Here is a 72,089-nt window from a genome sequence, read left to right on the forward strand (position 1 = left end):
GGGAGCTTTCACTCATGTCGGCACTGGCCGCTGGGCACCTGGTCAAGAGCCACATGGCACACAACAGGTGAGAGGGAGTGGTGGGGTTGAAGTAGAGGAGGATTGGGTTCTGAACCTTTCTGCTCGGACTGATTGCTGTCAATCAAGCGGTCCAGCGGTTCAGTTGCAAGCCTGTTGCTGTGTCAAGAGCACATGGCCGCAGCTGAAAGCTGGGGATAAAGGTCCTATGCTCTGTCGGAATCCCCTAAACATTTCACCCTCCATGAGCAAACAGGGCAGAGAGCATACTTCAGAACACAGCACATGAAATGCATACTAAACCGAGCCTACTTCAGAACACCGCAAATCAGAATCTGATTTATTGTCAAGTAGGTTTACACCTACCTAAAATTTGCTCTGGTGTATGGGTGCATACAGTAAAAATAAAAACAAACACACACAAAATGCATACTAAACAGCGCATACTTCAGAACGCAGCACATGAAATGCATACTAAACAGAGCATACTTCAGAACACAGCACATGAAATGCATACTAAACAGAGCATTTGTCTTTCCTTGGCAGATCAAAGGCAAATCTGCAGGATACTGCAGGGACGTGCACAAAGGGAGCATCCTGAATAGGCAGAGTGGGCAGGATACCGTCTGTGGTCTCTGACCAGACTCCATACAGTGGGGGGGTACATCATTTCAACTCTAGTCCTGTGTGGAAAGTATTGTGACGGAGGAGGATCTTTCTGGAAAGTTGAATGGACTGTGGGACCTCACAGACTCTCAGCTCCATAAAAGAGACAGAGGATAACAACTATCATGTTTTAATTCTGTTCCTGTCTTTAATGGCAGTCATTTTTTTTTTTTTATTAATTTTTTTAAATTTGCAAAATTGCAGGTTGAGGTCTAATTTCTCTGCTGTGCAGTTACTAGGACTGGTTAGTACCTTAGAGAGGAGTTAAAAAGCAATGATCCCCTTGGTACAGTGTGCTAGGTCTGTTTTCAAAGATGCAACCATTATGAAACATGGGAGTGCTAATTCAATCCACTTGAACTTGCCAAATCCAGCCTTCTGGGCATAGTCTGTCCGTCAGATTGTGCTTCCATGCTGCATGTTCTAACCGGACATGAAATGATTGAAGGTATTAGGTACGGTTCTGTTTTTCTGTCCATTTTGTTGATGAGAGGAATAAATTTGAGTGCAAGTGCACAAATATTTCACAACGGTGCTATAACAAGGTGTGAATGGAGCCAGGTGCTTTCTCTCCTGTCTCTGTTGTACTACCTGTGGCAAGTTGAATGAAAGCCCTACCTCCTGCCTGGATAAGGTCATCCAGCTGTTCCTCTGCTTGTAATTTAATCTCACTGCACAATAAGCACAGCACCTTAACGTGTCTGTGATGGATGCACCAAGAAGGTACATACTACTGCTGATTGTCATGTGTGTGAATGCTGCACCTCCTGTGTGCGTGTGTGTGTGTGCGGGTGTGTGTGTGCTAACCCAGTGACTGACAGAGGTGATTGTGGAGAAAGCAGAACTTTCTCCACCAAAGCTATATTTCTCTGAAAATGGTAGAACAAAAAAGTGAACAGGATGTTTTCTTTTTGTATATTTTTGTAATAAATAATGGGAATTTTGAATTATTAACTTTGCGTTGTGGTATTTTAACTGAATACAGCAAACATTTTATACTCTGCTCATCTAATATTATTGAAACCATTAAATGTAGGTGTGAATAGGTACTTCCTTTGAAAAGAAATCCTTCAAGTTTTCTTTGACGGACTTAATAGAGCAAGGTGAAGGCGCTTGATCCAATAAAGAGTCTTACTGACAAATCCCAGGCCTCACCTACATGGGCTTTTTGAAACACATATCTGAGCAAAGTAGGAGGTCCTGAGTTTTAAGACATATTTTAGAAATAAGTTCATGAACTTTTACATCATGACAATTTGTTAGTTAGATTCCCATTTCACATCAGAAGACTGGAACAAAAGAATGTCTAAGTACAGCAAAGAATTAGAGTAATGTATATCAATAATAATAATTCATTTTATTTTTAACGCACTTTTCATTCCAAAGAATCTCAGAATGCATCAGTGATATACTTATATATATGTCATATATATATATATATATATTTATATATCAAAGTATAGTAATATATCAGTTAACAAATTGGTATTAGACTGGTGAGAAAACTGTCCTTTCCACCACCCAATAGACGTGTCTGAGGGATGTTTGAAGCATTCCTGAGCCAACGTCACCATAGGCACTATCCTCACCAGAGCAGCGCTCGGCCAATCAGCTCAGAGTGCATCACATCTCACCAGGGCAGGGCCACCTGATAGGCTGACAGTCAGTGAGGCCCAGACAGACCTGCAGGGATGAAGAGTATACAGACAGGATAATCTCAGCTCCTAGTGTGTCACACACACACACCCCCCCCCCCCCCCCCCCCGACACACACACACACACACACCCTTTTATCTACAGTTAACATTAGGTCAAGCAATCATCCTGGAGGCAAATGTACTGCCTAAACCAGGAAACATTTCATTTATCAACATGAAACACAAAAAGCAAGCCCTGTAATCTCTGCTCTGGGACTATTTGTCAAACAGGGTGATATCGACAGATTAGGAAAAAAAAGAAGGTAGGAGCAAAGAAAGACACATTCATAAAGATTAAAAGGGAGTGATAAAACTGTGACTATGGGTTCAAGTGCAAAGGGAACAGGACACGGGGGGCTTAGTTTGGCACGAACAATACATCTGATACCATAGAAGACACATGCCTGATATTTCATGGTGTTAGCCAACTCAGGAATACACAAAAGTATGTGGATGTGTAAATGTTTGTTTAGATAAAGAATCCTAATAGAAATATTTTCAGAGATTATCAGGTTAAGCAAGAATTTTGCAAGTTGGGCTTAGAGCAGTATCGGCCCAAGGCATCAACTGAACTCAAGAGAGAGGAAGACACGGGGGGTGGGGGAAAGGGTTAGTCAGGGCTTTAAAACTGTTCAAAATCCTTAACTGTTTGCTACAAATTGGTTATTATTACAAATTATAAAGAAGTGCAAAATATTTCTTTGAAATTGTTTAGCTGTGTTCTGAAAGCATAATCATGGGCTAATACCATGGTGTTTCTTTAGACTATTTCACTGAGTGGTATTACTGTTCTAGGCCTTGACAAAATAGCCTATGCGCATCATATAAATGCCTCCACTATAAGTGCTCAAAATTATTCTGTTTTAGGATCCCAAATGGTCTGGAATCAGTAGGTGGTGAGTTTTCTGCCTAGCAGAACAAAGAATGCAGGAAAATATATGCATAGCACATTGGCTCCCCCTAGGGTTGAAAATAAATCATTGCCTTCTTTTCAAATACAGCCTACTGTTTTCTTTAAAAAATAAACAATAAAAAAAACTAAATACACAAAAGACCAGAGAATTACCAAAATGTTTAATATAAATATAGAATGCTCACAAAACTAAAGTAAGAGCTTAAAAAAATAAACTTCTACCACAAAGATTTTAAATTTGGAATAAGTTCTGCATGTAATTGCTCACATCCACCCTGTTCTGTGTTTCTCCAACAATACTTTACAAGGCTTTGGTTTTTTCCTGTTGTCCAGTATTCTCGAAGTCAACAACATCCAGTTGTCCAGCATCCTTAAGGTCAGAAACATTTCTGTTGGGATATACTTCCAATTTTGGTTTAGGCCAATTGTGAGCCTGCCTGCCATCACCTGTGCCCTGACATTTAAGCAAAAATACTGCATTGTCTCCTAGGAGCTTTGCCAGCCTTGGGGGAAAGCCAAAAAGACGATGTGTTAGTTTGCGTCGGACATGGGACTCCAGTTTCACTCTGAGCTCCAGTGAAATCAGGTGGATTTGGGGAGCTTGGGAGAACATCATGATGGATACCGACTTGGCCTCTGCTCTCTCTGGCCGTGTCTGTATGCATGAGGGAGGGCACGGCAGTAGAGGAGGCCTGGCTGGGGTATAACCCCTCGACTTGGCAGGACAATTATACCTTTCTCCTCTTGCTTTTGGGAGTGACAGCAGCACCCTCACGATACGGATCACCAGCAAAAGATGTCTCCAGCGCTTGCGGGCTGCCTTCTGGTTGATGACATGTTGCTGTTGACGGCTGCAGAGATGAAACAGACCTGCTCCCTCAGCGTCGGTCCTTAGCAAGTGTCTAATGGTGACAGGCTTGGGTTTATCAAACTGCTCCATGGGACCTGTGTTCCAGGTAGAACTTTCGGCACCTTCAGAGGTGAGCTCTTCACTGGACAAATGACACGCTGTGCTGCATTGTGTGGTGGTGGCTAAACAGCAACTATCAGAGCAATCTCCAGAGAAGGTGACTTCCTCAAATTGTTCAAGAAGGTCCTCAAATTCTTTTAAGGAGTTGATAATGACAGTTGTTCTTCGACTAACCTCCATTAACCATTCTCTGCACAAATAATACAAATAGTGGGTTATGCTGTGGTGTTATTAAGGACTATTAAGTTATTTTAAATGTCACTGGGGGTCGGTAACTTACAGACACGTTTCGTCGAAAACTTCACCCTTTTGGAAAGTGCAGGAAAACATAGATAATTATTCAGTCACTTAGGCCTACTTAGCCTACATAAGTGTAGTCTGCCTCTCAACGTTAGCCTACTCTCTTACCTCCTGCATGTAAAGACCAAGGACATTTTGTAATGGTCTCCAACTGAGAGCCGAAAAGATTGAGATAATTTCGATGCCGCCCTTGTCGACTAGCAAAGACTTAGAAAAGTATTTACAAAACGGGCACACAATCCAACGCACAAGGTGGCAGACATGTTTGTGAATAGCATCAATATTCCCGTTCATTTCCAACTCCGCCATGTAGTCACCACAAGTTACAGCTGACGACAGCTTGTAACCTACACCTCAGGTAAACAACCGGCTAGCCTGTGATTTGATTTGTGACCATAACTTATGAACGGAACGTAGCAAAGATTTGGAAATACACTAGTTTAGCTGACGTTCCATATTTTATGACGAAATGTTTTACGAAGTGAGATCCACTGATCTGATTTCTTTTTGAGATCAGTGGTGAGATCGTGTTGTAGTCAGACGTACGTCCGTGGAGGGGAGGGGGAGAGGAATTCGAATATTTTAAAAATGAAGGCTTATGCATATAGTAGCCTAAATCCAACCTGTAAAAACTCAATTTTCTACAGTTGCACGGAGACGGTTTTTTCATCTTCGGTTGATGATACAGAACCATGATACGGATCTCTCTCCCTGTAATCAGACTGCCGTCATTTGTGACTGGATCTGTGCATCCTAACGGAATTGATAGGCTACTTTGCTTGACCACATCCACTCACCTGAAGGCCCACTGAAAGATACCTGTAATGCATTACTGAGTTGCTAGAGGGCGCTGGCTAAATTGGCCTAAATCAGTAAATCGACACGTGTGATCAGATAACAATGTAAACAATTTCATATATGGAAAGCAAATGTGATACGTAAATGTACTGCTACATTAAATGAGGTCGCCAAGTAGCTATGCTTTAACTGGGACAAGAAAGTTCTGACTCAGAGGATAAGAGCAAAACCAATGACTGTAAATGTTTTTTTTTCTTCAACAGCAGCAAAATATGCTTAAAGCAACACTATGCAACAATTGTACCTTTAAATAAATCGTGCCTCTACAATTACTTTTAACATCGAGAATGGCCTCTCCGCCATTGCCATCGCTGGTCTGTAGGGAAATTACTGCGGTCTGCAGGATTTCTTGAGCAGCCCGGTCCTTTGTGTCTGAGCATGCGGGACTAGGATCAGGTAGTGAATTGGTTCCAGTGCCAGCCATCTTTCTGCTGAATTAGTAATTTATTTGCTGCCCTGCTTTGTCTTGCACTTGCTTGATGTTTGACTGTGGTAGCAAAGTTGTTGACTCGCTTGTTTGTCATAAATGAGGAAAGGTAATTTCAATAGGTTTCGCCACTAGGGGGAGCTCCAAGCCAAAAACTAGTGCTACTTTAATTTGCTTCAAAGACAATGGTATACACACACACACACACACAAATATCGGAAATGGTTTGTGGGTCATTTTAGTCATCAGTGCAGTAGTTCATTAAATATGAGGAGACAGAACTCAGTTTACTAATTTAGAGTTTATTTATTTATACAAATGAAAATCAGTATGTCTATAAAAAAGATCTGAAACCTCGTCTTCTGCATGTGCTTGTCACTGGTCAATGTCATATCTAGTCATCTCCATTGCCCTTTCCACACCAGTTCAATAGCCAACTGTTTGTAGAAGGTATTCTGTGACCATGTCGATCAACCACTGACAGAACACCAGCTGAATATCATTCGTCTGCGCTCTGAATAGCACTACGTGCAGCCATGTACCAAGTCTATCGGTGCCCTTACCTGACATATGGTCAGGGCAGACTCATTTAAATGGGTAACACCCCCAGACTACTCCGACCCAACACTTTTGCTGTTTCTGAAGAGCCCATGAAATATCAAACCTTTGTTAGAATTACATGGTAATATGCCATAGCATAGCATTTAGTGCAAATGGTATACTCACAGGAATCCAAACCCTCAATTTCTTAGAAGAAATAACATAACAAACCTAGTAAAGATGGTCTCATAGCAGTAATAGTTTTAACTCAGTATTGTTTTTCTGTGAACTGTTACAGTAGGGTGTACTACAAACACACACACATTTACAAAAATATAATAAAAAGAAATCATATGAAATGTTGACAATTTCTCCATTTGGTGATCTGATGTAGCCTTCATATACAAAATTTGTGTATATGATTATTTGATGTGCATGTATAAAATATAAATCTGGTACATTTGCAGCGATTTCCCCTCAACACTAAGGCAGATATGTCAACAGTCTCGACTGAAAGCCCATTTATGTGAAATGATTGTTCCACAAACTCATTTGATTGTTGATTGCGCCCATCCATTTCCAGGGCATGCTCAAGCACTGTTTTTAAGATGGCTTTTGTAGAGGACAAATAATTAGAAACAAAAAGATGACTAAGTAAATCCCAAATATTGTTGACTGCAAAGACAAGATTTAACTTAAAAATTAGATTGTTACTTTGATTCACTTCAACATCCTCTGCAGATCATGGACATTAGTACAGAACAAAAAATGAACTGTTGTGTCTCGTCCCATGATCAGTTCTGAGGTTACTGAGCTGTTCCACAGAGTCCAAAACATGTGCCATCTTCAGAAGTCAAAAGTGTTCTCTCTATCTAAGCCCCACATGATGTTCATCAGACAGCAACACACGGATAGCAAGCTTGAAGGGAGACATGGCTGCATGACTGAAGTCACTTCTAGAAAGGCATTCAGTTAGAGTTCATTCTTTCATTAACTGTATTTTTTTCGGGTTTCGAAATCTGACCAATGAATAATAAAAAAAAAAAATCCATAATACAAGAACTGATCAAAGCAAACACCCACAAATGGTTATTCTGAATACTTACAGCATTTACATATAAAACAAAGCGACAAAGCTCCGCATCCAAATGGAGCAACCGTTTTTTAAAGCGTTGTTTTATACAAGCCTTCAGTCACAATGGTAAGCATTAGGGTAGGTGGCTGCATCACCGTCTGTTTGTTATGCTCTACCAGTTGGGATTTGACTCTGAACTTAAGATATACAAGTAAGGCTTTAGTTAGCGATGTTACTGTAAACAGTTCAAGTAGTAAACAAGGCTCAATAAAACTCCTTTCAGTGTTCTCCCATGGATGTGACTGCCTTTGGTACATGGCATGGCACTCTATACAAATACTTGCTATGCATAAACAGTTATTTTTTCGAGACACAAGACCCATCTCAACGCCACATCCGACAGCTGGGGTTTCATGCTGGTAAATGAGATGATGTAAGCAGCTCTTTTGACGCTGGGGAACGTGGGGAGTGTAGTCCTCGGGAGAGCAGACCAGACCAGTGTTGGTTTCCTGCAGACATCCGGAGCGATGTATGCCCAAACTCTGCTTAAAAGAGGAGGGACAGCTCTAAATACAATGACTCCTTCTCTCCTGTACCCCACTGTTGCACACAAAGTCAGTCAGACATCAGTCTGCAACTAATTTTAAATGTGGTCCAAGTCATATTAGTTTTGTTTTGAAACCGGTCTGATTTGCTTGACAAGTTTGGTTTACCGGTTGGTATTAGAAGAGGATGGGCTTCCCACTGGTCTTCTCCTGGACGTAGGAGGTGAAACGCTTCAGGAACTTGGGATACTCTCTCTTAGCCACTGCTCTGAGGACCGAGGCAGGTGCCCAGCCTCCAGGGTTCACTGTGGAGCAGGGTCATACTTCATATGAACACAAAGTTTCATGCTGAAATCTATCATAATGCTACAAGCTACATGCTATGTGTAATCTACTATTGGTTGATACTTTGAGAAATATAATGTAATAGGATGTTTGTGATGTGGACTTTGACTGTAGAGAATTGGAGAGAAGATTTAAGAAGCGTCTCTCACCATTGGCTACGTAGGTGATTTTACAGAGGATGTTGTCCCGACTGATCTCTTTATCGCCATCTGGTGGGCTGACCAGGGTTTGACAGATTATGGCCACATTGATTTTGGCACGAATGCACTTATTAGTGGGCTGGACGGGGGGGAAAGAGGGAGGAAGGGGGGTAAAATCACAAATAAGAACACTCTCACAAATATCTTATGTGTCTGTCATTTTTTGTATTGGCTAAATAGATAACAGTTCTATTAAATAGGAAAAACTGAGCTCAGGGCCTCAGCATTCCATTGCTTCATCACAGAAACGTTAAGTCTTCAGACACTCACCTGGGCATTGTCATGTTCTACAGAGAAGTTGCACACAAGCCAAGTGTCCGGGTCGCTCTCGTTGGTTGCGGGGACTTTGCGCATACCAGATAGATAGAGGACATCCCTCTGGGAGGCAGGCCATACCCTCTGCAACAGACACACAGCGTGAGGACAACACAGGGACTGAACAGGCATGCTCTTAGAAAGTAGGAGGGTTGACAGAAACCCAAACTTTCCGTGACCATATCCAAAAACTTGATATACAAACAGTCAAACAAACCAGCACTTTCACTTTTAGACTTTATGGTAAAAGGTCAGCTCAAGCCTTTAGCATTTAGCCTCTCTTACATATGTGAAAGTGAAAGTGAATATAACTGTAAGGTTAAACCAGTTTCCCAACTAACAGTCTTCATCTTTTGACTTCCAGCTGGTTTGGAAGGTTTGGTTTGAAAATATGTGGGAATAGTACATTAGACGTAACAAATGCAATGCAATTCAAGTGTACACAGGTATTTCAATGGTAAGAGGACAACACTAACAATTACATATTTAGCTGTTGAACTACTGCAAGAAAGACTGTCATAATTGGTTGTATCTGCAAAATTCAAGTGGTGAGCAGTGTTACCTTGTGTGTCTGGTAGATGATGACAGCGTTGTCTGACAATCTCTCTACTACATTAAAGTTTTCAACAGTAGCTGGTGGAGAAGGAGAGAAAGAGGTGGGAGTCAGACAACACTCACCATTGATTCATAAAAGCAAGACCCTCACTCCTTAATCAAGTTAATTATAAAGCACACATTAGCTTCATAAATACACAACACGATACCAGCATGACAATATATTGCAATGTATTCTGATGGATTCAGACATGTGTTTTTAACATTCTCAACCCTAGATTGGATGAATGGATGGATGGATGGTGAGAGGGACTTACTCTCCCAGTCGTAGCGGTAGGTGGTGTCCCAAAAGTACTTGCAGACCTCGTGGCCAGTAACACCTTTGACAGACATGGTAGCCTTGAGGGGGTCTAGAACTATCCCGTTCTCTTCCACCTCTCTCCGGTACACCTAAGAAAAGACATAGGAACTAGTAAACAACCTCAATTTGGACCTAAGACAAAGACACAGGAGCTAGTCAACGTCCTCAATTTGGAGCCAACATCTCTAGCCTGGGCACTTTTGAAAAAAAAGAAGAAAAAAAGAAATTTGAACTTGCACATCTTATTTTCATATCAAATAATGCCTCAATATGCATTAACCAATTACCCCATTTAGTGCTAAACCCAATAACCTTCCTTATAGCTGGCAATCTGCTCAGTATAGCTGGTAAGCACCGTGATGCACACACTGACACACCACAAGCACAAGACTGGTCATACAGCCATGGTGAAAGAGTATGTTGTTACAGCTGTGAACGCTGGGTCTTGTCCTACTCCTCACCCCTCCCTCCTCCTCCTCCTCCTCCTCCTACTCAGCCCACCCATTCTATCTCTCCTCAGTGGTTGTGTTAAGGAGGGAGGGAGGATGTCTGTGCTGTGGAGGGTTCAGGGCACTGATGCTCACCTTCATATCCCCCTCCTCGATCACCAGCTGCCAGTTGGCGTCTCCACCCGCATCCTGCAGGGAGTACGTCATGTGATTCTGCACCATCTCCTCCACCTGATTGATGGAGAGGGAGAGTGAGAGAGACAGATAGAGTGAGATAGAGAGGGGTTGGGTTATTTCATACTTTAGAGCTTCAGACCTGCTGTATAGTCATGCCTCATCATGAAGGAAGAGAGACACAGTTGAGGGGGGTGGGTGAGAGAAACGAGGAGAGGTAATGGAGATGGATATTGGGTGTGTGTGTGTGTGTATATATATATAAGTGGGTGTGAGCAGACAGAGAGGAGCAGAACGAGGGAGGAAAATCCAGTTTTGCTACCGCAGTTTATAGAGTAAAACACAACCCTGAGCCGTTTACACAAACATGTCCCAGCATGAGCAGTTCCCACCATCTCACTATAAGCTTGTGGACTCAAGATTAAATGCTCTCAATTTAGTGTTCAATTAAGAGTAATAATAGAAGCCCCATCCATGCATTTGGAGTGTTAAACGTTGTCTTGGCTCCTAAATGATTAAGAAATGTCTATAGGGTTAAGCCTCTCCTAGTGGAGGGTTAAGACTCCCCTTGTACTTGTTTGACAGTAACAGACAGCTTTAAATGACTTGTTAGATGGTAAGTTGACTAGATCAAAACAGATTAACCTCTATATTAATTATACAGAACTGAGACACAGAGAATGTTCCCGCAGGCTTTTGTACATCAAATTCCATTCAGCACTTGCATATTGGACTTAACCTTCAATTAACATGAGCAATGATCTGTATTCATGTCTACTATCTTACTATCAGAGAGGCTACGTTAGAATACCTCGACAACATACTGCCCCACCTCTACAACTATCTTAATAGTACGCTACAAAAAACAGACATACATTCACAATGAAAAACAAATGTCGCCAAAATTGTGTTAGGCCACAAACATTTTGGGAACCGCTGAAGATTTAGACTTGGGACATCTTTTAAAACACCCAGATGTTTTCCTCCCGGTGTTTATAAACATTAGTTGTGTTGAGAATGAGATGAAAACCTCCTTTACACAAACCCAGTGGGAAACAGATCAACATGGCTTCAGTCAAAGAAGGCCGAGGTTAGTGCAGTGGGGGACTCGTTACCGTACCTGTGCGCTGAACCTGTGCACATCGTCTGAGGCACTGACCAGCTCGACGGAGGACAGGGAGGAAGCATGACTATGAGGCTACACCAGAGAGACAGACCGGAGGAGAGAGAGAGAGAGAAAAACAAAACAAAACACAAATCCAAAGGCCCAGGGGTTAGAAGAAGTCAGGAGAGCCCCAAACACAATCAAACTACAAAGCAAAGAGGTCACCCAGAAGGAAATGTTCCAGCACCAAAGCACTACATGTAGTCTCACCGAACCAGGACATATTTCCACACACACCTGAAGACAACCATAGGATAATTGGGTCTTAATATGGGTGGGAGCAACTGGCAGGTTTTTTGTGCTTGAAACTATCAAGGCAAACACAATCCAATCTTTGAAGAGCTTAATGTAGTGCCATAGATTTCAACAATAAATCGCAAAGTTGAGTGGGGTGTTTGTCAAGTTGGGGGCAGGTTTAAGCAGGGAGGTCTACCGTGACTCCATTTACTTTTGGCAGCACGAGATCACCAAAATCTCCATTGTCTCCAGATGGAATGACATGCTGACAAAGTAAAGCAGTCATATCTGGTCCAGTGAGACTAGCATATCTATGAAAACATTTAACGCCCATAATAACAGCACACAGTACAACAATGGGTAGTGTCCTCTGAGTAAGGTCTTTGTGTTTCACATAGCATAGCGAGAAGGAGCGCACTGACAACCTGATGGCAATACATCCAATACAATACATTCACGGTATGAGGACGGCAACCTGATGGCAATACATCCAATATAATACATTCACGGTATGAGGACGGACATCAGGAAAATAAAGACTGAAATATGACATTCCAAGTGTTTGTATGGGCCAATGTGGGAGTGTGAGAGAAATAAATAGATAGACAGCAATACAGACAGAGTAAAAGAGAACACAAAGGCAGCTGATACCTTCGTTGAGTATCTATGAGTGCTGATAGTGGAATGAGAGTCTCCAGGTGTCATCGGAATTGACAACAGGCCGCGACACTTTGCCTCGGACTGAGACTACAGAGAGGGGAAAACAGAGAAATGGTTCTTCATCTACACAGCCATGAGAGTAAAACAGTCAAAAAAGCTGTTTGAGCCAGCCAAACAAACAAAACGCAACAATAACTGACCATTACCTGCTCCTCTATCTTGTCTTGTTTGTCCAGGGCAGCTTCTACAGCATCAAAGAACTCCTCCTCGTTGATGAGACTGTTTGGCCCTTCCTGTGAAATTGATGAAGATTTTCGATTTTAACTGTGAAACATCTGTAACACTGATTATTTCCCCCATAGCAACTAGAGTTCAGTTTGTGATGACTGGTAAACATCAGCGTAAAGAGCCAACGCCTACCTCATAGTCTGGTCCACCATAGTGCGGCTTCTTCTTCAGCTCAGACAGAGCTGCCTTATAGGCATCCTCTGTTCGTCTCCTCCTCTCCATTTCCTAAAAGCCAAGACACCAAACTGAGTGGGTGCATGTTGCAAGCAGGTCATTTCATTGACAGCAAACAACTCACCAAGAAAAGAAGCATTTGAAAACATTTGATGAAGCACAAAGAAGGAGTGGGAGGAGAAGAGGAGGAGGAGAAGAGGAGGAGGAGGAGGATTTGTTTCACACCCATGTCAGACCAACTTCCCCACCCCAACCTCTGGGCAAACAGGACAATCCCTCACACAGACAGAACAGGACTCACTCCTACCCCACTAAACAGGTCAATGCAGCAGATACTATCCTGGCCCGCAGGTTAAACTGCCGGTGTTCCTGAGCAGAGAATGTGGTTAGAGGAGCCCTCTGTTTCTCCTCTTTCTGCTGGGCTGAACTGTCTCAGGGGAAGGCTTCATTAGCCACGTGTATAGAGACGTTCTAGAAACACTCCTTCCAGGAACGAGCAGATACAAAGACTTTTCCCCGAAAACACCCACTTGCCTAGCCAGTATCTCATCTGACACTGGGTAAGTTGTGTGGGCTTACCTGACAGTAACATGAAACCCTATGTCAACACACTACACTATGAATGCTCACTAATCACAGCCCAAAAACACATGTCTGTCTATCTGTCAGTCAGTCAGTCAGTCAGTCAGACAGACAGACAGGACAGACAGACAGACAGGACAGACAGACAGACAGACAGACAGACAGACAGACAGACAGACAGACCAGACAGACCAGACAGACAGACAGACAGAGAGAGACACAGAGAGACAAGCCCAAGGCAGTGGGAGAGAGAGAAGGAAGCCAACAGCAGACAGGATTGAGAAGCTCCACACCCCCCAGGGGTGAGCAGTAAGGGGCGGTGCGGCCCAGGGTCAAGATGAGAGAGATGTAGAGGCCAGTATCACCTACAGCGCGAAAAGGAATCCATTTCTGGTCTCTGGCCTCTGCCGCCCTGTGATGTTTCAGGCTCCGACGCCTGTAGCGGTACGACATGTCCTTACCCGCTCAGACGGTTACGTGACACACACACGCACACCCGCACACACACACACACACACACACACACACACACACACACACACACACCGGTTGTTGCCGAAGTTTTCAACGGACGGAACACTCTATATCCAAACCCCGATGGTCGCTGATCCTCTGCCGAGCTTCTCCCCGATCTTCTCGCTACAAAAGCTTCAGTGTGACTGCTTGAGGGGGAGTTGAGGCTGGGACTTCCTGCACAGAGCTCTTTTCAGGACCGGCATGACGGGTGAAAAACTGGTTCGGTGACAAAAGTCACATGGAGGAAGGCTTGACAAAGGGCCACTCATGACGTGTAGCAAACGGCTGCGATGTGGCATACCAGAGAACTTTGTGTAGGGCAGACATTCTGTGAGTGCAGGTCTGAACACCGCTAGATAACACTCATCGCAGTTGGTTTTTATTATAGAAATGTGTCAGATAAAAAAAAAAAGCCATTAGACATTATCTGAGGTTACTTATGTATGAGGGGGCACCTCACACGGTTAACAGAGGTCACTGGAGGGTCACATCTGAAACAAGAAACAGCCCAGGAATGCTAAAACATCTCAGCATCAATATTTTCTAGACGGACAACGACTCAAGTCTATTATGAATTAATAAACACAGTTTACAGCCAGCCTATAACCTTAACTGCTTAAGACCTCTGCTAGTGTTTTGAATAAACAGCAGCACTGATGAAGAGCCTGAATGGGTGTAGCATGAAGAGCATGAGCAGCTTAAGTGCTCCTGGGTGGGGTTAGGCGGGGTGGGGTGGGGTGTAATTGTGGGGAAAGTGGCGCTGAGGTGCTGCTCGGCACGCGTGCAACCTCACACCCACAGAATCTCCCAGGAACCCTCAACATGGGCAAAGGGCACGCTGAACACAATTCCACGGGTGAGAGCAATTCACACGAAAGAGGGGTGTGGCTCAGTGCTATTAAAAGGAGCAAGAGATCAAAGTTGAAGTTCCAGCACACCTTAGTGTTTCACCTCAGGCTCAAGGAGGACTAAGGAGTTTACATTCGTTCATGTGCCAGAATGCACAGAATGTGAAACTGGAGCGGGACTATGTCAGTCAAGAATTACAGTAGGTCAAAATCCTCCCAAAATATCTGTCAAAATTATCAATATATCTAAACGTACAAGTCTCCCAATAGTGATAAACATTTGAAACCTTTTCTTTCCATTTTAGATGTTCTACTGCATTTGCAGGAACTGAGCAACTGAAATGGAGACTCAAGATAATTCAAAATAATATCATTGCAGTTCCAGAAGCAGTATACAACTCCAGGCTTCCCCTTTAAGTAAGTGTCCGGCCGAGAACAGATTACAGGCTTCCCTTTAAGTTAGTGTTCAGCCAAAAAACAATTACAGGCTGCTCCTTTAAGTTAGTGTTCAGCCGGGAACAGATTCCAGGCTGCTCCTTTAAGTTAGTGTTCAGCCAGGAACAGATTACAGGCTGCTCCTTTAAGTTAGTGTTCAGCCAGGAACAGATTACAGGTAGTGTTTGTGTCATAAGGGAATAGCTTGGAGGCAGTGTTCGAATTACGGGGGGTACCGGGGGGGTCTGACGGTCCCGATTGAGACTTGATACCCCCCAAATGGCTTAAAATGAAATGAATGAATTTGCGGGGTACCGAAAATAATGTATTTATTCTTCAAATTGCGTGTTTAAAAGTGTCTTCTTATTTCTTAAATGCGTTCGATGTTTACTATGAGTAATATAGGCTACTGACATTAAAATTCAAACACCCCTTGAATGGACTGTACCTTTAACACGTCTTCAGGTAAAGGTTTCTACGGAGTTGTGATGTATATAGAAAGTATATATATATACCAATTGTTGTTTTAAGTTCTGCATATATTGTGTTGTTTGATTCACAGCCGCCACGGAATGGTTAGGTGCTAATCTATTTACGATGCTAGCTGTATAGGCTGTCCTTAAAATTAAACTCTTTGTTATGGTATTCGTCAATCTAAGTGTAAATGATCCCGTACACTGACGGCAATCTGACTTCTGATCTGACGCTTTTGCACACATCTGTAGTCGGACAGGTGCGAAGGATATTATCCCAGTGAAGATGTAATTCAAGTGTTAAAAAAAGACAGTTCCTACCTACTGTCCATTCCACCAACAAACGTTAATACAACAACGAACTTGCGAAGCACCTGTCCAACTACATAGGTGCGCAAAAGCCTCTGTTTGCAGTACGTCGTCATATGTAATTTCTTTGATATAAAAAAAAAAAAAAACATGTGACGTCATCACCATCCGTTTCAAAATGCTGACCCCCCCGAAGCTGGAGTGATAATTTGAACACTGCTTGGAGGGGGACACATCTGATTTGACACCTATCGGTCATTGACTGTAGTAAATCAATCCCTTTCAAGCTGGCTGAACTAATCAATTAGAGTTAACACATCAGCTAAGGAAATCGGTCACTTTTCTGTCCAAGGAAGTCTATTCTGCCCAACTCAATTCAGTTCAAATGTACCGACACGGGTCTCCTCATAGCATCTCCAAGCCAAAGACTCCCAAGCCATTGAATAAACTGATTCTGAAGTCCAGTTTGTGTTACCTCAGCTGACCCTAGACAAGTGTGAGGTGAGCCTTACCTTATCCAGTCTCCTCTGCCAGCTCTCCTCCCGCTTCACCATCAGCTCGATGCAGTGGGACAGGGTGGACAGGATCCCCGCTGTGGTGGCTTTGAAAGTGATGGCCTCTCCCTTGAAATCAATCCCGTTCGCTTCCTTAAGGTTCACCTGTGAACATACTGAGGGAGAAGACCCAAAACGGAGATCCGTATCAGATGAAATGCTCTAGAACAGAACTTAGAGCTTGACTATGAGAGACAATGGAAGATTGAGAGCATGATATTCTACAGATCGAGTGGCTATCACCAGAAAGAACTCTATCGGAAAAGGGTCGCCTCAACGATCAAAAGGACAACAAAAATAATAAAAAGAAACAGATCCAGTCTCTTCACCTTCTGCACACTCCTATGAAATAGCATGCCAAGAAACTAGTATGAAGTGGGCACTTGATCAAGCCTTCTGACAGAGTTGTGTGTGTGTGTGTGTTTGTGTGTGGGTGGATGATGATAGATCCCATCAAAAGCACTCACATTTCTCCTTGCTGCTGTTGTTGAGCAGGTAGTCTCCATCGGGTTTGGTGCTGGGGAAATCATCCTCATCGTCCTCTACCACTTAGGAAAAAAACACAAGGCATAAATGACTATTGGATATCTATGCTCTTTAATTAGCCAGAGATGGAATTAACTTTAGTGGAAAGACCTAACAAAGGTATATGATGTTTGATCAAGTAGTTCCAATAGTTATGGTAACAATAATATAATACTAAATTCTTCTGAAAGCCTACTACTGTGTGTGGTAATTGTTCTAGAGCTGGGAGTACCTTTGTCTCTCTGGAAGACATCTTTGGACACGTCGTCTGAGCAGGTGTCAAAGTACCTCTGCAGCGTGTCCACCTGTCTGCAGAGAATATCTCGGAATGTTTCCATCTCAGCCAGCTTCTCCCGTAGACTGTGGCCCTTCTGCCAGAACAGGAAGACCATCAACAGGTCAGTCATCTTTACACCAGTATTGAGGATTTCACAGACGGCATGCTTACATGATCAGGTATACACTAAATCATTAAATCAATCAAATAGGAGCATTAGATGATGAGGTGACTGAAAACAGGTGGCACATAAATCAGAGGTCGTTGAACACATTCATTTTCATCAATACTGGAGCTAATTAATGACTTAGCTTTAATAAACAAAGTGTACATGTATACACAAATATAGACAATTGAAAATGCACCTCAAGGAAGACAGACCCAGCAGACACAAATCCAACTCAAATGCTAAATGGACAGGTTTCTATTACGAAAGAAATTGGATGCAAGCTGGAAGACAAACAACCAAACAAACAAAACACATAAAGGCTAGCCTTTCTTCTCACTTGGAAAGAGGAGGTGGAGGTGGCGGAGAAACCGCTGGCAGCCGAAGTGAGGGACAGCGTGGAGCCATGGCGTCGCAGACTGGACTCAGACCCATAGCCAGACTCGGCCTGCTCACATTGGCACACACAAAACAAAAACAAACAAACAAACAAACAAAACAAACACATTAATAACCAGAGCAGCAAAAATGACAGAGAAAACAAGGTTAAAAACATTCTTTTGAACAGCTAATTTGTGACTCATTTGTCATTAGCATTCTAGATCTATATCTAGCAGGTCAAACATTTGTAGAAAAGTCAAGTCAATGGGAAACAGTCACGGGAAAAAGGTTCTGAAGGCCTGAACCATCCTTACCTGCTGCGCATACACACACACCAAAAAAACACCGCACACAGCATATATTCTCAGCAAGTGTTCAGCCCTGGTTTAAGCCTCCCTGGAACAGGCAGGTCTTTCTTTTTTTTCTGCTGTAACCAGACACCTGTCCTGGGAGCACACTAGCGCGCTCTTGACCAGCGGCCTTATGTAACCCAAGGAGCTGAAGGCCTTAACTTCAGGAGTCCAGTTCCATGTAGTGGCCACAGGAAGCGTTCAATCACTCCCCTCGCTCTCCTTACAGAGCGCTTTACAAGTGCCAAACTTAACGTGCTGGAAAACACAATCCAAGGAAAAGCACTAGACACGCCTGCCTGGCCACATTCTGGAAATTTACGTCAAAACAGAGGCACTTGGACCATAGACATAAGGCTGTTGTTACAGAACAGGTCCCAAGCGCGCTCTAGCATGCATCCTTCTGCCAGGCGAGAGTGTTTGTCTCGCTCGTACAGTCGCGGCCGCAGCATCCACTGATTTTCGTGCAGAGAAGCGTTGTGAGGGGAGGAGGAAAAGGTAAAAATAAAAGCGAGAACTCGGCTAACCGTCCCCAGAGCGCCCAGAGCCCACGCAGCCACCTGCCAACATTAACCTGCAGCAGGCAGGGCGAGATGAGGGCACAGCGAGGGAGCGAGGGAGGGGTATGAATGAGTGAGTGCACATGCAAGCACCGTTCATGCTAAGGCGCTAACATGCTAAAAGCCCACCATTCGGCCATTCAGGCAGCCAAAGCAGAAGAGGGTGCCGCTGCAGTCGCGCCCCGCCGGCTGGACCATGGTTGCCCCCCCTGAACGCCGCTCCCGGCCCACAGCTCCATGGGAGTATGGAAGACCCCGCCCCACTGCTGCCGGCATACCAGACCACCGCACGTCGGGATCAACAACTCAAACCTGCTGGAAAAGCACCGCTCTCCCCCTTGTGGAAGGAAGAGAGGGGAAGAGAGTAGAAGAGAGGCAAAATAAGAAGAGAGTGGAGAGAGAGAGAAAGAGAGAGAGAGAATAAAAGAGAGTGGAGTGACGCGTGGATCCAGCAAGCGGAGCGCTTCTCTGGTGGTTCAGCATGGCATGATGCAAGGGTGAAAGAAATTAGACAGAGAAAAGAAAAAAAGAGAGAAAGAGCGAGAGAGAGGCAGGAGTCGGAGATAAAGAGAGAAATAAAGCATGTGAGTGACAGAGGATTCAGTGAGAGCAGAGGCAGAGAGAAGCGAGCAGGCTCTGAATGCTTCCACCCCCTCTATGCCTAAGACTGCCACACACACATGCGCACACACACACACACACACATATGCGCACACACACACACACACATGCGCACACACACACACACACACAGACACAGACACAGACACAGACACAGACACACACACACACACACACACACACACAGACCACCACTGACATTATTACAGCTCTGAGAAGCCTCCTGCTGCTGCTGCAGATGCCGAACAGTATCCATCCCCGGAGTGGTCTGGTGTGAGAGCAAGAGATGAGAGAGAGGGAGAGAGAGACAGAGAGGAGAGAGGGAGGGAGAGAAGCGAGCGTGTGTGGGTGTGTCATTGATGGAGACAGAAAGAGGAAGATGGAAGAGACAGAGAAACGCGAGTGGGTGAGAGTGTCTGAGATCTGAGATCACTGTCTGCACTAGCAGACTACCGCTCCAGTGGGTTTACACATGCACGCGCACGCACACACCCAGGTGTGTAGGAGGTGCGTGTGTAGGTGTGTGTAGGTGTGTGAGTAGGTGTTTGTGTGTGTAGGTGTGTGTGTGTGTGTGGGTGGGTGCATTAATGAGTGTGAACACGCGTTTCTGTGAAGCAGCATTCAGTACAACCTCAGAAAAAATAAATAAAGTGGGGTGAATTCCTTCCCCTGGTGCTCTTCCCACCACCCCTTTCCTTTCTTGAGGAAGCCCATCCTAAGTGGGTTAGTGGGTTCAGACAGCAACAGGGTTGTGCCACAGCAGTGTGTGGGCGGGGGGGATTTTCTCCTACTGAGGGGAAAGCTCTTAGGTATGCCCCTGAACCCCACCCACTTCCCCCCTCCCTCTGTGTGTCCATCTGAAGAGCCCTGCTGATGAGAGTGGGACAGCGCTTTTAAGGGCCGCTGCAGTGCAGTGCAGTCAGAGTGTGTGTGTGTGTGTGTGTGTGTGTGTATGTGTGTGTGTGCGCTACAGCTGACGACAGGAAACAACACATGCATTATTCATCAGCTTCGGTGTTGAAAGAGAGCATCAGAAACAGAGAGAGAGAGAGAGAGAGACAGAGAGACACAGAAACAGAAAGAAACAGAAACAGAGAGAGAAACAGAAAAAGAGAGAGAGAGCAAGAGAAACAGAGAAAGCAACAGCGACAGAAACCGAGAGAGAGAGAAAAACAGAGAGAGAGCGAGACAGAGATAAAAACAGTGAGAGAGAGGCGTGGGTGGGGGTGGTCCTGTTGCTCTCCCATGGCAACCCCCACCTGCAGCAGGCTAGTCTCCACTCTGTTCCCATGGCAGTGCACTGAGCTGAGCCTCAGCACCAGCACTAGCCAACCACTCCACTCTGGATGCGTGTTGATGAAGCAACACACTTCATTTTCATTCTCCCAACTAGCAGCCACAGGATTCTCAGAGCACCAGGTAATAATTACAGAGAAAAAGAGAGAGAGAGAGAGAAAGAGGATTGCCGGATTGATAGGAATGAAAATGCAGCTTGTGTGTTATGATGGTGACCGCACTCTACCCCTTTCCTGTGGGGCAGGGGCTAGACGGCAAGCATCCCAATGTGATTCATCACCCACCGCAGCCATGGCTGGGCCATGCAATTCCACCTGCTCAGCAGGGAGCTGGATCAATACCACAGTGCTGAGTGGCCAGAATAGGCCCACAGAGCCACAAATAGAAGGAAGGGCTGGTACACCCGGTCTCCACAACACAACATACGTCTATGACTACTCCTCACACTCATGTCAATGATTTCTCAGAGCTTTATATGATTCAACTGTGGTCGATAAAAAACTACAATGCCCAAGGACCCTGTAAAGAAGCTTGCTGTGTTGAAGCATAGTGGGGGGAGGAGTGTTACCTTGACAAACAGAGTAGTCATGGCACCCAAACCTTACACAACAGTCAGGACATTACCCATGCAACGCTAATTTTCCATAAGCAGCTGCGCAGGTGGAGAGGCTGTTAGTTGTGAAATTTACTTTTAGTGACTGATTCACCAAATCCTTGATGATTGAATTGAGTAGCATTTAAACTGTAAGAGGCTATTACAAAACATTACAGTGACTAATTTATTATTATGGGCGTCCTTACGAAATGTACATTTCTGTCAGCAAGAGAAAGCTTAGTGACTCAGGTAGGTGAGCCGTCTAATCCTAGTGTGAGTACATTGCACAACCACCACAACAGAGGAGACGTGTGCACACGGCAAGTTCTCTCGTCTACCACCAGGGGGCTCTAATGCTCCCTGGCTGCAGGCGGGCGGGCCTGTGGGGACATAGCTGGTCAAAGACCAGGAGTAACCCCAGCGGGAGTGAACGTCCGACCCTGAGCTCCAGCTCTTCACACTGGCTGCACGCTAATGAGGCGCGCCAGAGCTCCCCTGGCACCGTGTCCACCTGCCTGCCTGCCACCTTACCCCTACGCCATGCCAGCCAGCCAGCGCTTTACTGCAACTCACCCGCCTGCCCGCGCCGCAGCCCTGGCACGCTCACAATGCCCTGGTTTTTTGGAGTGTTGGAACTGAATGCAATGAGAGCAGATTAGTGCGCCCGTGTAAATAGTGGATATTCTTTCACAGGGTTTTATATGGTGCTGTGAATGGTAAAGGATTACAAACACACAAACAGCTTGAACGTGCTAGAATTTACAAAAAAATACTTCACATTTGCCTGGTCAACCAAAAACTAAAAAACTGATCTGAAATCATCTCAAATGATCCCTGACCATAGCAACACATACACACACGCAGTGTGCCAATGATCCATCAGTGTTTGCACTGCATACATTTTGGCGTGGCATACTCCCACTGGAGAATTATTTTCACCACTGCTTCAGAACAGGGGTGGGCAATCTGACTATTTTATATTGTGATCGATCTTTAAGACATCAATGATCCACTTCTCCGGGGAATTGTGGAGATCAGCTACATTTTGTCCTTCTGCTAATCCAATACATAAAACTTTGATGGCATGCATCCAACCTACGTTGCGAAGCAACTGAATGATTGCCTACTCGATGGTTGTGCTTTAAAAATTACGAATCTTTCATAGGCATATTTGTAAAACAATTTAACATGAGCATGGCAGATGAGGAGCTGTGCCAAAGATGAGGAGCTGTGCCAAAAAAAGACTTGATGTTAGTTCTATAGCAGTGGTTCAGCTATGCACGGCCAGATATGTCAAAGCAGTCATCTGTAAACTTTGTCGGACAACAGTCTGCACTTCAAGCGGTAATCCGACGAATGTTTTTAACCACCTTAAAAGGAAGCAACTGAAGGAACATGCCAAGAGTGTCTAACTCAGGTTTCAACAACCACACTCATCAGTATCTCACAAGGTCCCAAATGTAAACAGACTTCACTGACCAACACATTAGAACAGCTGAAGAGCAAAGCAGCAAACGATGGCAAGAGGCGACTGAGGCGGTCACATTCTATCTAGCTAAGGATACGGTGCGGTGCGGTTCAAAGCAGTGGACAACGTGGGATTTAAGACACCGATGCACACTTGTGTTATCTTATGGTTATGTTATATATAAGCTGCTGATTATGATGAAGTTGAAACAGTTGATAAGTCGGAATGTTTATCTTTCTTAGAATGTTCAAGCCTGATTACATAAGGGCACTATTGTGTTGTTTACATTTTACTGCGCCTTCATTTGCTTACATTTCACAATTTTTTCTACTGTAGTTCTGAGAGCTTGAAACATCTGTTATATTGCGGTATTGTTTTCGATTAATTAATCGATTGATTAATATTTTAAAAGTTGAATTCAGATGTAATGACTATTTTGAACACTTTTTTGTATTTTTTGTGTTTTAAATAGTGCAAATAAATACATCCATAGGCTCGTTCGTCTCTGGATATTCTCGATAATATTTTTCAAAACTGTGAAGAAAGAATGCAATTCAAATTTGTGATTGTATGTAAACAAGCTCGTGATATGATTTTTTTTGCCAGATCGCCCCTACTGAAGTTGCAATTTCATGACTGCAGAGGGATTGAAAACAACAACAATTTTAAACAACTAATACAAGAAGTAGAGAAATGTGGCAACACCCGGCCGAGGCAAGAGAGAGAGAGAAAGAGAAAAAGAAAGAAGAGAAAGAGTTAACTAGCTAATATTCAGTTACAGTTTACAGTTTTAATAATCATTTGCAATGAGTGAATACGTTCAAATAGCTAATTAGTAAAAAAAAAAAAAAAAAAAAAAAAAGCCTGTCAAAATGGTAGGTAATTACTGTGCCCTGGAATGCACAAATAAACCACTTTAAGCCATGAAGTAAGACATTTACTGCAGCTCTACGCCTACCTGTTGTAGCCTAAATCATTCATGAATTAGATTGAAACCTTGAGACAGAATATATGCATTGGAAATAACGTTTAAATGGATTCATTGAAGGATTTAGAAAAGGGGCTGTTAAACTGTTTGCTACAACATCTAGCCCAAATGTTTTTTTTTGCCACAAAGCTAAAACGAACCAAGCTTATCTTACAGTGCTTTGTTTTCACACTTCATCACCACACTTTGTTTCCAAGTAACAACACAAAAAGGCTTTTTTTTAGTAAGACTATATAGGCTACTCTAAATGGGATAGCTGAACAACAATTGGACACAATTTGGTCCATTTACAAACCAAAGAGCTGGCAGTGTTAACAGAGGAGGTTGAACAAATAGTAGGCCTACAGGCTACATCCGGATACTGGAGGTCAGGAACTTCATGCCGAATCTTGATTGGTTTGTAAAGGATGCCAGGAAGATTGTGGGGACTGGATATATTATCTTTTTTAGAATATCAGTCCATATGTAAATTTGAAAGTGGGCAGTAGGCCTGTACACAGAGGGAGGGTACAGGCTATTCAGCTGGGCTTTTTTTCAGCCAGGGGGTTTAAGTTCTATTATTTTGTGACGTAGCTTCTACATCTCTATTCATGTCCATGGCCAACTATAATATAATAATATGTTGTGAAATAATGGTCACGGGTTAAAGAGGTTGGTAGGGGTGGGTGGGTTAAAGAGGCATTATACGAATCAATACATATGTTACAAAGTACGTTTAGCGTTAAAGGTCTCTACATTTCATATTTTCCCAGTTTTATATTTTATATTTAGCTACGGATATTCACTTTGACCGCCAATGTACAAAAAAACCCTGTCCCCCTGCTGCTGAAAACAGTCCTACAGGAAACCCTGTCTATCGTTTTTCCATTCCAGTGATTCCCAGCATTCCTGTGAAGACTAGGATCACGACCCCACCACGTTCCTAGGGCCACGCCCTTTTCTCTTTCCCAGTAGTGGGAGCGTCAGCTGGAAATACCACAGGCGTTATCCATCAACGGGAAAGCACACATTACAGCAGAAAGCACCATCCTGTGTCTCATCGACCGACACACTGGGAGACATTAGAGCGGTGAACATCACATTAAGACAAAACACAATGCTGAGGCCCAGCCTGTTTCTGTGCGCGTGTCCACCCCCAACTCCCACTGTCAAAATGAAGTCTGTGGGTCAAAGACTGCCAACAGATGTCAATAAGAGAATGGGAGAAAGAAGACAGAGAGGTTAGGGTCTTTTCTTAAAATAAAATAAGATTAAAATGAAATTAAGATCAGCATTGGGATATTGCTAGTAAAAATGAAACTACCCAAAAGTTAGTCTGCCACAGCCACAACAATTAAGCCTTGAATCTGAGAGATCAAACCATCAATGATGCCACACAAGGGGGATCTTAAAAACATTAAACTAAAGGCATGAACTATTGTTATCTACTCATACCACAACCACCAAGGTACCGACATCGTACAAGAAATACATCCTGTGTTGAAAAAAAGTCAAATATCAAACCAGATTAATCTGCTCTTCAGATGTTTCCAAGCACTATCTCTTCCCCTCAGGCCTGTGAGCATTTGATAGCCCAACATGGCTATTTGGCATGTCTAAATTTGATGTTTATTGATCCGAGCAAAGAGTCGTCTTTGCTGACCCGCCCGCAAGAGACAACAGCTTTACTTTGGAATCATGGCTTACACCAATGTGTTGGACCTGGAAGGATTGCAGTTCCAAGGTCTGTCTAGAGGGTTAGATCCCCCTCATTTACACTGCATGACACTGACCACTAACATCTGATGCGGGTTTAGTTAGACTGCTCCCAATCAAGTAGATGTAGCCGGACCAGTACAGGGCCTTCTGGCCTGTTCAATCACCTCGGGTTTAGGACAATCATGAGGAGAAGTCTCATTGCTTCAAGTCTGTTTCTCCTTTCTTTGAGAAAGAAAACGACAGTCAGTGCCAGGAGAAGAGCACGCACTTCACTCATTTGGCCCAGAGCTCTTCCGTGCTGCTTGAGGACGAGAGAGAAGAATGAAGCCTCTTCATACAAGTCACAAGACATCAGGTCACAAACGGGGCTCGTCATTTCTGAAGCTGTGCACCACCATTAGCCAATTAAGCAAACATGGACATGAACTCCATGCAGATCGTTTTGGAAAATTCATACTGCAGCATTGTGCAACCTTTGACCAGTCCTGCCCACAGCCTGAGGGAAGCCAGTGAGTTTCTCAATCTCACATGATTACAGAACCTTGGTTCCAGCAGACCTACCCACGTCATCAACAGCCGTGACTAAGGGTTATTCTGGGGTTTCTCACAGGGATGCTGTGTTAGCTGGTTGGATTACCTTGTGCAGCTCGATGCTCTCGATCCACTGCTGCCGATGCTCCGGGTCCTCCGCCCGCAGGTACCACAGGCTGTCATTCACGCTGATGTCAAAGCGGCACTCGTCAAACTCATGAGGCTGAAAGAAAGGACAGGAAAAACAAACTGAGTTTGGCAGCCAATCCTGGGACCTGAATGGGGAATTGGGAGGGGGCGTGGGGGGTGGGGATTGCCGATGGCAAGTCAGGTCATGCAAACACAAGCATGAGTTTAACTGCGAACCAAACAGGCAAGATCACTGTGCCCAAAGAAGGAAGCTTACGGCGTGTGAAGAGCAAGCACCAGAGTTTGTTCCCACATACACTGATCAAACACAAACTGCCTCAGCACCTGCCAGGCTCACCTCAAGTGTTTGGGAGCTTCACTTGGATTCTTGGATTTCTGTTCACCATCACAGACAAATTAGTGTGCTCCTAGAACACTGTGACATTTCACACGGGGGAGGGGGACGGGGACGGGGACGGGGCAGACCTGTCATTACATACCCAAGACTCCTTGCTTATTTTGCAGAGGCTGATGAAAACTAGTGGAATGGCATGTCTGTGCTAAGAGCACTGGGGAGATTCAGTTGCAGAGAATCTCATTTCCTGCTGAAAATGCACAGGATTCTTGTGCAAATGGACAGCCCTCGGCTCACTTAGGGTGTTTGTTTCATCGCATACACCCTTGGTTATCACCTACTTTAAGGCATTTGTGACAGGCTGTAAGGAATTGTATTCCGTTGTCCTTTAGCAGCTTACCCCAGGACCTTTCTCTCATCAAACACTCAAAAGTTTTCCACAACACTCAGATCCTTTCCATGATGTACATTTAGTTAACTTTATTTTTCTTCTCATTAACTTATGCAAATATGTGCTTGGTACGGTAGCTGGAAAAGAAAGGTGACTGAAAGATCAAGTTGAATTCCAGGCAACATACAATCATCTCACTGATCGGCACTGTCAATGAAAGCCTTCTTTGTACTTTTTTCTTTATTCAGCCAGGTTAGTCCCTTGTGATTCAAAATCTTGTTTCTAAGAGAAGTCCTGTTGCACAGTGACAAACATTAACTCTGTATGGTGACGAGCAAGGCCTGAATGTCTTGACCTTCTACTGTTCCTTTCCCTTATAGCTTATAGCCTGCTGAATAACTAAGTGGTCATACTGAGAAATATTACCAGACCACTTAAAGACAATTAAAGAACCATCTACGAGAAACACAGAGATGACAGGCTTAAGATCGACAAACTGGACCTGAACTGGAGGGTTCCAGGGACAGCCCAGGAGAGCACACATAAAACAGACCTGTATCTGGAATGAGTGCCTTACAGATGTCCTGTCAAGGGCCACTTAAGCCAGATCCTCAAAGGGAAACACAGATTGTTTGTTTAAGTTACTTTGTGCTGTGGGGGTTCCTAACTTCCATACAAGTGCATGTGCTGCCACAGACTTTCAGCTGTAAAGTGTGTGAACCAATACTAAGTACTACCAATACCAAACTATAATGTTAGCCCATTCTCCATTCACTTGCACCTAAAAAGATAGGCCTACTAACACATTCTTTATGGAAAGAATGTTTGAATCTAGAGGCGTGTGTATGAGAAGCACCTCGTTCTGACGGATGAGTCTCATTAGATACATGCTGAGGGTCACATGGGTTTGAACCTAGAGGATTTCCACAAGGAGGCATCCTAAATTCCTCTGTGGGGTTTCTGCCGTCGCCCTAGGCAGTGAAGACAGACCTCTTGACCGAAGCCTAGCAGTGCTGGGGATTTGGCACATGGTAGAAGAGTGACTCCCTTGGCTGACTCAATGTCCTGTAACTCAGGTGATTTGCAAGGTTCACATGACTGACTTGGCCCCAGACATAGAAAGATCTGGATTAACAGGATGAGAAAATGGGAGAACACAGTGCCCTTTCAAACCCTTACGAGCAGGAGGCCTCATGTCACGTCACCATGGCACCGTCACAGCAATTAAGCCTTCAGTCTGAGAGATCAAACCATCAGCGACACCACACAAGGGGATCACCATTCTTTCAAACATCACTAAACACATCAACTATTGTTCACTACTCATACAAAAAACAAGTAACAATATCATACAAGAAATACATCCCGAGTTGAAAAAAGTCTTTAAGTAATTATTATCTTATTTTATGCCAATTCATTAAATTCTGTGAGAATCTGATAGCCCAAAAATGGCCATTTGCCGTGTTGGAATTTTATCTGACCTTAGCAAAAAGTTGTCTTGGCAGACAAAGGCTTTATTTTGGAATCATGGGTTACGACAATGTGTTGGACCAGGAAGGAGCAGCTATCCTTCTGGATTCAACACCAAAATAAGCTGAGGAGGATCCGAGCTCCTCCCCCCTCTGCAGGGTCAGAGGAATTGGCTGTGTCTCTCGAAGAACCAAGGACGTGATGATCTGCAGTTTCCCATTAGTGCCCGCAGAGTACAGCGCGATGCCGCCACACAATTTCACTTGGACACGCTCGATAAAGCTTCATTTTTACTGCTGTTCTCTCCTCCCTCCCGGTGCATGTTGTGCTGCTCACTGCACTGTGGGTGCTGCCTTCCTGGGTACAGCAGTCCTGCATAGCAGCAGAATTGGTTAGGGATCCTAGAACTAATCTGAGCTAACAATTAACACTATGCAGCTAGGCCCCCAAACGGTATGTTTACTTTGCTTACAGGCCACATGCAGTCCTTTAGGTTTCATCTGACACATTTCAGATTTAAGCCATACATTTGCACTGTTCTTTTGTCCCTTTGGACTTCAAAGCCTATCAGCTTGCTTTGCTCCACCATTCTCAACTAAGCAAGATAAAGAGCCGCTAAGATAGATAATCTACATGCACTGAGGGAAAACAGCTCGAGCCCAAGCTGAAGGTTACTCACGGCTAATCAGAGAGCTGCCAGAACAACCAACAGTGGTCACTGTATGCTTGGTTTGGGTGAGTGTATCAGTCATTCATCACATTATTCACGTGGGGCCCAGGAAGAAGGAGTTAAGTTGTGAAACCTCAAAGAGAGCACACAGAGATACCACAAGCATGTACTTTACTAGGCTTGTGCATGTCAGCCTGTCCCCAGCTCTTGAGTAATAATAACAGGTTTGGACTTCACTGATAGATAGGCAGCCTGGACTTGAACCCCAGCAGGCCTGTACTCCCAACAAGGCCTTTCACATAATTACCTTTGACACAATTACAAACAGAGGGAGTCTAATGCTACCATGCTGATAAGCTTAAAACTGTAACTGTGCAGTCAGTGGGCAAATTCACAAGGCAAAAAAAGAGAGAAAAAGACCTTAGCAAAGCTTTCTGGATACAGCCTGGAGCTGCTGTACAACCCTCCATATCCTTTCTTAGTCAAGCCCACACATTTCCCTCATATCTCAGAGAATAGTTCAGAGAAACTGGCCAGCACCACATAGTACACACTGCTAGGGGAAGGTTTTGAATGACAGCATACTATTGCTTGTTCAAACTAGACTCTACTCAAAACCTGAACCCTCTGTTCCCTCCACGTTATGCTCTCTCTCAGTCACACACCGACACACACATGAAATGGGCGTGTCATAAGTACAGTGGTCTCTTTATTCCCCAGAGAATCCAACTGAAAAAAAAAGAAAACTAACATTTTTGCCTGAGGTGGAATATAAACTTGGGAATCGGAACACCTGCTATACCTCTCACAATAAAAGATGGAGGAGGAAAATGTGACCCCTAAAAACCTGTTTCTTTAGGGCCTCAGCTCCACTCCATCTAACACTCCCCCATAAAAAAACAAAGCATAAACAAGCTCTGCCACTCAACTGAAACAAGACTGTTTATACAAGAGTACTTAATTTACAGTACTTATGCAATCAGATGTTTCTGTCTGAAATGTTTACATGAGTTAAGAAGTAACAGACAGGATTTTACAACAGCTACGCAGCAGTCTGGAAGTCCTTGATTCCAGCACAGGAAATCTTTCTATTCTACTCAAAACAAAAAAGTCAACAGTTCATTGTATGGTGAGAATCTCATGTTCTTGGCTGCTGTACTATTTTGTTTCTACTATACTGTGTACACTACAGAACGCTGATTTCTTTTAAGTCAACATAACATCTTATTTAAACTCAACCATGAAATCTACAAATAACAAGTGCTCTGCTAGAAGAACCGATCTTGAAAAAAGTTAATAAGCAATGCAGGTTTTAGTTGCCCTAAATGTTAATCCAAAATTGTGAGCTACTGGGGAAAAAAAGTGTAGAAGCGAGGGAAATGGGAGTGGGTCAACAGCCGCTCTAAATCAGTGCCATGACCCAGTCCCCGTCCTGTTTTAAGCTGGACAACAGCCTGCCAACTGTGGACTTACCGTGATGACAGCCTTGCTAAGGCAGAGAGAGCCACGGCAGCCAAACTCGCGCTCATGCTCCGACTTATAGTAGCTGAGGGTGTTCTTTCTCAGTACCACCCACCGGTCCTGCCAGCCATGGATGTAGTTGGTCCACTGCAAATAAACAAATAAACGATTTGAAGGAGGCCACATGAGGACGCATCTTCATATATTTGTGGAATGAAACTGCAACTGGAACATTCAATAAATTGCAATGCAAATAGTTCATATTAAGGGCAAAATTAAGAAATATAGATAGAGTTTGTAAAAACAGGATGCCCCTCCACAGTGGAATGAAACCATCCCGTATTCAAAGACCATTTTGATACCACATGATACCAAGAGAGTTGTTTTGGCCTTGTGCCAACAAAGACATACAGCACCCCCCCCCCCCCCCCCCACCAAACATTCTGATAAGATTATCTTCTATAATTATATCATGCGCAGATGTCAATTGAAAAAGGTCCTTGTAGTGCAGTTATAACATACGTAAGGCTGCGCGAGAAAAACGCAGCTCAAGCCGGAGGGAAGTGGAAAACACACGTCACCTGACTTGATCATCCTCGAGTTTGTTTACGAAATCCGAGCAAAATTTAACAACGCATATATTTCCAATCACATGTCAAACTTGCCAAAATCATATAACCGGAATTACTGTTGTATTAGACATGTATACATTCTAAGGTGTTTTAAAAAATATGGATAAGTAACGTTACTGTTTACTTGCCTTGCTTAGGACGCCTCCGAATTCAACAGGCTGTCCCAATTCAGGGTCCTGATCCTCTTCTGAGCCAGAAGAATTCCAGCTATGATCCGACATTTAGGTCTTGAAGTGGTTGGATAATGTCACACCGAAAGAATACTAATAAAAGGTCAAAATGGAAAGAAAGTCTACTGAAAACCACAGCTAAAAGCCCAAACTGAAACAAGTTGTGCTTAGAACATTTCTAGCTAGCGCCAGAAAGGCGTTGCCTTGGAGGGGAAGCTCATTTAAAAAAACACCTGACAACTAAACCAAAATACATGGCTAGCTAGCCTGCTTGCTACCGAAGGTGAATGGACTACTCACTGGTGGCGTCTCCTGCCGTTATCTAGCTGGAAGCCAGAAGCTGTAAATAACTAGCAGGTCGGTATACGTCAATGGTTTCGGTTTATCACCGCAAACTGCGAAAGAACATTTCCCTAAGTCCGTGAAAACGAGCAGGAATCCTGGTCTTACTCCGCTAATGTTAGCGAGCTAGCTAAATAACCAGCTACCTCCAAGCTCAGTCGCCAAGTGTTTGCGACAGTAAGTTGATGAAAAGCACTCCTTACGAGGGCATTGCCGAATGTGATGTAAATCTACGGCAGTAAATCGAATAAATGGTCATTCAATTATTTTCAATCGGTGTCCACACAGCGTGAGCACATGATGAGTGCAACGTACGTGACTGCCAAAGTTTTGCGTTCAGAGCTCACGTCTGAACACATGTCTTCATACTCCCCCCTCCGGTTTTTCAACGTTTCTACACAGAGCCATGTACTGAGAGAGTCGCGTCAACGGAAGTTCGAAACGCTTGAGTGTCACGTGATTTACGTACCCTTCAGATAGTTCCAGGAAGTTATTGACGGTTTAATGGAATACGTTCAGTACGGTAAAAATACAGACAGGACTGCGATTTTTGGTCAGTGGTAATCAATAAATGCATTGTGCACCCGCATGTGTATGTAGTTAATGTTGTATCAATATGTAAAAAATAAAAATCGCTATTATTGGAGGATAAGCATGAACAGCTAACGTCTGCCTTGTTGACATATCAGGTCAACGGTATCAGCGTGTTGCGGTTGTTTATTGCTTTGGCTTTTTAAAATGATGTTCTTAAACTTGTATGGTATTCAAAAGCAAATATATCATTGCGTGTAGGCTACTGATATAATTAGAGAAGGGAATGGGGGGGGGGGGGGGGGGGTCAGATTCAGATAAGATTCATTTTCTAACATTTAATTCATGGCGGTTTCTGTAACCCCAGTGTAAATGATGGCGTAAGTAATCTAAACGATTGTATGACTTATGTCTTAATGAAATAATCTTGGTAAAAAAAAAATGTTAACCTGGAGCGAACGGAGATGAGGCACCTCTATCTATACATGGCTGTGTTCTGCATACGCACTTACGAGTTGTCTTGTCAGATGGCTGAACACGCATCACGCATCCGTTCTTAAAGGAGTAATGCTCTATGTTCTCCAGTGAGGGTTACATAAGGTCACTGTAAAATTGTCTCTGACAATTTATCCTAAAGGTCAAAACTAAAATCTGATTTTTTTCGGGACCAGACATTTGCACTATAAAAAGAGTGAATAGACTCATGTTATGCAATTTCATATATAATAGGCCTACGTGTCTCATGGTTAAAGTGTAACTGCGCCCTAAAATTATCTGTTTACTAAATTATGTGTCTGAACTGTCATTTAAAACATCAAGGCTGGTGTTGATATTGACAAAATTCCCATTTTTATAATAAATGTGTTGAAACTGGCTCAACACTCCATCTAGTGTTTGATTTCAGTAAATGTTCACATGCTCTAATATCTCACTAAAAATCTAAAAGTTCAAATTGAAGTCCAAAACAGAAAGCATTTGTGGATCAGAACTTCCCTATTCCTCTCCCATTAATCATCTCACAACCCCTCATATTTATCTGGTGTCCCTGCATATAAAACTAAAGTAGTTCAAACAAGCTTCATCGCACACGGATGCTTCAGTGTTACAGTGTAAACTCCTGTCAATGATGAGACTCCCACTCACGGGCGGGGGGACTTGGGCAGCACATTTCATGACTTGGATGTGTACCAAATGGTCGTAGATATGTCACCATTGGCCTTGCAAGGTTCAGGATGATTCTAAACAGCAGATGGCATGTTGAGCCACGTTCAACCTATCAAAAGGTGATTTTGATCCAAATGGGAGTTTTGTCAATATTAACACACCAGCATTGATGTGTATCATCACATTTCAGTCATATACCGGATAAAGGATCTCAATATTTCCTCCACCATTGTCTATAGCCTACCAGCAGGTCTCTTCACGTTAGGTCATAGGCAGGTTTCTAAAAAAACATGAGCCCTCAGTTATGGTCCTGTGGCGCCCCCCTCAGATTGAATAAGTGAATTTCAGAAAAAAACCTTGGAACCCAATTCTCAACAGGTAAATTCTTTCTTTGGTGTCCAGGATGCATCCTTCATGGATCTCATCATAGCTCCTATTTCAACAGGAGTGATTGCAGGACTATCTGGTCTGTAGACTGCCGTCACCAAAGGTTCTCTGTTTGCTTCGGTGTCCTGGCCTCTCTGCCCAATGTGTGTTGACCACAGTGTGCCAACCTCTCTGCCGAATGTGTGTTGACCACAGCGTGCCAACTCTGGAGATTTACACCCCTTCCACTTGCTGCAGTCCCCCGCAGCAAGTCGACACTTCTGTGTATCCATCGCCAAGTTAAAAACTGTAAAAACACAGCATATTTACTGTGACATGTTCTTTTCTGTTTGTGAATTGAATTCATATTTTGTGTTGTTTTGTGTTGTATGTTGTATGTGTGTTGTATGTGTTGTATGTGAAGTGACCTTGGCTGTCCTGAGGGGTGCTTCTAAATCATATGACAATGTCACTCAATCCGCAGCTCAATATTGCAACCTCCCAGTTATTCCAAAAGGGTGAAAGAGCATGAAGCGATTTTCAACATTTTCAGGAGAAGCACTGACACAAAAAATCCAAACATTTGTAAAGAAGCAGAAAAATATTTCACAAAAAAACTTTCGTGAATTTTCACAAAATCATATATTACACATTGTTTTGAGATGTAGTAATGCAGTTCTGTTACAGTTTTTTACAATCGGATACACACTGAAATCAAAAGTGTAACACAATTATCAAAACCTTCACTCAAGGAGCAAAACAACGGCTCAGATCTGCACAACTATAAGCACATTTAAACATCACACTTTTTGCGAAACCATACACACAAGTGATTTGTAAAGCACTAAACACACTTTCATGCTTTAGACACAGACGTATATCAAGAGGTCACTTCCTTGCAATTCCAAAACACTCTGTCAAGTTACCACACCTACGAGCCGGTCAAATAAACACAGCCATCAAGTGCCCAAGCACATGATCGCTTAATTGTAGACACAACAAACAGGTTTAAGCACTATAGAAATGCAGCAGATGAGTAACTGTAATCTGTCTTCAACCAAAATGGAAGGAGTCAAAAGAAGAAGAGTGGGGGTGAGAGGGGGAATCCACAGAGGAGGAGAAGGAGGAAGAGGCCGAGGCCATGCCATGAGGCTGAGGTCAAGGTGGAAGTAGAGGAAGAGGAAGACCTGTAGCAGGAGGAAAATATGCTCAAAGAAGAAGAAGACCAAATGTATCAAATACAGTAAACTTGAAAGGAGGACAGGCCCATATTCACACAAGAACAAGATATAGAGATCATAAACATGCTTTTGGCAAATACGTAATGCTATCAGGCTCAGAGAAATTCAAGCAAACGTTATCGGTGACCATGCCATTTTCAATACAGTAATATCCATCAGGTCTCTCAGTCAACACTGGCGACACTGACAAATCTGTACATTTTAATGTAAATGGAATTGTAACCTGTATTGGAAACATCTTTTCACCTTTGTCTGATATTTGCTGAGCTTACAGTGTTATGCACACTACTGAAGTAGCATGAAAACTGGGACATGTTTTGTTGTGATTCTCCATGTTGACATGTTGACTGATTTGGGTATATGGAGAGAATTACGTAAATAATATTTTCATCAGCATTGGTCTTGGGTAGTGTTTTTACTGTATTGTGTATTTTCACTTTCTCTGTGTACTTCACTTACACTACTCTAATCACTGAGAAGTAGTATTGCTAAAAGTGTTTTAGGTTTATAACAGAAGTGTGTAAGTGGTACAAACAGAATTCAGTATATGCAATGTGTGTGTTTCATATGGTAACAAAATATGGTTTTGTTAAATGAGTGTATAGATTTTACAAGTGTGTTTCATTTTGCAATGGATCTGATGTTTTTGCTCATTGGGTGTGTGGTTGTGCTTATTGTGTGAGGCGATTGAAAAGCAAAACAAAGCAGTAAAAATTGTGTGCATCCGATCGTAAAAAACTGTAAAATGTGTACATGCAAACTGACATAGGACAGAGCCTTCATTCTGTAAAAATATCTTCCATTTTGAAAAATGCTTCTATTTTTACACATTTGTGCTTCTAAGGTGAGTCATTGGTAGTTGTATTTCACCTGCCACTGGAACTCTGTCCCCCACCGTGAAGGTGGTTTGCTCAGCTGTAATGTGTGTCATCTGAAGGTCTATGTCAACAGGAAAGTCTATGTACTGGACTATGCAAAGCGCCTTGAGGCAATTTTATGGTTTTGGCACTATATAAATAAAATTGAATTGAATTGAATGTATGAGTGATGTATCAGTGAGTGTGCATATTCTAACTCTCTGTATTGCATAGTGTGTCTTGACAGCTCAACGTGTGTGTCTGGGATACATGCTGAATGGGGAATGCGGGTGGTGGTGCTTGAATCTTGTGTGTGTTGGTGTGCAGTGGCCATGCTGCTGACTGGGCTCTGCTCCATATATCTGGCACATGTCTGTGCTGACTCCGCTCTCTCCCTGCAGTGCTGCAGAGGGCTGCCTGCTGCTGGATATGGGGAACAACACCCAGAGACCTGATCAAATGTGACACTTGATTATTGCTCCTGGGAGTAGCCAGACCAGAGATTACATGTGCAGGCTCTAAATGTTTATGTGGGTTTGAGCATTTGTGTATCAGTGTACGAGTTAGATTTTCGTCGACAGAATATGCACAAATTGAATTCCGAGATTCAGCACCATGTTCCCCTCAAGGCCAGCTTTAAACTGAGAAGATTTTCATTAGATGACAAAAGAGCTTGATGATGCCAGGGTTTGCTGAACGCTCACATAATCTCATGATCAGCACTTTCAGCACCACGCTGTGAGAATGCCTTGTTCCCGAAGAGGATGTTTCTGTACACTGGCGGCAACCATTCAGGTGATTCATACAACATGTCTGCTGAGCCTTGCCTCTTTTTGAGCTGTTTTTAATGTTCTCTCTTGTGTTTAAATCACCTCTTCCCTACACACTCATCTGCATTCATCAGGTTTCTGTCGCCCTTCGCCTGATTCCCCTCCCCTACCCATCTCTCCATCCCTCTTTACGTGAATGTTGCAGATGACTTGGATCCAGTTTTGCCCACAGTATGATCTGATGCAAGCTGTGTGAAAATGAACAAAAATGAGTTATACAGTAGCACCATACTCAAAAGAGGTCCCTTTAGATTCCAATGCTTTAGATGACTATAATACAATCTTAAGATTATTAGTATTCCCCACCTACGTACTAAAAATGTTACACATTTGTAATATTCATCACATATTTTCTGTCATGAAAGTGTTATTGCAACCTTCTGTGTGTGTTGGAAATTCTCTTTATTTGGAATAACCCCTTGAAATGTACCATCTCGTTTCACCATCAGACAGTAAACATACATTACATGAACATAAAACAACATAGAAACAACAACAAGACAGGACAAACAAAATTTGTTACAAAAACAACACAACAAACGATCAGTAGAATTGCAGCAAGACATCAGATACATACCGAATTACACGACTGCGCTCCAAGCGGAGCACAACAATGTGTGTATTTGTGTATGCAAATGTGTTTGGGTATTTTGGAAATGTTACATTAATGTTCCTTTGCTTCCTAAAAAATGTTTTTTTAAATACATTTTCTAATGTTATTAGAACACTATCAGTTGACCAAATACTTTTTCTCCAAACCTTGTTAGTGCAATGTTGTCGTTTAAGCCTTACAAGGTTATAGAAGTTGCATTTGCACTGTGATTCCTGTCTCGTCCTGTCTTCTCTTTCTCTCATTTACACGCGCGCACACACACACACTCACACACACACACACACACACACACACACACACACACACACACACACACAAACACACACACACACACAAACACACACACACACACACACACACACACACTCTCTCTCTCTCACAGACACACACGCACACACACTCTCACCGCACCTGCACACGCCCACGCACACACACACACACACACACACACACACGCACAAAACAAATGAAAGGGCAAAGGAAGACCAAACATCCCTCCAGCTGGTTAACCTGAGGGTGGCATTGTCAGAGATGAGCTGGCTGATGATGTAGCCCAACCATATAAATTGAGGTGCTGACAGGGGCCAAACAGACATCAGGATCAGGGAGGATCAACAGGCTTTTCCACTCACTCATGTGTCCCAAGGCACTTCTGGAGATGAGATGAATGCCATGTCAGAGTCATAATCTGGGCTAAGAACTAAGATATATATAGTGTATATATCAGGCACGGCGCCATGGGTGGGCCTGGGTGGGCCTGGGCCCGCCCATTTCTGGCCAGGCCCACCCGAATCTTTCAAAGAAGGAAAAAATATATATACAAGATTATACAATGTATTATATTTTCCAAGTCTACGATCAAAGAAATTGTAAGCATGTACGAATTGTGTGGATATAATTTGTATTAAAAAAAGTGATGCTTATGACGGTTGCGACGTGGACCAAGTCTTGTCATTAGCGTCAGTTGAATGTTTGGCCGCGTTCTACCTCAGAGCAGCAGTCGAGCTTTCGGAAGTTGGTATTTCTCCTGTGTGCAGATTTAGTTCGGTTCGGTGTATTTTGATTTCAGTGCCAAACAAGTAGGCCCTAAGGCTACTTTATTGCGATACTTTTAAACGCTCAAACCACAAAATGAGCCAAAAGTCAGTGAAGTCACTGTCACAACCCAGGGTCCATCCGGATCATCAGGACCAGCTGCTGCTAGCAATGTTAAAATGTGAATAAGTCTTTTAGCCTTCTTGTCTACATTTTTATTGTATTTGGAATATTCTGAATGAAAAAGAAAACCAATTCATTTCAATAAACTGTATCTGTGTCATCTTTGATTTTCTGGATAATAATTATCAATAATTATCAACTTGCTCTTATTGCTTATTGTGAGAAGCTGCAACATTTATGTCCCGTAAGGCACCTTGTAGAATTAGCCTGGGGTACGTTACGTTACCAAGTTCCAGTTTACTCCCGTGAGATCTGTACTGTAAACCAACAGTTGTGTTTTCAGTACGTGTGTAGTAGTGGGATTTGATATGATGATATTGATTTGTCACACCTCCTTATAGTTTAAATAATATAATTAGCATATACATGCATGTTGTATGTGACACATTTTGGATGTGGGTAGGCTAATGTCTGAAGAAACAGAAGAAAACAGATGTGAAGTAGCAGCGAAATGTTAGCACATCATCCACATGGCTCGCTAGCAGTGCTGGTTGTGATGAACCGTGTCTGTCTGGATTAAAACGGAATAATCGCAAGAAGTCCTGCTATCAAGACAACGTTTTAAGGTAGGACGTTTGGTTATTCATTTTGCCCACTGCTGTGGCACATTTACTTGGGCTAATATGGTTTTGTTTTGAAACATTGTCTTCAAAGTGATGGAAGAGTCGCGTTTTAAAACGGGACGCGAGCAAATGCATTGATTCCAATGGTACGGCGCGTTAAGCGTGCGCGCCACTTCTCAACCACGCGTTGCGTCTTTGAAGCATTTTTTAGGTGCGCTTAAAAGTTGAACTATTCTCAACTTTCCAGCGCAAGGTAGGGAAGCGCACCGCTTCTGTTTTGGCCGCAGCACTTTGCCAAGGCGTTACTGAAGCATTTCTGCCTGAAAAAAGACGCGTATGTGTATTTGAGCCCTTATTGGGTCAACATGTTTTTGACGACTTTATGTTTATGAAGTGCCACCCAAAAATGTTATGGCCCACCCGAAGCTGAATTTCTGGCGCCGTGCCTGGTATATATATATATATATATATATATATATTAGTGCTGTCAGTTTAACTCGTTATTAACGGAGTTAACGCGAACCCATTTTAACGCCGTTCATTTTTTTATCGCGCGATTAACGCGATGTAAAAAAAAAAAATTAAAAAAAAAAGAACTTTTTTTTTTTTTTTTTTTTTTTTTTTAGATCAACCTTATTTTGCCCTCCCAAACTTTGTAGTAGGCTAACGTCACGTTTGAGTGAATGATGAGCGCGATACAGCGAAATGGATGATAAAAAGCTTCTGAATAGAAAGTTTACCTTTAAAAGTTGTGTTGTGCAAAAGAAGTGAGCTTCACTGTTGTCTGAAAATGTCAACAGGCAGCTGGCAGCAAAAAATATTAAGCCATGGTTTAACTGCACTATAGGCTGAGTCCATGTTTATCTTAAATGTGCACTTTATAATTTTATTTTGTACCGCCCTGTTCGGCAATGTTTAAAGCAAGCCAATCCACTTTTCCATGTTGATAACAGCATTCAAATAAAATAAAAATGATGGAAAAAAAATTATTGAAGGGGGCATTTAGAATAGATACATTTTGCGATCGCGATTAATTTTGATTAATTTAATCGCGATTAATTTTGAGTTAACTATGACAAAAATGCGATTAATCGCGATTAAATATTTTAATCGTTTGACAGCACTAATATATATACATTTATAGTAGGGCTGTCAAAATTAACGCGTTAATCTATGAGATTATTGTGGCCGAAATTAATGCGATAAAATATTTTAACGCAGTTAACGCAACTTTGTTGACCCCGTTGACCCCCGACACGAAACCACCGTGTGCCTGCAGTCAGTTAGATAGGAGAGACCGAGGTGGTAGTGGAAGATTGAGAGAGCTGAGGGATTGTTTTGGGCTGATAATTTCTGTTTAAGAGGCAAAATGACAGAACGACCGACAAAACTCAAGTTGTATGTAACATTTGTGAAGCTGAATTTAGCTATCACAGAAGTTTGTCAGACCTTAATCGCACAAGCGACACACTGCACAGGTGAATACATGGAGGCGACACAGGAGACACACACATGCACAAGCAGGCCTGAGGTCGTTTGTGAATTTAGCTACCGCATTTATCCCATCCCAGACTGTCCTTCCTCCAGGACTCCAGGAGCAGTAGGCAGCCTTTAGGCGCCCGGGGACCAGGTGAGGTGAATTGTCTGTCTTGGTCAGGGACTGACGAAGAGTGTTCTATTGCATGTTTTTTCTGTTGGGGTTCTAAGTGGAGGAACCCCTTGTGAACACGGGGAAAACATTCAAACTAAATCACATGCACCTGCATTCACACACACGCGCACACACACACACACACACACACACACACACACACACACACACACACACACACACACACACACACACACACACACACACACACACACACACACACACACACACACACACACACACACACAAAATACACTCTTTTCTTGGTGACCTCAGGTCTACATCTGCTCATTGCTTTTGACAAAGTGATTATTGGTATGGAATTTCGTGGCGATAAGATTAGCACTGTTGCTATAGATCTGTGTCAATAGTGTATAATCCGTGCCCCCTAAAGTATAGGTGGCGCACTGACAGCAGTTGACCCGGATTCTATTCCTGGCCAAAGCTGGTTGCCTCTGTATGGACGCTTTCATGCCTAATGGTAATGAATTCGTTATGGTCAGTAACTTTAATCAATTTGTAATGTAACAAAGTTACTGAATAAACCTACGTCCTACAATGACTAAGCCACGTCAAGGAGGCGAGTCGCAGGAGGCACTGGCACAAGATTGGTTTCCAGATCACACAACTCTAAAAGCTTTTCAGTCCAGCCCATTCTGGGATTAAATTGCCCAGTGAACTCAATTTCACTCCTTGTATTATTTTACAATGTCTGAGGCCATATTCACACACAACCCCTGCATTGCAAACCCTAATGGTATGTTTGTGAGTGTATGTGTTTGTATATAATTTATAAGTGCCAGCATGTGTCTGTGTGTGTGTGTGTGAGAGAGAGAGGAAGAGTGGAATAATGTAATGTAAGTACAGCTGAAACGGGTCTCAGATACAGATATTTTCCCACTCTGTATTTGAGCATTTTATATTCATCTTTTAACAGCACACACTTAATTGAAACATTAAGTAATGCAGCTGCCCCATCAAAAACATGCCTTGCAGAGGTGACTACACAAGTAACGATTCATTAATGATGACAAACACATGAACAGTGAAGAGGTTTGCATGGAACTGCAAAGGAGACCATTAAAACCTTAACATTCTAAATAGATTTATTTCTATTTATTTACACTGCTGTTAATGGAGGTAAGATCATACAACATCAGACAATACAACACTTTTTGTAGTTAGTGGGAAAAGGCTGTGTGCTACTCCATCTGGATCTATTGCTCAGTGAGATATCGTGGACCATACATATTTAAACAGACTCTGATTCGGGTACAATCATACATAACAAGGGTATGATTTAAATTTTGCCTGTCTTTTGATCTGAAATACCCTTGTATTATTCTTTCTGATTTAATCATGTCAGAATTCATTCAGAGCAATTCATTTCACAGTGCTTCTGTGTGGCAAAAGAGTTGGAATGTAATCTGGTTTCCTACCCTCAACTCTTGCATGGAGCCCTTTTACCGCATGAAAGCCTGTAATCAGTGTCCACAAACTTCCTGTCCTGCCCAGTATATCCGCAGATCGATATCTCTACCCCCCTTCACAGTGAGTATTTTATAATGGTTGCATCCTAAAACAATGGCTGTTGATAGGTGAATGTGTAAGGAAAATAATGAGGGAATGGGTTGGAGAATCAGACAGCTTAGTCAGCAGCCATAAAGTTGCCACAGGCATAGGTCTAAAGTCTGCTGAGGTGAGCTGGATCTCAAACATCTCTCAGACCAGCCATCTTTCTGCGGATCTGTTTGATATCTCGCTGCAGTGTCTCCTTATCCAGCTCAGCCTTGGTGTCACTGATATGCTTCAATGAGTCAATGGCTTCATGAATGGATTGGAACCCTGGTCAACCGAGGGAACACACACACACACACACACACACACACACACACACACACACACACACACACACACACACACACACACACACACACACACACACACACACACACACACACACACACACACAGGAAGAGACTTTGAATTATAGACTCTTTGGCACTTGGGGTAATTGCTTTTGTGCCAGAGTGCTGTGCAATTCGTGACCCATCAATAATGCAATGCCCAATATCTTTTTCTTTATATTCCTCCCTTTTCATCTTCTAACGCCTCATTCACCTCCATGCTAACAGTCATTTTCTGGATTTAGAGGGAGTGCATTGGCTTTTTTTTCAATTATTTTGTGAGAAGCAGGGCTCGATTTGAGCAAGATCCTGTTTTTGACTGCACATATTTGCACAGAACTAGTTCCTCTACCAAAATATTAATACTAAAAAATAAATCCATGTAGTGATAGTGGTATGTGGTGGCGTGTCATGAAAGTATGATATTTAATAGTTTAATGATGGTGGTGTGTGAGTCATTAATATATGATAGTTAATAGTTTGTGGGACGTTAGGTTCCTTCAGCTGCCCATCCGGCTCAAATGAAAGATTTGGGCCTTTAAACCCATACTGTATATGAGAACCATTAGACTCAATAAGAAACGATGCATGGAAGTGCCTGCGTCCAAACTCCAAAATCCAAACTCTTCTTTCCTTCAACCTTTGTTTGTTTTTTTGCAACATGTATCGTCTTCATGCAAGAGAACTATACATGTAAATGTTCTATTTAGAAGTCCATTTTCCAAAGATTTTTAATGGAGAAGTAATTGGAATATGTAAGCCTACTTTTATCTCTTCTGTCATTCTTTCTTTTCCCATTGAAGTTACTGGTGAATGGGTTCTTTGCCTATTTTGGATGCATTTTAAATCTGATTAAAGCGATAGAGCAATCACTCAGGTCATGGAGTGTTGCCTGAAGTGTGTGGAGTTTTGTGACACGTGAGCTAATGTTTCTGATATTTCAACCTCAGCAGCAAGGAGGAAAATGATAAAATGTCAAAAAGACAATCAAATGTGTTGAATTTCTGTTGCTTTTCATGGTTGTAAATAGACATTTCGGCCATAATTCCTTTTTCACACATGTAGCAGAAAGAAAAGAACTTGACAGGGAAGTGAATGAACAATCAATAAGAAAGAGAGAGAGAAAGAGAGAGAGAGCGCATAGCATGCTGTAAACAGTTTTTTCTACGTGCCTCCCCCCCATTGATCTACAGTGATTATTGTGAATGCTCTGATTGTTAATACATAATGATTTGTTTGCGAGGACAGTGGACACCTAGGCATTGTCTACTGTGCTCCAGGTACGGTGGATTTTTCCCTTTGACTTGTTTTCATTCCCCTGATCAGACGGAACAGCACTCTCTCTGTGTCCTGAGACCTCCTGATTTACAAATGAAGCACCATTGAGAGGTGACTGTTTCATGGATGGTTCCATTTACTCTCTCTAAGAATCTATGCCCATCCATCTGTCTGTCTGCCTGCCTGTTTGCCTATCTGTCTGTTTCACTTGCCAACTCAGACATCTCTCTATGTGTCCTCTGTGCCAGGGCCATTGCTGTGGGTGAGGCTGGCAGGACATTGGCATTGGGTGGGTAGCAGAGGGCAGACGTTCCCCCCGGGAGACGGAGTGGACCAAACAAGGCACACGCTGTTCCACCTGCTCACACTTTGTCCCCGTGTCCCCAAATATGACACAGTGCTGACTGCATGTACCGTAGTTTAGTGTTTGGACTGTTTTAAATTCTGGCAGAAACCAAACAGCTAATCCAGGCTGCTGCAGCAGAACTCACCAGAGCGGTACTCGCTCCTGATGTCGTCCAACTCGTGTCTCAGGCTCTTCTCCAGGCTGCTGAGGCGAGCCTTGTGTTTGCTTTCGGAGCGTTTGAGACGCTCCTCGGAGGATTCCTGCTCCAGTCGAGCCTCCACAGCCTCCAGGCGAGCTGAGAGGAGGCCCAGCTGCCTGTTGCACCTCCCCTCCACCTCCCTCTGGGGACACATTAGAGAGAGAGAGAGAGAGAGAGAGAGAGAGACAGAGTTCACTCATCACTCAAAAAAACAAATTGGTTTGCAATGGAATGCTTATGAAGTTAAAACACAGACAATAAAATGATCCTGTGTCTGTAGTTGCTGCTGTTGATGTCAGTGCTTGCAACTACATTGTTTATCATTTCCTCTGAAATATATGTTATGCAAAGCTTGGTGCTGTGTCGCCGGATTTATGGAGGGATCTGGCCATTCTTCTCAGCAGTGGAAATGAGCCAGCTGAATAATAGAGCTTTACTTCCAGCAAACCAGAATTTGTGCCTGGATGTTGTTCTCCTATTGGAGAATGACTCCCTTATTCTGAAATGCATTATTAGTTATTTCCGTTTTTGAATTATTGGTGAAACAAACACAGACAGACACAGACAGTAACACTATGGTCTCTTGTGTCTCCATCTCTCCTTCCTCTCTCTCTATCCCTCTCTCTCTCTCTCCCTCTCTCTCTCTCTCTCTCTCTCTCCTTCTTAAGATGTACCAGTCTGTCTTGCATAAGTGAGCTGAGCTGCTGGCTGCCATGTGCTTGTGCCTGCGCAGTGGTCTGCAGCTGCTGCTCCGTCCACCTCCTCAGTCTGGCAGCGTCCTGTTGCAGCTCCCTCAGGTCCTCAGACGCTCTGGACACACAGCATCAAGAGTCTCATGGGTAAATGCACCTCTGGACACACAGCACCAAGAGTCTCATGGGTAAATGCACCTCTGGACACACAGCACCAAGTGTCTCACTGGTAAATGCACCTCTGGACACACAGCACCAAGATTCTCACGGGTTAATGCACCTATGGACACACAGCACCAAGTGTCTCACTGGTAAATGCACCTCTGGACACACAGCACCAAGTGTCTCACTGGTAAATGCACCTCTGGACACACAGCACCAAGTGTCTCACTGGTAAATGCACCTCTGGACACACAGCATCAAGAGTCTCACTGGTAAATGCACCTCTGGACACACAGCATCAAGTGTCTCACGGGTTAATGCACGGAAATAAGACACCATCTCCTTCACATGTGGTCCTCACTTACAAGCATATGCCACACTGCTGTGCATTCATATTTTCAGGTGACAGCAGTAAATGCAAAAGCAGCAGGTGCTACACCTGGTGGGCAGTGCAGGTACGACATGATGAATTGCTATCAGCAAATCATAAAGGTGATTTTCTAACCAATTGCACTTGATGCCTAAAAGACATATGTGAGAGTGTTGCAAGTAGTGATATACATTCGGTCAATAAACCCATTTTTCTGTATTCTCTGTAGTGTATTGTGTCAATACTTGCAACACACTCAGATGTCGTTATGGCAGCCAGTGCAATTTAAAGCTGGCCCTTTAATAGACAGCATTTGTGTGTTGCTTTCTGCTTTGTCATGCTCCCATTGGTTCAACTGGCAGGTTGGTTGGATGGCGTTTAACTGCGGGGAAATACCATCTGTTCCCACCCCTCCAACAGTCAAAAGCCAGTGGGCCAGATCCCTGCCATGGGACCTCTGAGATCGGCTGTCATATTAATCAGCTCCTCAATTCATCTTTGTTGTGGCAATTTGTCAAGCCCACCTGGTGGACCACTAAAGTGTTACTGACTTTTTTGTGAGCATGTCTCTTGTCGAAATACCAGGTATAGCTATTTCCCCCATTACTCTCTCGCTTTCGAGTTTCAGTCCTCCCTTGACAGAAGAGACTTTCAGTTTTCTTAGCTCATCACTCTCTTTTCTGTCCCCTTCCTCTCTGATGAGCCGTTACTCTCCCCTCAATTTTCTCTATTTCTCTCACTTCCTCTTCCATTGCCCTCCTGTCTGAGAAAACACAGCAAGTGAGATGTGCTCAGACTGCAGATGAGATGGATCATGCCACCCCACCCCCAAATCTACCAGCAGTTAAATAACCTGCAAGAGCTAACCAGTGAAGTTGGCATACATAAATTGAGTCCATTCATCAAATGCTCTTGTTTTTCCAGTATCTATTTTAAGTAGCCTCTCACCTCCAATCCCCATCTTCTATCTTACTAAGAATCCTCAGAGGACAGTAACACTTCCTGTGTTTAAAACTGATCTGTTAAAGAATGGTTAAAACTGCACAGTTATAAACATGTTCTTAAGGAGTAAAACTTTATTGCTCCAAGAAATGCTTTTAGCTGTATTGAGTGCTGCAATCACCATTAATACTATTGATTTCCTTTCTGCACTCCTGGGACAATGTACTCAAGAGGAGTGGATGTCTGTTTAAGATCCGCAATAGACAATGACCTGAAATGTAATATTCTGGTCCAACAAGGTGTCTCTAGTGAACTAACTGGATTAGTTTCCAATCAGATTTCCACCCCTGTCTGTGTTAAAAGTATCTTTTAAAAAACACAAGCCGTGTTAGAGATAACAGTTGGCAGTTAGACATAACTAAGTAAAATGTTTTGATGAGCCAAGAACTCTTTTGGGGAATGTTGGGTAGTGCTTGGGTAATGGTTTATCTTGATAATGTAGATTAGTGGACCTAACCTACTAAGTTAACCTACTTCACATCCAAGCGCTGAATCTCCTTGGTTAAATCTCCACTGGTGTTCGTCTGCACGAGTAGCTGCTCTGTTTGTGTGCTCTTTAGTTTCATCACAGCCTGAGACAACTGAGACATGGATGGAAAAATGGCAACACATTTCAACACAACACAATTTTTACACAACACAACACAACCTAGCACAACACATTTCAACACAACACAACACAGCACAACACATTTCAACACAACACAACCAAGCACAATACATTTCAACACAACACAACCAAGCACAAAACATTTCAAAACAACACAACCTAGCACAACACATTTCAACACAACACCATTAACCTAACACAGCACAACACATCACAACCTAATACATTTCCATGCAGCATCGCACAGCACAACACATGTCAACACAACACAACACAACACATTTCAACACAACACATTTCAACACAACACAGCACAGCACAGCACAGCACAGCACAAACAAATACGTACATAACACCATTCTTACAATGCCTTTTTGTACCATAGTTGATTGTGTTCTTGTGTGTACACACACATCTGAACAGGAGCCTGCATGGGTCAGGGTGAATGCTGAAGGAGTTGCTGAGCCCAAATCACCATGTTTCCTTTCGCTTTCAATTACCTTTAAGGAAGCCCCCCGGATCCTCCCCTGGACGTAATGTATTCCTATCAGTGTGATTTATCATCCAGAGCCCGGACAGGGGGCTGACAGTGGGGAATTACTTAATATTAGAGTAAAACTATTCAGATAGAGGCAAAGACTTGCTACTGTGAATCCACTGTTACAATGTAAACAGCCAGTGAAATTCTACAATTTAAATCCGAAATACAAAGCCCATGGGCTTCATTGATCTCCATATGTTTCTGCAGTTGCAGGTCTTGTAGCTTAGTTGATTCTCACATGTACCTGCTAATGTGGTTTACTTTAGAACACAAAGAGGAATATGGATGTGTAAAGCCAGACAAAGATTCAAATAAATCAGTAAAAAGAGGTGCTTTATATTATCATATAATATTGGCTCACCATAATCAGTAAAAGGAAAATAAAAAATGTAGATGCCGATTATAATTCTTTGCTGATGTGCAAACTCAGGCGGCCTTTGTCAGCCTTGTTTTGAAACAGCATCAGTTTGTCTCATCTCACCTTCAGCTGCATGTCCTTGAGGCGAAGCTCCAGCTGAGAGCGGATCTCCACGATCTCCTGCTGCAGTCGGAGGACGTCCTTTGAGCCCGCGCTCACATCTCCAGAGAGTGTAGTGATACTGGCGTCACACCTGAGGCAGAACACACAGGAGGGTGAGTCCTTGTTGCATAACCACCACAGCCTACGACACACTGCAGTAGTGTGGTGAGCATGCACTGATCATAGCTGTAGACACACTACAGTAGGGCGGGGGTGGGGGGGTGTGCATGCACTGATCATACACTGTAAACCTGAACAAGTTCAGAGTACTTAAAACGTTTGATGTAACCGATTACATAAGAAAATTTGAGTACATATATATATTTTTTTAAAGTCTTAACTTAAAAATGATACATCGGCTATACTGATTTATTTTGTTGTCATTTTCATAATTTTTGAGTACTCTGAACTCATATTATTCCAAAATCGTACAGGATTTTGCCTCGTTGGATATTTGTGTTTCTCTGGGTCTTTCACAAACTAGTTATTACGCCCTTACAAGTTTTTGAAAGGGTATCTTCCTTACATTCCAACTTCTTGCGCAAGCTCTTACTGTAGAGAGAACTGCCATTGGTCAACCGCCTTCCCATTTACATCTGTGATTTAGCAGACGCTTTTATCCAAAGCGATTTACAAGGAATTTTGCATTTATAGATCAGGAGCAGTTTAGGGGTTCACACTTATACACTTGGTAAGGAGGAGTGGGGAGTTGAACTAGCAACCTTCCAACCTCTGGATTACTAAACGACTCTTCTACCTTAAGTCTGCTGTCTCCGTCTCTCATCACAAAAGCTTTGCAATGGTTTTCTCAACGACATTGATAACGTCAGATACTAAAAAAAAATTGAGTTATCAGGCAATATTTACTCAAACAAATACATTCCAATACAATTAAAACGTCTTCACTTGCTCAGAAAACTAATACATTTTAAGTTCGGTCAACTAAATACCAGGTTTTAAGTACTCAATACGTAATGTTAATGAGTTAATTGAACTGTCTGGGTTTACAGTGTAGCTGTAGCCCATTCTCACAGTGAGAAGACTGGACATTCCTCTCAAAATATAGAATGAACTGTTACGCCTTTTTGTTACATTACTGTTCTTGTTAGTCCGTCTTAAAATGAATTGGTGTGCATAAACTACATAAAATATACCAATAGTCTTTGATTTTAATGACTGAAATGGAAAACATTCATCCGAGTCAAATATTGCCCTATAAATTAAAATCCATGGCGGAACACAACCAATTATAAATTATACCCTTTTTGTCGTCTTAGACTGAATCAACTTTCAAGATCAGATTAATAGTGTCATTACGTAGCTGGTTTGGGACACCACTGGCCAGCTTCTTCCAGGGTTCCAAAATGTAGGGGAGCTGGAGGTAACTGGTGCCTGTCTTACTTGGACAGGGACAGACAGCAGCACACATGCACACTATACTGTACAGTAATAGGTGCACACACACAAACACTCATACACTGTCAAAGGGTAATCGTGTCGAGTCTTTTAGGGAACGCTCCGTTGACGGTTTAAAAAATGACAAAAAGTCCTATGCGTCTTCGATTAGGACGCAGTGATTATGCGCTTAGGAAACGCGGCATCACACACACACACACACACACACACACACACACACACACACACACAGACGCGCACACAAATTCTCTCTCACACACACACACATTCTATATTGTATTCTATATGTTAACCCTGTTTAAATGTTACAAAAAAATTGACATGCCAATAAAGTTTATTTGAACTGAATTGGATTTGAGAGACGCATACAAACTGTGTATTACAGTCAATCTCTGAATCACTTAGGATCATAATTGAAAGAAACTAGGAATGTCATTCCCTTTTAAGGCACACAAATACAAACACACGCACACAAATACAAACAAAGAAAAGGGGAGAGACAGCGAGACTACTGGCCCTGCCTGATCAATGGCAGGTCATCGAAGAAGCTAATACTGAGACCTCATGCTCGTACACTCTGCCATCAGACTGATTCATTGTATGGATTTCCCTGACGATGCCGCCATGTCACCAAATAATAGATTTCTTTGTATTGAAGGAAAGGAACGGTACTTTTTCCTAGAGCTGTCATTTCTTTCTCATTAGGCCCCTCAGAGTAGACAAACATCCTCATTCACTTATTTGTTCCCAATAAACAAGCTTCCACTATCTGCAAATGAACGGTGTATTCAAATTCAGAAATAATTGCAAACTATACCATGCAAACAAATGCCAAACGTTGCAGACAATGTTGCACACTCACTCATCATGTGGCTCACAGAATATTTTTTGCATATTTTTGGGGAAATTTTCATTGTGTACCAAAACACAGCAATGTCTTTTGTGATGTCTTTTCCAAACACGTGTTCACACACATTACATTACCAGAACACAATAGCCATCGTAAAGGGCAATGCGGTTCTCCACAGGCTCTGTTTTTCACTAGGTGAAGCTCGGTGAACTAGGTGACACAGCCTGTGTTCAGTGACATTAACGGTACCTGGCCACTCTGCCCCTGAGGTCTCCGATGCCAGCCAGGTTCTTCTGGTCCAGGCTCTGTACAGTGAGCGAGGTGCCTGATGCAACCACGTCTCTCTGGGCGATCTGGGTCTCAAGCACCTAAAGGAGGCAGACCAGATACAGTACTTCCGGGTTACATGCACACTTCTCTAGTACATACTTCTCACATTAGTATTACACAAATGACTTTCACTGATTTTCACTTCACAGCGTTTTGCACAATCAGAACTGAAACCTGGCAGTTTTGAGCAGTCCATCCTTTCATAACCTTGACAGCTTAATTTGGCATTTGTGGTTTTCATAAACAATTTTAGAGTTTAATATGCAAGGGGTGTCACGGGTACTGAGTTACACACTACAGACAGAAGACAGAAGCAATATGGGGTGTGGTAATCTAACTAACTCCTCTGCTTTTGCGCAAAATAGTCTGTCGTTATGTCATCATTCTGCTGAGGCAGACGCCTGCTCCTCCAGTTATGAGCTCAAAGGTTGATTTAATGATTTAATCTACTTTATGCCCACCTCTCTTAATTTGTTTCCTTCAGCTTAATGGTTTCACTGGCATAGATTCCAAAACGTCTTGGCAATTGGTGGATAACACTAAAAGATTTGTTTTTTTGCTTATTATATGAGAAATGCGCCTTTTGAAAGCTCACCGAGCCCAGTATGCAATGCCCTTTTGTCAGAGCAGATTACATTTGGCCAACTATTAGGTGACAGATACTAATACAATCAAAGAAGGCATAGCATATACTATAGGCCTGTGTGAAATAAACCTATAGTGGGGTCCAAAAAAGACATTGAATAAAAGCTTGTTATATCTTTGACTGAAGTTAGTTCACTTAATTCTTAATCAAAACTGGCTCTGTGACACTCCTTTGCCTAATGTTGTTTGTGTTGTGTTGACCGGCATAGTTGAAAATGTGAATGTTGCAATGTTCCTATAACAGTAGCCTACTAGCATATACCTGGACATCAGTGCTGATTTGTTTTACAGTGTTAGCAGTGTTGTGCCTTATCTGTGTCAGTGCAGGCTTAACTGTATTGCTGCTGAGCTGATGATACTGTACCTGAATGCCAGCTCTGAGCTGTTTGATTAAGTATATGATACTGTACCTGAATGTCAGCGCTGAGCTGTTTGATTAAGTTTACGATACTGTACCTGAATGTCAGCACTGAGCTGTTTGACGATGTGAGTGATGGTGTGGATGTGGTTCTCCAGGAGCCCTCTGGATGATGACTCAGCCAGCAGTGAGCCATGAGTGGAGTGCAGGCTGGCCACCATATCATCCTTTATCTGCAGTGCCTGCTGGAGCAGAGCCGCCAGTGTCCGCTCCTGGTTGGACAAGCGACCCTCTAGCATTACTGACCTGTGGCAAGGCCAAAATCTACATCAGTGAAACTGTAGTAATCTATGGATTTGTGGTCTCTTTACTGGCTCCTGTGTTTGTAATATTTTAAGGTAATTGCAATGATTTGTGATTGTGGTTGGTTGCAGACAGGGTTGGGAGGATTATTTTAGAAATGTATTCCGATACAATTACTGATTACCTGTTAAAAATTGTATTCAGTAACCTAATCCAAGTATCACAATATTAAAATAATGTATCTTGATTACTTTCCGTTACTTTTGGATTCCCTCAATGCCAAATGTGCAAATGAAGATAACAAAAAGGAGACATCAAAAGCCTTATCCACTGTATATTGGTGTTTTTCTCCATTTTGATGTCTGTGATGGATATAAATGCTGAAAAACATTGGTCCAACCTTGAAGACAAGGCATGCACTGCTAGAGTCATACACTCTGCAATCAATGGTCTCATGCATTTCATGAAGTATGCTGGTTTGTGCAGTACTAGTGCAATTTAAATTACATCTGGTGTTGTCGTCCTACTTATTACTGAGAAAATGAACTTAGTATGCTACAAATATCAAAATGTACTATATTGTCATAGCTATGTGTTATACAAACAAAAAGACAACAAGTGAAAACATACTGTTGCGGGTATATGTTTGCCCTCTAAAGATAAGAAGTGTTTCTGCTGCCATGTGTCATTGTGAAAAGGTGAAGTCCCTCCCCATTCTCACTTTGTTCCCCTGCACCTGTGGACGGGTCCAATTGGGATTGATTGGGCCTAATTAGCCCCTGGACTACCTTGTTAAAAGGTGCACCTCATTATTGAGGTAGAGACAGACTGGACAGACTGCAGAGAAGCTGAGACAAGGTACTAGCTGCTAGACAAACCTGTGTGACACAGTTGTACCTTGTCTGTTTTAAAGCTTTAGATTTGTTCAGTGTTTCTTTGTTTTGGGGTTGTGATTACCCTGGTGTATGTCTTTATGTTTTTGGGGTTCAAGTCCCTCTGTTTTTTGTAAATATGATTTTGGGGTTCGAGTCCCGGTTGTAAATAAATATACGCTGTATTTTTATAAGAAAGCCACTGTCTCCTATGCTGTGTGTTCTTTTGACTGCCTGCAACCGACCACGATCCAGAAGCCTACATCCCACATGGTGAGATGGCCGGCTCGGGCCTTTCTCACAGTCATGTGTCATATGTCGTGTTATGTGAAAATCCGTTTTCTGAGAGTCAAGCAGACCTAACTATCTACACCTTACTATCCAACCTGTATCTAGATAGTAAGTTAAAGGTGCATTATGTATCATCAGGGTGATAATAATTCATAATTATGTTTTCATTTGTTTTTAATCACCTGTAACTATGAATTATTGTGTTTTTGTTATCTTAGGATGGGCCCTTCGTATTTACATACACTCTAAAAAGTAATTCAGGGGACCTTTTACCACTACTTAATTAAATGCATGGTTTCAAGGTAAAAATTCTAATTTATCGATTTAGATCAACCTTTTAAGTTGCAAACATTATTTAAATGAGTTGTGTTGACTTAATGTTGGTAATTACATCAACTTAATATTATTTGTAATTCAAACTCAAATTTCTGCATTCATTGAATTAAAACTAAATTTAAGTTGTAGTAACTTAATGTAATTGGCTTGACAACTTAATTTTTCTCCACCTTGAGTTCAGGAGTTCTAGGCTCCTCCTCTACCCAGTTCAAATTCCTGGACAACTTCAGACAGTTAAGACTGTGTTAGAAGAACTGTAGGCAGAACAAAGTTCTATTACAAAGTGGTATAATATAAAGGACATTTTCAAGGCAAGTTTCATTTAATTTACAATTAAACTCTACTTAATCATTCTTATCCTCTGCTATGCTAAACTAAAGGGTTGGATGGCCGAAATTCACTGCTAAATATGACTAGCATTAGCTTTGTTTAGCTACAACATTCCATCAACTGTTAGCAACACTGATCTCAAAAAGAAACTTGTTGTTTCTTTTTGAGATCAGTGGTTAGCAAGTGTAGCCTAGCCTTTGGATTGTTGATATTTCTGTGATGGAGACTGAAGTAGTAGAGGAAGAGGGTTTCTTTTTTTTTTTGCATTGTAAATGATTTTCGATTTTGGTTACTATTGTGATACAACCTAAAGTTTGCATTTTTCATGGTCTAAAAGGCTACATACATTAGTTTAGCATATACGTTGGCCCATATCTTGGGCAAAATGGTCTGGGGCTGCAAAATGTGTACATTTGAAACCTTTACAGAAACAGGGTTGCTAAAACATTACAGGTTACGCCATGGTCATGGGCAACCTCTGCCATGTCTTTTCCCTTTGCATCGTTGTATTTTAGCATTATTTGAAAATTGCACCTTTTTCTGTTAGTAACTGTGCTGTTTGAGTCTTGTTTTTGTATTCATGTTAGGTGTTCATGTTCATCCTGGCTGTATATGTTTTTGACGTTTGCCTGTTCCTTGACCTGAGCCTGTTGGATTCCTTTTTTGGATACTTCTGCCATGAACTCTGTTTTGATTCTTGGATTTTTGACCTATGCCTGCCTGTTGACCACGAGACTGCCTTTTCCCTTTGCATCATTGCCTATGAGTTTGATTAAAATCTTTGAAACTTGAGCTGTGATGTCTGCAAGTGGGTCCTTCACTAATGAGAGTTGTAAAAGTTTGCTAAATGTTAACAAATGTTTTACAAAATAATTTTTAAACTGGAGTTAACAACACACATTTTACACGTTTGGCACTGTGGTTTTAAATACACAAAGGCCTATAACTTTGCTGTGATGGCATAACTGAGTATGCTTACTACTTTACTTAAGGCAATATTGCAAATGTATGAATTTATAATTTGTTGGGCAATTTACATTTGTGTTGTTGTTTTTTCAAGATTTATATATTGAGTGTTCAAGTACTCAACTGCAATTTAATATAGAAAAAGTTAATTGCCTAACAATTTTGTTCTTGAATTAAATAATTTCTTAAAAGCTACATGAACAAAAACATGAAAAAGCGAAAAACAAAATACTGAAAAAAAATCTAATTGGAGCAACTTAATTTTTGCCAACTTAAAAACTTGTGTTCCTGATTATGGTAATTAAGTACATAACGCTTAAAAACTCCTTTTAAATAATGTGGAAAAACTTGTTGGAACAACTTAATTTTTTTGAGTTATCAACTTAAAAACTTTTGTTTATGCTAACAATTATTAAGTTAGTGGTACTTAAAAAGTCCCTTGGTTGTAGAGGAAAAGCTAATTCCCCCAACTCAATTTAGATCTTTGGTTGAACTTAATTTCATTAGAAGTTGTCATAACTCAAAAAAGATTGATGCAAACGGTTGCGTTAATTTTCTGCGTTGAGCCAACGCATTTGTTTTTAGAGTGTAGGGAGCGGGACCTCGTCCACGGCGTTTGTCATGTTGCGCTGGACAAATCAAAACACTGGCACTAGAGGAGGCCTTTCACATGTTTATGGCACTGGACAGCCTCCATAGTTCCTTATACATGCTTAGTAAGGGATACATTCCAGCTGGTTGCAATCTGCTGCCTTACTGCTCGATGCAACTAAAGACTGTACCTTTAACGTCAGTCGCCCAATATGCTGGGCTAATATGCAGAGCGTGAACTTAATGCTGACATCCAATGTCATTTAGCATTATGTAGTAGCTTGCCAGCCCTGTCAGTAGCTATGTGACCATTTATTATGGACTGTCTGGTCATTTACCCATCGAAAAGACAGTGACCGAGATTACAGAGGTACTTTGATTCAATCAGTCAATTTCTTAGTCATGTTTTTGTGACTATTTTTAGCTTTAGAACCTGACCCTTGAAGTCTGGACCTCACTGGAGCAAAGGTGCTAGATATACTGTATGCATATATCATTATACAATCATTGGAGATCATTATTCATGGTTTGGTCACAGGATTTTCACAGTAGGAGGGCAGAAAGCTGATCCATAAAGTGCCATCACTTGCACCAAGTAAATGACAAATTGCTTATGTGGTTGTTTCTTTCTTTTGCTAATCAACATGTAGGCAACAAACTGACCCTAAAAGAACATGTGCTTTGCTAGATGGTGGCCCACTTGACAAAGTGATTGACAAATTGACAAATTGATTGATTTGCTAAGCCTTTTCATGCAAGTATGGATAACTAAAGTGTTGAGCTAAGTATTTAGCCATCACCTCCAACCTAACTTTTAACCTCTTAAGCTGCAGCTGACATAATATCTAAGTATCTCTAACAAGCATAACACTCGGCTTCCCAAAGGCTTCTTAAAGAGTTCCTGCCCAATACAGATTCTGTTGACAGTGTGATAAACTTGTGGAAGAGCCTTAAGATATTTGCAAATGAGACTATTGATTATCTGTCTTTGTGTGTTGTGGCTTCCTCTTTGAATTTCCCCCTGCAGGCTTGATTTAACAAGCTTGCCGATACATTTGTGGAAAGGTCACTACTAAGACTTAAGTCATGGTGTCAAAGATTGTCTCGATTCTTGTGTTAGCCTCTTCTGGGCAAGAGTTTAGTCTTACTTACTTGTCTGGCTGGTATGGTTGTAATGCTGTCTCACTTGACATGTTCCCTCTGAGTCAGCAGTCTCCCTTTTTTTGTAGACAGATGTCTAGAGAGAAATCAGCAAAAATTAAAAATTAATCAAAACACTGAAGCGATAAAACATATTATACTGTAAAGCACATTTCATAAAAAAGAATGGTAGTTTTTCAGAAAAATATTGAGTAGCTGTTGGTTTCTTTAAATGTATCCTCGGAATAGAAACTCAAATGCTACAACTGAGCCAACTGCTCTCTCTAAACTAAAATCATCTGTATAAACATATCACTAATGAAAACTTACTCGAACTTCTAAAGGTTGGAAACCAGTGAAGATATCCTGCACTCAATTTGTTTATTCTGGTCACCTAGATACCACAGAGGATTTATGTTGTGTCTCTTTGTGAACTTGACAACTAGATTAAGAGGGAGTTACACCAGTACACATGATCACAATCCACAACCATTTTCTTTCTCTTTCCAGTTCTTTAACGTAAACGGTTTAAACTCTGTATTTTGATAGTCATGAAATGTAAATAGCTGCACAGATGTATGGCAATAATTACAGTGGATCTGTAAACACATCTATGCTGTGCTACAGTGTGGGGTTCTCTGATTTGTGTAATCTTAGACACATATAGGTCTGATTTGTGTAATCATAGACACAAAGGTCTATTTTTGTAATCATAGACGTATAGGTCTATTTGTGTAATAGTCACAATCACTGCCTGCCTCCCTTGTGACATGCCAGAGTGCACACAGTATGGAGTTCTCCATCAGGAACAGGCTATACCTATTAAGTAATGGCACAAATCATAGCTGAACTGCAACATTCCTTAGTACATAGTAGAGCATTTGAATAGCCTCTGTTGGGAAATTATAAGAATTCCCTTTGCTCTGTTAATTGCATGGTGTTAATGTGAAGTGTACTCAATAAAATAAAATATGGGGGGGGGGGGGGGTCTCCACTGAACATGTATTGAAGTTGTACTAGGTGTAGTGACAGACATTGTTCAGAATGATCGTGCCAAAGTGGAGAGCATCAATGTGGTGTTGTTTCAGCAGACATTAATACACACGAAGCATAAGGAACAGAGAGCGTAGTTTACTCAGTTTCATAACTTCATACAGTACATTGAACAAGATCCTTCCGCTAGTGCTAGCGCCCCTAGTGTCTATACTCGTAAGTGCATATAACCAATACTACACAATGAATGCATAGAACAGTGCAATATATTCATGGACACAACATCTTCCCCCTTTGAGCAAAGCATACCTCTGGTTACCTAGTTGAAAAGGACACTGTCACTCTATAACAATGTAAGAGATCAAAGCACACTCTTTTAACACATTCACATTAGTAAGTAAAAGTAAAACATTAGGTAGAAACAGTTCATTTCTCCATAACAACATCCTTGGTCCAGCTAGGTGGATTTCTAATCCTGGCAGGCCTGGGCTGGCTATCAGAGTCAGCGTCAGGTGGATGCTCAGCCCCTGTGTTACAGTCCATTGGTTCATTAGAATTGGACTCTGTGCTCAACTCTGACAACGCTGACAAATGGGAGGCATTCCATATCCTTCCGTCGTCCAACAGGTAAGTGTTTGGTCCTCTCTTTGTCACAACAGTCCTTGGTTTAGAGAATTTCAGTTCTCCTTTCTTCACTCTCCATGGCTTCCTTACCCGCACTTCGTCACCAGGATGGAGGTCGGTGGCTTTAGCGTGCCTCTTGGCATCAGTGTATTCTTTCATCTTTCGTTGTTTATCCTTCACTCTTTCTCGCATGGCATGTCTGTCAGATGGAGGGACAGGCATGTCAATCACCTGAAGCTTTGTTCTCATTCGTCGGCCATGGAGCAGTTCTGAAGGTGATACTCCGGTGGTAGAATGTGTAGTTGCCCTGTAGTCCATCAAATATGTTCTCAGGAATGGTTTCCAAGGTTCACCTTGAATTGAAGCAGTTTGCAGGCAGTCTTTCACACATCTGTTGAATCTTTCAACTTCCCCGTTAGCTCTTGGGTAATAAACTGAAGATCTCATGTGTTGAATTCCCCTCTGTTTGAGAAAGTCTGAAAAGTCAGCAGAGAGGAATTGAGGACCATTATCACTTATCAAGTCTTTTGGATTCCCTTCTCGTGAAAAAATTGCAGTCAGAAATTGTATGATGGTAGCCGTATCAGCCCGGGGAGCGAAAGCAACTTCCGGCCACTTACTGTAGTAGTCAACCATTGTGATGGCAAATCTACAGTCAGGAGGTGCTATCTCAAATGGGCCCACGATGTCCACAGACACTTTTTCCCAGGCAGCAGATGGTAAGGGAACAGGCTGAAGTGGGGCATCATGGGTGACAGTGGTCTTATCATTCTGTCTGCATGTTGTACAGTTCTTAATCATTGTTTCTATATGACAGTCCATTTTAGGCCACCAATACAATTCCCTAAGGCGCTGTTTGGTGCGCACAATGCCTTGGTGCGTTTCATGAGCAATATCAATGAGTCGCTTCTGCAGTGACTCGGGCACCAGCAATCGATGAGTACCTCTGACGATGCATTCATTCATGACTGCAAGTTCATGGCGAATTGAAAAGAATGGCTGTAAGTCAGGCTCCAGTGTTGCTTTATGTGAGGGCCAGCCTTTCTGTAGTTGTGCACGTAGCTTTGTTAACACAGGGCAGGCACTGCACTCTGATTGAAAGTCTCCCTCAGACACCGCATACAGGTCAGTGAGGATGGCTGCAACAGACTCCAACTCTTCTGCACATGCAGTGTCTGTCTCAGGAAGTGGAAGCCTCGACAAACAGTCAGCAACATGATTCAAGGATCCAGTCCTATATTCAACATCATAGTCAAACTCCAACAAGCGGGCTGACCATCTGGCTATCCGAAGACCGGCACGGTTATTCCCCTTGGTCGTCAGCAATGTCGTAAGGGCTTGATGGTCAGTACGTAACAGAAATCTTCTTCCCCACAGCCAAGTGCGCCACTTCTCAGCAGCCCAGACGCAGGCTAACGCCTCCTTCTCTACAATGGAGTATTTCCTCTCAGCATCAGACAGACTGCGAGATGCAAAAGCAACGGTCTGTTCCGCACCATTACTGTCCAGCTGAGTCAGAACGGCACCCACTCCATAGTCTGAGGCGTCTGTAGAGACTACTGCAGGCTTGCTGGGGTCGAACAACACTAGGGCAGGGCTATGCACTATCAGCTGCTTGACTCTGTCCAACGCGGCTTGAGCTGTGTTATTCCACTGAAATGGACAGTCTTTTCGCAGCAGAGCTCTCATGGGCTCAACGACAGTTGCATAGTTTGGGACAAACTTGCTATACCATGCACTCAGGCCAAGAAATGAGCGCAGGGTAGTAGGGTCAGTAGGCGGTGGAGCATTCAGAATGGCAGCAACATGAGAGTCATCCGGCAGCAGACCTTCTGGACCAATCCTTTGGCCAAGAAAGGTTAGAGTAGTTTGACGTAGCTGACATTTATCAACATTGAGTTGCAGTCCTGCATTGTTGATCCTGTGTAGCACAGCACGCAAATTGGCCTCGTGAGCGTCTTGTGAAGTTCCATATATAATGACATCATCAAGATAGCACTGCACCCCTTTTAGGCCACTAAGAATTTGTGTCATCATCTTTTGAAATGTGGCCGGAGCTGAACACAGTCCATAGGGTACTCTGCAGTACTGATACAGACCTTCATGTGTAATGAAAGCAGTCAGTCCCCTGCTCTCTTCATGCAATGTCAACTGATGGTAGGCAGATTTGAGGTCCAGGGTAGAGAACATCACAGCCCCATGTAGTTCAGACAGTATGTCCTCAATCAGTGGCAATGGGTGGCTGTCAGTGATTACAGCTTTGTTTGGCTCTCTCAAATCCACGCACATGCGTATATCACCAGACTTCTTTTTAGTGACAACAATTGGGGAGACCCACTCCGATGCATCAATTTTCTCAATGATTCTATGTTGCTCCAGGTTCCTGAGTTCCTTGGAGACAGCATCACGAACTGAGAGAGGTAGACGTCTTAGTTTTTGCTGTACCGGCTTCACTTCAGGCCGTACCTTCACCTTGTGTACGAAGCCCTTTGCACACCCGAATGCTGTTGGAGACGCGCATTCCTGTTTGCAGTGGGTGTCGGGTTGGCGAAGTGTTGCACACATCTTGACAGTCTCAGACATGACCTGGTCACCTTTAAAGTGTAACTGGAGGGCAGTCACCAGGTCCATGCCCAGTATAGGTGTCCCTGTTTTCACAATGAAGAAGTCTGTCACAGCACTCTTGCCATGATAAGTAGTACTAGCTCTAAGGCATCCTAATACATTTAGTTTCTCTCTAGAGTATGTCACCAGCTGCACTCCAGGCTCCTTTAGTTTAACTGTGCTGAAGTTTGCACTGTAAATATGCTCTGGCAGTATAGAGACACTAGACCCTGTATCCACTAACAGTCTAACAGTACATGTCTGATCAGTGTCTGGTACAGTTACAGTAACATTGCACATGAGTTTAGCTGTGTCAACAGTGCAACAATTTCCAACACTTAAAACAGAGAATTCAGGCACAGTCACTTCATTAACAGGCTGTTGAGATGATTTACAGACACGAGAATAGTGCCCAACCTTCCCACATGCGTTACATTTACAGTCTTTAGCAGGGCAGGATTTTTCGTTAGCTTTGTGATCAGCCGACCCACAACGGTAGCATAACATAGTTCCATCCATTTTCTGTGCGCCTTTGTATTGTGGCTTGCGCGCCTTCCTTTGAACTTGAATGGCGGCAACAGGCTTTGTATCCGCCACAGCAATGGTCTTAGCATCAGCTATGGCAGCTTCTGTACGCCTAGCAAGAGCCAAAGCACGGTCAAGAGTCAAATCTTCCTCCATTAAAAGTCTTTCACGTATCCGGGTGCTATTTGTTTTCTCCACAATCTGATCACGTAGCATTTCATTCTCAAACGTTCCGAATTTACACTTTTTAACGAGCTCACGCAGTGATGCTACGTAGTGATCTGTAGACTCACCGACAGCTTGTGCTCGTAGTCTGAAGCGGTATCTCTCTGCAACAACGTTGACTTTGGGCTCAAAATACGTTTCCAAAGCCCTCACGGATCCGTCATAATCATCAATTTCGAGTGGTAAGGTGCTGTAGATTCGTTGCCCTTCCGTTCCCAAACAGTGAATAAGCAAGGCTCTTTTCCTCGCAGCAGGAAAAGCATCACCTCCAATCGCCAGCAAGTAGTTGTCGAAGTAGCCTTTCCATGCAGTAAATGGAATTTTCGGCTCACCTGGGCAATCCAGGAACACGGCAGGAGGTTGTATAGATAGCAGAGACATTTCTTCACTATTATCCTCGTCGCCACTTTGTTGTGGTGTTGTTTCAGCAGACATTAATACACACGAAGCATAAGGAACAGAGAGCGTAGTTTACTCAGTTTCATAACTTCATACAGTACATTGAACAAGATCCTTCCGCTAGTGCTAGCGCCCCTAGTGTCTATACTCGTAAGTGCATATAACCAATACTACACAATGAATGCATAGAACAGTGCAATATATTCATGGACACAACAATCAACTAAATATCTTCATTGATCAGTGTAGGTGGAAGCCTCATCTTAAATAGCCTACACATGTTTTTTTCTCAACCATGAATCAATACCCCAGCCAACACAGTAAAGATCTCCTCTGTTTCTCAGAATCCTTCATATTAATCTGTATTTAGACCTCATTAAACCCAGGAGCATGCTATGCATGATGTGTTTGATTTGAAAAAAAGAAAAATGCACCCCAACAAAACTCCAAGCAAAACTTAATGATAAAAGATGAAGAATATGAACAGGAATATAACAACAAAAGTGCCATGTGCAAGTGTAGGCAAGCGTTTACCATTCTCTTTAATGATAACCTTGATGATCTGACCATGTCAGAAGATGGAGACTTGGCCTAAATGCGAGTAAGTATCCAAGGTCATGTCATGATTAACAATAAACCGAGTAGCCCTACATTAACTTGTATAAAGAGCACAGCATGAAATTGGTAAGCTTTATCTCATTAGTGAACAGAAAAGAATTGAGTCATTAGGCAGGAAATGCAGCTAGAGCGACATAAAAGGTCTACAAATACAGGAAATTACACAAGTATCGGATAGTATCAATCAAATATTGTAGTTGGTACAAAGTATAGTATCGTACAAAGTATTTGGCATTCAAATGAATAAAGCATCCAGAGGCACCACATGACTATGCGCCTTTCATTCAATTGATATACCAGAGGTCAGAAACAATAGCCTATGCCAAGCCCGTTCGTGTAAATAGTAAGATGCACGTTTCTCTGCAAAACTTCAGACAACATCGTTTTTCTGGGGAAGGCGGGTGGGACGATATCTTCTTGATGTGGGCTTTTTGGCTGGGAATAGGCAACCACGCGAGATGGTGAAGCTGCGGCTGGTAATAATATGGGTTACTGACACGTTGATACAATTTTTCAGGGCCACCTGTTTTTTTTAAGTATTATTGTAGGATGAATACACGAGCAGTAGTTAACTTGCATTCAACCTCACGCTGATAGTATTTCTTTAAACAACGCATGGTCATACGGTTTTTGAGAATAGGCAAAGGCTACTTGAAACACGTACTAAACCTTTCGAAATACACCAGCTACTTCCGCTACATCACCACTGCAACTTAATGCATGTGCATGAAATGAAATCAAATGCACTGTGGTTGTGTCAAGTGGGAACAATCAAACGGTCTAACCCGCCTCCTTGAACGAAGCTGGCTTCGGGAATCGATCAGAGTGCGTAGGCTACTGTAGCCAACCCACAGCGACAGTCACTACACTTCACGCTCAACAGACTGGCGGGCTGCTGTTCGGGGACTATGGAGGAGAAATCTAAGGATGACATTGCTAAAGAGCAAGAAGCAGCATCGTCTTCTCAGAGAAAGATATGGAAGAATTTTCCAAAACCTTTCCTAAGTCCAAAACTAGGTTCCGAAAGACGCAGTGGGGACGGTAAAAAGGAATCCGGTTTATGGATGTTTAAACGAAAGAAGAAACAGGTTTTAGACCGTGTGTTCTCATCATCACAGCCTAATCTTAGTTGCTCTACTCCGCCGCGTTTCGAAGGTGATAAGTCCCTCTGCGGTAAACCGGACCCTTGTAGTGCATCAGGGCTTGCTGTGTCACCACTGGTCACCGCCGATGGAGAATCTCCACGCAAACTACAACTACCCGGGCATGGAAGCCCCAAGCTCGCAGTGTCTCATTTGGTGCTGTCCCATCAGAAGAGCTCGTCCTTGGGCTCTGCATGCTTCGAGAAGCTGGTGGTAGACTCTGGCGCCAGCAGTGAAGATGAGCTGGGCAAGCATGCCAGTGATTCTGTAAGTTGTTTGTTTTCAAAAAGTGCAGTAATACATCGATTTATACCAGCTGAAATAGGTCGTGAGAGGGTCGTCAGTGAAAATTCAATTTACGCATGTGTCCATACAAGTTTGATTTGCTGCGCAATGTATGTTTCAGTAGGTTAGCCTAATTATTGTGTTATTCCAAACGAGCAAAATAAAACACCAAGCCACATTTGAAGTATTTTGAGTTCACTTAGTACACTGTGTCCTATATTTCAGTTATTAATGAATGTAGAGTAAGGCAGGCTCCCTACTACCATAGCGATACTATCCGAGTCATTGATGCTTTCGATATTAAAGGGGCAGGTCTTACAACAAGTCTGTAAAGCTACAGTTTTGGTCGTCTCCTAGAGTTGCCAGAGCGTGATGGACGGTCCTATCTACCGGCCGTTGTGTGGTGCTGATGAAACGCTGATATCACTGAAGGGGAGCTAAACAGTAGTGACCAGGGACCACTCGCCCTCCAACTCGAACCTTGTCCGCAGGGCGGGAATTGGCTAAACAGTTTAGATTTGCGAGAACATAGGTTGCTAAATGATAGAAGCTACTACCAGGCTACACCTTGTTATTATTGTTTGCCGGATATAGTGTTCTAACATAAACAGCTTTATTTTCTGTCATCAGTTTTTGATGGCTGTAGGCATACATGGATGTCAAAGCTGCAAAGGCTGTAGTCTGTGTGATATTTTCCACACTCATTAATCACTGATCTGTTTGTTCTGACAACAGTTTTGCCCTAACTAGTTTTCTGAGTAGCATGTGTTGCAGCTGAAAGTGAAATGATAATATAAGGCCTGAAATGTGGGTCTGTTTGAACGGACTCTGGTCAGTGTTTCCAATCCAGACATCCACCTACATCTAATTTAGACCTCCCACATTAAGGTAATGAAGGTAAGGCCACATTCAGCCTGAACCTTAATGCTGTTGTGTTAACCTTGACAGCTGGTTGTGTGGCGGAAATCCTCTCTCATCTGCTAAACTTGGATTGGATATGAAAGGAGGAACAAACACTGCCTAGGTATTTTGACAGCTGACTAAGGACACAGATGCATAGTGGGATTTCATCTCTGTGATGTGAGGAGTGATTACCAAGATCATTTCAGAGGCATCTCAGAACTCTGGCATGATTGCATATTATACTGAGATGTGAAACGAATGAGCCTATACAAAGGTACTTGTCACATGCTGTTTTCCAGCAGTGGCTTATTAAACCAGTGGAGGCCTATATTATGTAGGCCTTTATTATCTTGACATTTGTATATACCTTTATTAATTACCATAGTCAATCAACAATAATACATTGCCCACCTCCAAAGCATTTTGGTTTGAAATGATTCATTTCTGTCGCAGAAATTCCTACAATTATATTCAGCAATTTGTTTACAATTTGAAAAAGTTAAGATATGTTTAAATCTGTTTGTTTTTAAAGGTGTGCTTTTTCTCCTAGGCTATGTGTGTGTTATTGCACTGAGTAGCTGTTGGGTTTAGTGATTGTGTTTCCATAACAGATATTTATTGATTAAACTCTGGATGTAACCCTGCTCACAGACAGGAGTTGGGGATATTACTTCTCATAATGGCTCTATAAGGTTGGATGAACAGTAGCTATCTCCTGCATACAGAAATCAAATGGAAAACTTTCAGGGAGAATTTTACTCAAGCTATTAAGAGTCTCGTTCTTATCAACTAATTATTCCAGCCTCTTTGCTGTCTTCTTTGTTTCTCAGTGGGCTGGTAATGATCTTCTCAAATGAATTGTAAAATGTAATATGATGCCATGATGGATAGGAAAACTGACATTTCACAAAATTAAGTGTGCTCATGTCCTCTGTTCCATTTTTAAATCTGTGTGGGAGATGCCTTTTTCTTTTAATGAGCTTTTTGCACATTTTGTGCTTGCTCACCAGGAGCAAAACGCCTTCCTTACCTTCTGTGGCAGCAGCCCCTTCCTTGACCATTTATTTTCACTAACAGCTGCCTTGACTGTTACTATTGTATTATTTTGAAATGCCTGAAGCCTTTTAAAAAACACTCATAAGTTTGTCTCAAATGAGCAGACTAGTAGTAAAATTGTAACTCGCAGGCTGACCGTGATTACTTTGTAAGTTTAGGCTTTCAAGAAGAACAATGAGGACCTTGGAGGTTGTTGTTGGCCTCATGAAATCAGAGGACCAGATCATACTTAGTGGCACAGACACACTTAAATGGTTTCCTGTGGACCACTTGATGAAGCGCGAGAAACAATTACGCTGAAAGGAGGGCATCCGGAGGGGGGGAGTGTGAACAAATGTCAGCTCTTAAATCGAATTCATAATTTAATCTCCACCTGTGCCTTCTCCCTGCCTACATTGAGCTCAGCTTCCTCTGTGTCGGTCCCTTGTAAAAAATGAAACACTGAGCTTAAACAGAGCTCTGGAATCATTCACAGGCAATCCCCAATGCTGCCAAGGAGAGCCTTTTATATATGCAGCCTTTCAGATCTCCCTGGCTTGATTCTTTACCAGTGTGGTCCAGACCATCACAGCTCACAGTCTTGCAGACTTTGTCAGCTCACAATCTGTGTTTGTCTCAATAAATGTTATCAAGCTATGCGTTACGGGTTTTGATGTTGTGGTGGCTGGCTGTTTCTGTTTCTTTTTGCTCTGCTGTGTTACTGCTTATGTAGACAGCCTCTCAATACTGACTTGTATGGGGGTGGAAGTGGCGACTAAAGAGTAGTATCATTTAAATGCTGAAACATAAAATGAGTATTTGCAGGGGTGAGCATGAATTCGCAGGAGATTATAAAATCATTCATTGGTTTTGAGAGGGAGCATATGATACTTTTCAAGCGGTTGTTTGAGTGTGCAGCAGTACCAGAGTGTTTGTCTTACTTCGGTTCTAATGGGTCTTCAGAGTCATGAGGCTGCTGTCTGGAAAGGTCTGGCAGCCAGGGCAGCCCTCATTGACGTGATAGATGGGCCTTTTAGTAGCACTGGAGCTCTCTATGAGACATCAAGTGGTTTTGGCCATGGGTGTGTGGCCCCTAGATCACAGGTATGATGCCAGCCAAGGGGAGTGATTGAAATAATCAGTTTTGCTGACAGTACTTCAGTCAGAAAGAAATCTTTTCCAACTAAAGGTTGAAATTGTAAGACATTTGGGCCTCACCCAGTAGCCTCTTGTGGACAGGAAATTACTTTCTCTGCTGCTCTTGTTATTTTCTCTATTTTCTGTGTCACTTGACCGAATTTAGTCCTGACTTCACCGAGGGCAGCTTTCAAAGAGCCTTCTTCCCTGATGCCCTGACACACTTGCTGGTCCATCAAAGACTACCAATGCTACAGTTGGCCATGTGTAAGCCATCAGCATAACCAGTTACCTACTCACCCTCTGGGCTGGGTGCATCCACTTATGAAGAGATGACACTCCTGTGTTGTTTAGTCATGTTATCTTTGTAAGCCAGTGAGCGTATGCTACACCGTTCAAGAAACATCCCTATCTTTTAGATACATGATCCCCAGGGGACATGTAGACTTATCTGTCTTCTTGAGTTCACAAGGGGAAGTCTGTGATGTGAGACTGTATGTCTAATACTGTGAGGCAGAAGAGCGTGACGTTGAGGTCTGTTGTCTGGAGGATTTATTTTTTCATAAGCAATAGACTGATACCAAGCACACTCATTTCCATTGGCTTTGAAGGAAAAACTTGCCACTAATAAATTGGACTTGACTTGCAATTCATCTTTCTATTTAGGAGGACAACCAATTTGTGATTGTTGAATTACAATTTAATGAACCTGTGCTACAGAGACTATAGCCTATCTGCAGTTCAAAAAAGAACATTTATAGCTATTGCACCATGTGTGATGAAACTTCAAGAACACTGCAGCCAACATCTGCAGTATTCTCCAAAACTGAAATCACCTGGGGTCATGAGGTTCATTAAGAATTATGTTAATCCAACCGTGAAAAGGAGCCATGAATAATCATGAAGTAGTAAACAAAGTTCCAATCAAAAATATTTCACTGTTGTTTGACAAATTAAGGAAGTATTTAATGAATGCACACAGTGGTCCCTAATGCAGCTGAAACAGAAATAAATGCGAAATAAGCCTGGGTTGTCCTAAGGCTGATCTGGAGTCTGTCTGTCTTGCCTTATTTCTAACTGAAATCAGTATTAGCTAAATTAAGCTGGACAGTAACTAAATCAGAAGAGTTTGGCACAGGAGAGGTAAATCAGAACTGAACAATAGAATAGAATGGAATTATCTCTGTGAAGCTAAGTGCTCAAGATTGGCCCGTGGCGTTTCAGTTTTTCATAACTGTTAATTTGGCAAAAAAAAAGAATGTTGTATTGCCTCTAGCAGACGCATAAAGGAATTTTATTGCTTTTTTCCCCGTAGGAGCAGAGCCATAATGAAAGACGCTGTTTGATGTCTGGTTTTGTTGCCATGGCTGGAACTATTCCCTAGGAAAGGACACACAAAGGCCACACAGATGGTCAATAAACATTTACAAAATTGAATGCTCCGCTGTCCTGAGCTAAAACAACGGCTCATCTGAGAGAGGCATTTGCAGTTGAATGATATTGTTGGTCTAAGTGGGCTTTTATGTTGTTCTGAAGGAGTTCCTTTATTTGTGTATATCAGCGTCAGCTTTAGTCTGTGGTGTTGTGAAAAAGCTCCTCATGCATATAATAAAGTGACAAAGAGACTGGAGGTAGTTTATGAATGAGGAAGAGTCACTGAGGTCTTCATCAAAAGGTCCTCATTTTAAAGCTTCAGTACATCTTATGTCTCCACTTCGCTGATTATAATTCACATATCATATACTCCTTAAATGGGTGTGTAGAGTAGTGTACTTCACTGATTATAATTCACATATCATATATATAGTCCTTAAATGGATGTAGAGTAGTGTACTTCACTGATTATAATTCACACATCATATATATACTTGTTAAATGGATGTGTAGAGGAGTGTACTTCACTGATTATAATTCACATATCATATACATACTTGTTAAATGGATGTGTAGAGTAGTGTACTTCACTGATTATAATTCACATATCATATATATACTCCTCCTTAAATGAATGTGTAGAGTAGTGTACAGCAAACCGAGAGCAGTACAGCTCATATATGAACCAGTGATACCAGTGATTCATGTGGTCTTGTTTTATCAGTTTTATCTTGTTTAATCATTCCATATGGTGAAACCCTTTCCTCTCTAAAAGGAGCTTTATTTATCATCAGACTACCACACTGGCGGGAGGTGGACCCGTCCATCTCTCACATTCATTTTTGGCTGTTCTGTGAGGCATAATTACTTAAAGGAGTTGGCGTATTGATTTAGAAGTGAATAATGACATGCAGTACGTCTCAACTGCTCTGAGCAGAAAGAGATTGGACTATTTATTATGGAGATAACAACATTAGTCCTGCGTGGAGTCCTGTCTCCGGGTCTCCATCCAGGACAGTGTGGCCTCAGGTTTGGGAAGTATTCCATTTGACTCAAATCTGTGGATCTCTGTAGCTGTTGAAACCAGACCAGACGTCTTTTTTCTACTCTTAAAAAGTGTTTCAAGATAGATAGGTCTTCCATGGAGTAATCTGATTAATTATGGCCCAGTTCAGGCTATTCCAGATTTTTTTTTGTCTCAGCTGACATTAAGTAATGCCCTCGTTGCAATCTCATTGATTTGGTGCAGCCCATGTGAAGACAGGGAAATTACACTGCCAGGCGGCTACAAAATGGAAATATAAAATAGAAACAGAGACCGTATACGCTATAGGAAGCCATAGAGTGAGCCATAAACTCTCAACGTTAGTGTAGGCTGTGCAGTGTGGTCACGCTCGCCTCAGTGTGAAATCTCATTTGGCAAGGCAAACGAGGGCCCTGGCGTTTGCATACAGGCAGATATGATTCAGTGCCTGGGGCTGGGAGAACAGGATGTATTATAGCCCGTGCCGGCGAAAGAGGCAGCGGCTCATAACTTCAAAAGCAAATGTCGGCTGTCATGGCGTGATGGACGTTCGTATGTGCGGTGTTCCATGGTGTTAGCATGGGTACTAGTCTGAGAGATGCAGCCGTGTGGGTGCTGTAGCTACCTGCACTGTTCTGGAGATGTAACTTAGTGAGGCCTTCAGCTGGGTATGCAGGCAGGCAGACGGTCAATTTATTTGTCCTCCAGAAAGGCTGGCTGGGCTGTTCTCCTAGCCATCCTTTATGTTTTCCAGACTTTATAAACAGGACGTTCCTAACATTCATTTTCAAATTAGTGTTTTCTGTGCCCAACCTCTGTATTGTGTGTGTGTGTGTTTGTGTTGTGTGTTGTGTTTTGTGTGTTGTATGTTGTGTGTTTGTGTGTGTTTGTGTGTTGTATGTTTGTGTTTGTGTTGCATAACATCTATGAGAGATTGTTCCACAATATCAAGTGTATGTTTGGAGCTAGAAGGAGACTTCAGCTCCTTGAATTACCCATCCATGTGTGCCCCCCTAATGCGTGCCCCCCTCCTTTTGCAAACCCTTTGAAATATCAAATATTATTAATTATATATTATATTATATATTATCATATATTATATTTTATTTTCATATATTACTCTTATCACATATGCTGATAATGGCACAAGCTCCATGCACACTCGCTGTGATCACTTTATTGCGTTATGTATCCCTCATTGATCGCTCCTTCCACCTCATTAATCATAGCGCTGCGTGGTTGAGCTCCTCATAATTCCCTCTGCTGCGTACCAGTGTGTGGCCCAAACCCAGTGGTTAACCTACGGGAGCCCCTGCTGCTCCGCCCCTGTGCTGGGAGGAGACCCTGTGCGTCTCCTCCGTGGTGATGCTGTGCTGTGTGTCTGGCTAGGACGTGAGCAAGCTGCAGGGGAAGGATAACCTGCAATTAAAGCCTGCAGAGAGGAGAGGTGCTGCGTGGGGAAAGAACGCACTCTGCCCGAGAGTGCCAGGCTACCCACGGCGGATGTGCGCAGTGCTGCATGAGTTATTTAATCAGACGCAAACGAGAGTTTTAATCCTCATCATCATCCTTTGGAAGGCTGGCAGTGACCTCAGTTAATGTTGTTTTTTTTGCGGTTGAACTGCCAGTGCTTGCTGAGAGTGTGTGTTGGTGTGTGTGTGTGTGTGTGTGTGTGTGTGTGTGTATGTGTGTGTGTGTGTCTGTGTGTGTGTGTATGTGTGTGTGTGTGTGTGTGTTTGTGTGTGTGTTGGTGTGGTGTGTGTGTGTGTGTGTGTGTGTGTATTCATTTAACTGGCTGTCCTTATGTGTTACACAGAGAAGGAATGGGACGGAGAGGGATGAGGGAAGAAGTACTGAATAAATGATTGCATGTGTTTGCATGAGCACATATAATTATAACTGAGACTTTGAATCAGGAATATAATTATCCATCTCTTTCTATCAACTGCCATGTCATTGTGCGTCTTAAATAAATGAAAGCAGTGTATACAGTACTTCTTGAACTTGCCCAAGTTGCCATTTAATATTCTGTGCTTCTGTTCTCCTCTGTGCTTTTGTCATGATGTAATTGTGAAGCATGGCCTGCTCTATGCTTTATGCAATTGTCTCTCCCATGAACCTCCTTGTGGGCGTCTTCCTCACTATAACAGGCTTCTCCATTTGTATCTGCTACCTTGGCCTTATGTAACGAATGCATGTTGGCATGCTAGAAGTAAAGACCGTATCAAATAACAGACAATACTGTTAATCCGGTATGTTTCCTAAACACTCACTGTCATCAGTTTAGCTAGTTTCCGGTCCTTTCTGGCTGACACATTCCTGTAGTGGAGTGTTGCTGATGCCACGAGTATGAAATAGCCCTGTGAGAATGGGTTTGGTGCCACCTT

At 42.6% G+C, this 72,089-nt stretch overlaps 3 protein-coding genes across 8 annotated transcripts in view; 1 reads left to right on the forward strand and 2 right to left on the reverse strand.

Annotated features, from left to right (window-relative positions):
• The window catches only part of hmgcra (3-hydroxy-3-methylglutaryl-CoA reductase a), an 8,169-nt gene extending 6,701 nt beyond the window's left edge, over nucleotides 1-1,468 (forward strand). The window contains exons 19-20 of the mRNA XM_080838192.1: nucleotides 1-67; nucleotides 565-1,468. The exon at nucleotides 1-67 is cut by the window's left edge and continues 88 nt beyond it. Coding sequence (XP_080694318.1) covers nucleotides 1-67; nucleotides 565-619 — 122 coding nt within the window. The 3' untranslated portion in view covers nucleotides 620-1,468. The remainder of the gene's footprint in view (nucleotides 68-564) is intronic.
• A 4,691-nt stretch (nucleotides 1,469-6,159) lies between these two features.
• cert1a (ceramide transporter 1a) lies at nucleotides 6,160-32,139 on the reverse strand. Of its 6 annotated transcripts, none has more exons than XM_080838242.1 (20): nucleotides 32,041-32,139; nucleotides 31,342-31,476; nucleotides 30,594-30,728; nucleotides 26,212-26,328; nucleotides 19,729-19,797; nucleotides 17,958-18,065; nucleotides 17,407-17,545; nucleotides 17,117-17,197; nucleotides 16,608-16,765; nucleotides 12,891-12,983; nucleotides 12,671-12,763; nucleotides 12,462-12,557; nucleotides 11,529-11,606; nucleotides 10,370-10,465; nucleotides 9,742-9,874; nucleotides 9,432-9,502; nucleotides 8,825-8,953; nucleotides 8,504-8,633; nucleotides 8,178-8,314; nucleotides 6,160-8,006 (listed from the first exon to the last, which is right to left on the reverse strand). In XM_080838242.1, exons 2-19 carry the CDS (start codon nucleotides 31,432-31,434, stop codon nucleotides 8,187-8,189), a joined length of 1,947 nt encoding a protein of 648 aa, XP_080694368.1. In that variant the 5' UTR covers nucleotides 31,435-31,476; nucleotides 32,041-32,139; the 3' UTR covers nucleotides 6,160-8,006; nucleotides 8,178-8,186. The 6 variants fall into 6 exon arrangements, with proteins under 6 accessions (XP_080694368.1, XP_080694370.1, XP_080694367.1 ...); XM_080838244.1 differs by having other exon boundaries at nucleotides 12,677-12,763; nucleotides 31,684-32,084; XM_080838241.1 differs by having other exon boundaries at nucleotides 31,684-32,084.
• Nucleotides 32,140-42,470: 10,331 nt separating this feature from the next.
• fam81b (family with sequence similarity 81 member B) lies at nucleotides 42,471-52,284 on the reverse strand (the record flags this gene model as incomplete). The annotated part of the gene is made up of 7 exons (XM_080839785.1): nucleotides 42,471-42,604; nucleotides 44,436-44,631; nucleotides 45,164-45,299; nucleotides 47,190-47,296; nucleotides 48,348-48,477; nucleotides 50,902-51,020; nucleotides 52,084-52,284. 7 exons carry the CDS (start codon nucleotides 52,282-52,284, stop codon nucleotides 42,471-42,473), a joined length of 1,023 nt encoding a protein of 340 aa, XP_080695911.1.
• Nucleotides 52,285-72,089: the final 19,805 nt, after the last annotated feature.

Source organism: Sprattus sprattus (assembly GCF_963457725.1).
Source record: "Sprattus sprattus genome assembly, chromosome: 5".
NCBI classification, from domain to species: domain Eukaryota; kingdom Metazoa; phylum Chordata; class Actinopteri; order Clupeiformes; family Clupeidae; genus Sprattus; species Sprattus sprattus.

Bases quoted from the DNA above. Each gene is read 5' to 3' on its own strand.
- cert1a (XM_080838242.1), bottom strand. From the start codon at position 31,434: ATGTCGGATCATAGCTGGAATTCTTCTGGCTCAGAAGAGGATCAGGAC. The intron at 10,466-11,528 runs GTACGGTAACGA...TCCATCAATCAG, and splicing joins TGCACAGGTTCAGCGCACAG to GTGGAGGAGATGGTGCAGAA. The intron at 8,634-8,824 runs GTGAGTGTCTGA...CCCCCCGTCCAG, and splicing joins TAGAACATGACAATGCCCAG to CCCACTAATAAGTGCATTCG.